At 45.4% G+C, this 70,909-nt stretch overlaps 2 protein-coding genes across 6 annotated transcripts in view; one reads left to right on the forward strand and one right to left on the reverse strand.

The window, feature by feature from the left end:
- Nucleotides 1-1,487: 1,487 nt before the first annotated feature.
- On the forward strand, nucleotides 1,488-41,481 carry Znf697 (zinc finger protein 697). Of its 2 annotated transcripts, XM_041638242.1 has the most exons (4): nucleotides 1,547-1,654; nucleotides 30,040-30,112; nucleotides 34,287-34,564; nucleotides 36,950-41,481. In XM_041638242.1, the coding sequence occupies exons 3-4, from the start codon at nucleotides 34,324-34,326 to the stop codon at nucleotides 38,383-38,385; spliced, it is 1,677 nt and encodes a 558-aa protein (XP_041494176.1). In that variant the 5' UTR covers nucleotides 1,547-1,654; nucleotides 30,040-30,112; nucleotides 34,287-34,323; the 3' UTR covers nucleotides 38,386-41,481. The 2 variants fall into 2 exon arrangements, with proteins under 2 accessions (XP_041494175.1, XP_041494176.1); XM_041638241.1 differs by lacking the exon at nucleotides 30,040-30,112 and having other exon boundaries at nucleotides 1,488-1,654.
- Nucleotides 41,482-56,597: 15,116 nt separating this feature from the next.
- The window catches only part of LOC121437911 (NADPH-dependent 3-keto-steroid reductase HSD3B3-like), a 20,807-nt gene continuing 6,495 nt past the window's right edge, over nucleotides 56,598-70,909 (reverse strand). For 3 of the 4 annotated variants that reach the window (XM_041638032.1, XM_041638031.1, XM_041638030.1), the window contains 3 exons: nucleotides 61,853-62,049; nucleotides 59,822-59,986; nucleotides 56,598-57,777 (listed from right to left, as the gene is read on the reverse strand). In XM_041638032.1, the coding sequence (XP_041493966.1) occupies nucleotides 56,966-57,777; nucleotides 59,822-59,986; nucleotides 61,853-61,997 (1,122 nt within the window). In that variant the 5' untranslated portion in view covers nucleotides 61,998-62,049 and the 3' untranslated portion in view covers nucleotides 56,598-56,965. Of the gene's footprint in view, nucleotides 57,778-59,821; nucleotides 59,987-61,852; nucleotides 62,050-70,900 lie in introns of all 4 variants that reach the window. The other variant, XM_041638029.1, reaches the window with a different exon arrangement.

The following is a 70,909-nucleotide window of genomic DNA, read 5'->3' on the forward strand; positions in this document are numbered from 1 at the left end:
GCCGATTCAAAATGTGAAATGACAAAGGAAATGACAGATAATTGTGACCTTCCAACCATGTACATATGCATGTATTACCTATGACAGGGTCTTGCTAGGTAGCCCACGTTGGCTTTGAACTCCACACCCTCCTGCCCCAGCCTCCTGGGTGGAGCCATGACATGGGGCTCTTGCCAGATTATATTTTGAGTTGTCTAAGGACAACTCTTATGACTAGTCCTTTCCTGGACTGGTTCATCATGTCCTCCACACTGTCCTTTGGAAACTGCAGCTTTTAGTCATTTAGTTCTTACATTGCCCTGTCTTGATTTTCCACAGGGGTTCTGATCCCCATAGACTGATGGGAACTCATGGTAGACCTTGTTAGGCTAGAAGCGGAGTCCTTCGCTGGTAGCCAGTGTCCTTCTCCACCCAAACACACATTCATGGGGTGTGTCCCTGGGCTGAGAAAGCTGAATCCTAAAAGATACGACAGAAAGTCCGGAACGTTCCTAACTCAAGGATTTTACATTATCTACTTCATGAAGTTTATTTTCTATCTCTCAGTTCAATTAATTTTCTTGAAAAGAAGCCTGGGCGGAGGCCAACAGTGGAGGAAAGGGATGTCACCAAGACAGGATCTGGGAATGATCAGCTCCTTATGGATTTAAGGACAAAGTGCCAAGACCTTAAGGATCTGAATTCCAGAAGAGCAGTCAAGTTCTCTTCCTGAACCACTCACAGCTGAATCCTGACTGTGGTTCTCAACCTTCCTCAGGTTGTGAAACTTTAATACAGTCTCACGTTGTGGTGAATCCCAGGCATAACATAATTTTCATTGCTACTTCATAACTGTAATTTTGCTAATGTTATGGATCATAATGTAAACATCTGTGTTTTCCGATTGTCTTAGGTGAGCCCTTTGAAAGGTTGTTCGACTACCAAAGGGGTGGCGACTCGCAGGTTGAGAACCACTGGGTTAGAGAAACAGGATGTAGATGGACAGAGCACTTGCCTAGCATGCAGGGGGCTTTAAGGCAGAGCCTTGACACACAAGAAAACAAACAAAACAACAAACTCGGTTTGGCCCACGCCTGAAAGCTGAGGAAGGAGAATCGCGGAGAGTTGTCCGGGTGAGTGCCTGGCCAGGCTGGGTATCAGAGTGTGTCCCCATCTCAATCTCCCATTATGGAAGACCACCTATTAGAGAAGGAAAAGTTTACTTGAAGAGAACCCATCACAAACTTCATTTCTAAAGAAAAGGCCGCTTGCATCGTGCGCACAGGGTAGCAAGCGGGTACGTGCAGCATGCATCTGAAGGACCGCGGCTCTGTCAGCGGCGTCCGGTGGGTCAGCCATCAGCTGCGCGCCACTCCAGTCCAGCTATGTCCAGGGACGCAAGGAGCGCCCCTCCTCCAGTCCTGGGGTCCGAGTTGGGGCCCCTGCAGCTGCTGCGGTGGCAGGAAGTCCCCGCGAACTACAAATCGAGGCATGCTGGGAACATTCCCCGCTCCTCCCAGGAAATGTCTTTTGTCCAGCCCCACAGGAAGCCCCAGCGAGGAGGCAGCGGGCAGCTAGCCCGAGTGCCAGCCCGCGGCCGCTCCGCCGCCGCACCAGGCAGACGCGCGGGCGCCAGGCTCCGGCTTTGCGCTCGGAGCCGCCCGGCGCATCGCAGGTAGGAGCGCCGCTGCGTCTCGGCGCGCCCGCTTCGGGGATGGGTAACTGGGCACTGGGACTGACCATCTCGGGGGTTGGGATGTCTGCTGTGGCTGCGCTGCCGCGCGAAGCTGTGTCCCGCACACTGGACCGCGGTCTGCCATCCTGTGGGCTCAAGAACCGTGGACGCATGAGGAGCCCTCGCATCCCTAAAGCGAGCACAGCTCCCTTTGGGCTCAGCGGTGAGGGGCGGGGAGGAAGAGGTTGAGACTGCGCTGATAGAGCGAGTGGGACCGTCCCACGGACCACCGAAGGGGGCATCAGAGACCCTGGGAGACCAAACCCAGGGAGGAGCTTGCCAGGCGAGCAGAAGGTGAAGGGCTTTGTGTGCAGCGGTGCACCAGCTGAGATCGCGCTCCCTTTGCCTGCTCTGTCAGCGCCCCCGAGCCCTGCTGTGAGGAAAGGGGATGAGGGTGGGGACTTTGCAAGCAGGTTAATTTGGGTCCTTGTGAAACGTATGTCTGTTCACCTATCCTTTCATCTGTCTGCCCGACTCGGATTATAGCAACCCCTTACCGTTTAGGGGCTCCGATCAGACAGGGCAAAAGGCACAATGAGGACCTGCGGATGGAAGGCAGGGCTAGGCAGCTGCTGGTGGCCCAGGAGGGGTCGTTGTCTGGCGTTGCTAGAATCCCCAGTTATAAATGTTCACATTGGCTTGTCCTGAACAGGCGGTGGACAGAGCCTGCAGCCAGAGGGCTTGTTGAGGCTCAGGTGGCCCGGGGTGAGGCATATGTTGGGACGAGGGAGGGGGAAGAGAAGCAGTGATACACGGGCTCTGGGTGTATCTTACAGTCAGAGGACACAGTAGCGGGCCTCTAGAATGGGACTTTACGACTTCCTCTGGGACTTTCCATGATTTTCCATTTTCTTACCCCCCCTCCCCCCCCGGGAATCAGCTGCCCCTCCACATGAGTTCGAGACATACTTTAATTTGATGGCTCTGTAATCCTGCCTGTTGCGTCAGGCACAGTTCGCTGTCAGCATTCCCAGAGAGTGGGTCTCTCCCCAAGAGACTGCTGTGGTAAACGCGGCGAGACAATGGCTAGCAAGTCCGTGGTCTCTGAGGGCTGTGGTGGACAAGTGGGCAAGTTTGAACACAGCTGGAGTGAGTCGCCTGTACGGATATTCACCTGCCTCTGTTGCCTTTCTGCTCTTCCACGGATATCCAGATGTGTACCCCCTCCCTTAAGGAAACTTGCCATTATTACTTAATGTACAATACACTTTAAAGCCAAATGAATGTCTCTTGAGAGGGGAGGAGGGATTACCTGAAGTTCACAGGAGGAAGGATGCTCTGGACCCTGGGTAGGTAAATGGCTTGAAGGGAGAGACAGGTTTTCCACCTGTGTTACTAGTTAAATGAAACATGAAGGAAGTTGGAATGAACCAACTGGAGGTGTCCAGGCAGCCAGTGTTATTAGGATCAAATGAAGAAAGAGGCTTTTATTGAAAAAAGTCTACAGTTGCTCACACTGACTACGTGTGTTGGAGGTAGGAGCCTTGGAGGAAAGTTGATGGTCCAAGAGAGAAGGACATAACCTGAGATTGAACCAAGGGAAAGCCCAAAGACTGCCTTCTAGAGCATGCAGGAGACAAACGTGATGTCATTCAAAAACTACTGGAGCTAAGGAGCAAGTGGCAAGAAATCAGAAAACTCAGAGGATGGAGCTGGGTTGAAGGGACCAGGGTGGCCTCACTGGAGGCTGCATGTCTGAGGCTGATGGATTTCCATAACATTCCTTTGCCTCCTGCCAAAAGCTCTTTGGATTTCTCCGGAATCTGCTTGTCTGCCTAATTTTTTAGTCTCCTGGGGGAAGGAAGGAGAAAGTGTAAAAGTTGGTTACTAAAAAGGATACAGTAAGACAAGAAAGAGCTTGTCTGTTTCCAAAGGGAGAACGCACAAAGCCCGGGTAGCACGCAGCAGTCCAGGCCGCAGCTCCATGTGGGTGACTTGAGAGACATTTGAGTCGTTCTTTCTGAGGCATTGCTTCTCCTTTCTTCTTTGCCTCTTGGCAGGTTTCTGAGTATACCCACGTACTATTAGTGTTCATGTAATTGAGTAAGCTTAACAACTAAATTTGGCATTCAGAGTTCTTGACATATCCAGGGTCTGTCCACTCCACCGTTGTTTCTTCATCATCTACTAGTCTCTTGCAACAAACGGCTTTCATCCCAAGATGCAACACACGTTCTTGAGCATTGGTTCCTCAGGTCAACCCACGGGCCTGCAGCACATTCCTGCACTGCCTCCCATTATTTTCATCCCAATCCATAACTCCCTCATAGGAGCTTTTCAATAATTCCTAGTTGGTATTAATCTTATCCTCGTTGCACTTTGTATTTTGGTGACATCCCTCCCAGCTTGTGAGAACTCTCGACTCGTTCTCCCTTCAGTTGTCAAACCCTTGAGGACAATGGTATTTTTTTTTTCCTGCCTGATGCTTTATAACAGAAGCACGGAGGATGTTTGATTTGAAGTTCATAAATAAATGAAAGAATACACGATCTTGTCTCTATTTATAGATCAGGTCTTATGAAGTTCGGCCTGCCTTCTAGCTCACTGTGCAGCCAAGGATGACGGAACAGCTCCTCGGCTCTCATCCTTGTCTCCGTCTTGTGAATGCTGAGATTAGAGGTGTGTTTCAGGACACCTAATTTTATGCCGTACCAGGACTTGGTGCAAACTTGGCAAGCCCTTTACCAAGTGAGCTACATCCCTGGCCCACGTTCAGCTTATTTTATCTCTTACTTGGTTTCTATAGGAAAGTCACAGAATCTTTCTCATAGACTTGGGTGGACTCATTGTGACGGGAAATAAAAGCTCTAGGTCGCAGCATACCGAAACCTTTCCTTTCTCCTGGCTCAAGAGACTCTGAAAGCGTTTGTCATGGTGTCTAGTAAAAGATGTTCATGAGAACTGTGTCATTGGGCTTCTTCGCCAACCTGAATTTCAAACTCTAGCAACATATGGAATGGATTAATGTAAGTGCATAGCCAGTTATTTTTGTAGGTCTGCACAGAAGAAGGTGATTTTTTTCCTCAGTATTAAAGCGTTTACGAGAAGGCAAGACTGCCCAGCTCTTTGCAGCTGAGGCAGGCATCGAACATGCCTCTTCCTTCTTACAGATTAAGTTGTCTATTAGGGCCAAAATGTAGCACATGGAAGAACAGGGCAGATTACATTCTCAAACTTTGTTTCCTTCTCCCCAATGCCAAATAATTGTGTATTTTTCTTGCTTTCTTTTCATGTGACTTATAATCATTACATTATTGAATACATCAGTGCTCACACTAAGACATTCGAGTTTGGGGACATGCATGCGTTGGTTGGTACAGTGCTTGCTTTGCAGGTGCAAGGACATGAATCTGATCCCCAGAACCCTTGTTTAAAAAAAGCTAGCATAATGGCATGTGCATGCAATGTAATCCTGGCACTGGGGAAACAGAGACAGGAGGATCCCTGAAGTCAGGCAGTCTAGCCTGCTTGGTGAGTTCCAGTTTATGGAGAGATCTAGCTCAAATGGGCAGCACCTAAGTGATCACACCCACGTCTGTCCTGTGGCCTCCATATACACATGTTTTTGGATGTGCACCTCCACACGTACACGGGAGAAACCAGACAGTTTACATGCATTGCTTTATTTCATCTAATAACTGACGTTATCAGCATTATCTCCATTCTAAAAATGAGGAAACCAGAAGACAGAGCGACGGCAAGAAGCTTGCCTGGAGCCCCAGCTTCTGCCCTGGAGATGCACTGGAATGTAGGTCTGCCAATCACCACAGCTTTCAGAACTGTTTCTGGCTGGGCAGTGGTGGCGCACACCTTTAATCCCAGCACTCGGGAGGCAGAGGCAGGCGGATCTCTGTGAGTTCAAGCCCAGCCTGGTCTACAAGAGCTAGTTCCAGGAGAGGCTCCAAAGCTACAGAGAAACCCTGTCTCGAAAAAACTAAAAAAAAAAAAAAGTTTCTGTGGGAGGGACTTGGTTGTCATCCTTTCTTCCTCTAAAGCCCTCCACATTTGCAGGTTTCCATCCAGGAACATCGTTGGGCTTATAAAATCATTCTACTGGTTCTCATCCTGAGAAGCAAGGTTTTTCCTTTACAAGCTAAACAACAACAACAAACCACATTTTTTCTTGTCTTTAATTTTCTATGGCCATCATTTGCAAAGACCAAATTTAGAATAGAATAGAATCCTTAAGGCCTTTGGACACAGAACTTTGCCCAGAATCCTTCTTCTTCTTTGTTTTTTGTTTTCTACCAGTCTATCTGAATTCTTCTCTGTCCCCGCCAGGCTAAGTCTCTTCCCTTATGGGTAGGTTGGCTTGGTCACACCAGGTCGTCCTTAGCTCTCCTTCGGTCTCCATGGCCTAAAATGCCTGGGGTTCATTGGCATGACAGGGACTGCATGCCCAGAACGCAGCCTGGCGTGTGGCGGACTTTCAGAAGTCTGTTCATGGTGAACCGTTAGTCATGGGTAAAATGCAGAAATGGAGGCATGGAACATTTTAATATTAGCAGTTGGCTTTTATTTTAGATGGAAGGAAAGAAGTTGCCTTTCTTAGTTATCGTTCATGTTTTCAACCCGACTGACTGCTGAGTTCTGGCTGGAAGGATGCAGAGCAGAGCCGTGCTTGCGTGTGTTTGTGCCAACATCATTCCGAATGATGGTGGAGGTTGATGATTTCAGATTGGGTGGGTGTGGTCACTGCTTCGTTCCTACCCTTGCTGGCCTGTCCACCTTCACTGGGACTAGGAAAATAGGAAAAGCCTTTTTATCGTACATCTGAGAAAATCATAGGGGCTCCCTAAGTGCCAGTGGGGAGGGAAATACAGAAAGGAAAGATGGGTGAAGGAGCTTCTCTGATGGCGCCTCAGGGAGAGTGAGCAGGGCCTTGGGGTTTACTTCAGCAAGTATGGATGCAGAGCAGCCTCTCCTCCACGAGTGGACAGGGCTGTCCGCTGTCACGAGATTGAACCTGCCTTCCCACAGGCAGTTCATGGGATAGCCGTGTCTATCTACACAGCGGGTCATGTTCTGCGCATTCGCAGGCTAGGCGTGGCCTTTCTTCAAGGAGGCGTATTACATACATGTGGCCTTCTGTGACATTTGCCAGGATCCTGTCGTGAATTACAAGGCAGCAACCATTCTTCCTGGGTTTTATTTCTAAGAAATGTCACGCATTGCCATGTGGCTAACACATTTCGCTTGACGCTTGGTGAAAGGCATTACTGAAACGTCTGCTCTTCCCAGTTGTTGACGGTTTTGCTTTGCTGTCATACTTGGGAACCTTGGTAAAGAATCACATTTTCTCCCTGGGCCTTTTTGGTAACTTCTCAGCAGATACTAATAAAGATTTCTTCTAACAATGGTGGGTGCTGTTGAAAACTGGACTTTGATATAAATCCATTAGACATAATCTCTAGCAACACAGAACCTAGAAGAATGGTAGTTTGTGGCACATTTAATACAGATTTATTGATTGTATATTTATTAAACCCATTATATTTTTAAACATTTCATTTCTCTTCTTTCCTAGTGGAAATGTGGGAATGAACAAATGCCTATATACTGAGCTAAAAAAAATAACCACACATGCAGCATATGCAACTGTACATAATTTAAGAATGGACATTTTTAGAGCAGTTTCCAGGCTCATGGGAGAGTTGAGCATAAGGTACAGAGTCTCCATGTGCCTCCTGCCCCCACCCTGTCACAGCCTCCTCCACCCTCAGTGCGTCCTGTTCCAGCATGGTGCATTTTCTACACTTGGTAAGCTACCGTTACTGCTCATCACCCAAAGTCTCCTGTTCACGTCTGGCTTCCTCTGGGTGGTGTGCCCTCTATGAGCTGTCAAGTGTGTAACGACCTGCGTGCCATTATAATAGTGCACGGAACACTGTGATGCCCCCGACATCACCTGTTTTTTATTCTTTTGTCCATCGCTCCCTTGAAATCCTTGACAACCACTGATCTTTGTTATTTTGTTGGTTGGTTTGCTTTTTCCAACTCTCTCCATAGTTTTGCACTTTCCAGAGTCATAGAGATGGGACTGAAGCATGCAGTCATTTTTATATTGGCTTCTTTCAGTAATATACATTTTTTTAAAAAAATACAGATTGGTAGATGTGTTTATGTGAGTGTGTGGGAGGCTGGGTGGGTAAGTGTATGTGTGTGTGCCTGTGTACTTGCATGTGTGTGTAGCGTGTCACTGGAATGCCACAGTTTATCCATTCAGTTCGTGAAAGACATTTCAGTTGTTTCCAGGTTTAAGTCTGAGATCAAAGCTGCTGTAAGGATTTATGTGCAGGTTTTGTTGGTTTGTTTTTGTTTTTTTGACAGGCTTTTGTCTTGCTCGGATCAATACCAAGGCGTGTAAATGCTGGGTCTTACTGTAAGAATATGCTTTGCTTTGTGAAGAATGTGCTGTGTTTTCCCACCGGAGAATGCCATTCGCTGCTGCTCTGTTTCCATCAGCAGAAACAGGGAGTTTTAGGTTTGAATATTCCTGAAGGTGGGAGCACTGTCTCTCAGCTGGGTTGCCTCCATTCCCCAGAGCCTGTGATGTTGAACAGTTTTTCATAGGTTCATCTACCATTTGCATGGTTTCTTTGGTACATGCCTGTTCATATTTTTTGTACATCTTAAATTCGTGTTGATAAGTATGTGTGTGTGTGTTTGGTACATGCCTGTTCATATCTTTTGTACATCTTAAATTCGTGTTGATAAGTGTGTGTGTGTGTGTGTGTGTGTGTGTGTGTGTGTGTACCCTTGTGTGGAGGCCAGAGGTGGATGCTGGGCATCTTCCTTGGTTTGTTGGAGGAGGGGCCACTTGTTTGTCCCAGCTGCCTGGCTAGCATGAAACTCTTACTCTTAGGGTTGTGAGTTTGGGCCCCACATTGGGCGCCAAATGAAGAAGGATGCTTAAAGACATCCCACACTAGCTCAGAATTGAGAAATACATGGTTATTTATTTAAGGGTAGACTCACGAATCAGAATCCTCTGCTTGAATGGTTATCAGAAATCGAATCCTGCAGCCAGAACAGAGGTTCTGGAAAAGCTCTATATCATGCTCTACATCAGCTTAGATAGTATAAGAGGTCATGCCCCAGTGGGTGGGTAACCACTGGCTGTAAGACTTCCTACAGCATTAGTTGTTTAAAATCTGATTAATTTTTTTTAAACAAATGTCAGTGATGGTTTAAAAATTATTTATTTTAATGTGTATGGGTATTTTGTCTGTACGTCTGCATACCACATGTGTGCCTGGTTCACTCTGAAGTGCTAGGACTGGACTTACAGATGATTGTGAGCCACCGTGTGGGGGCTGGGAATAGAACCTGGGTCCACAGAAAGAGCAGCCAGTGTTCTTAACTACTGAGCCATCTGTCCAGTCTCTTCCACCTTAATTTTTGAGACAGGGTCTCTCAATGAGCCTGGAGCTCACTGATCTGGGTAGAGTAGCTGGCCAGAGTCTCAGAGATCCTCCTGTCTGTTAGATTATTTAAAAGATTAGATTGGAAGATTATTTTGCGGTAGAGAGACAGAAGGTAGAAAGAAGGGCTTGGTCTGACCTTAGGCAGGACCATGTCCACTTATGGCAAGTGGGCATCTTTGTCATCCGTGTGTGAAGATGGCCAGATACCCACAGAGAAAGATGGGATGCTGCCCCTTGTAGGGCCAGGGAGACTTCAGCAGTCCATGAGGGGAGCTGGGAAGTGTAGTCCTTTAGCAGGAAGTTATCATTCCTGACTCTGAGAGGATATAAACAAAAAATACGGGTAGGGATGGTACAGCTGTGTTGGAGGGGATAGTTCTGGGTCCATCGAGAAGGGGTCCTCTGGCCACACAGCAGGGGAGAGTCTTAACTTGATCAGCCGTAGTGGATCATGCTATTGTTCTCCTGCAGTTCCTGTAGAGACTTGGGAAATAATCACTAGAGGGCTGTAAATACATGACTGTTTACAGATTAAAGCTGAGAGATTTTCTGGGAAGGTTAGGCATAGGGAGGGGTAGAGATGGAGCCGACCAAGTGGGCCAGTGACAGAAAGTGGACATATATTTGATGCAGGGTGATAGTGACTGGTCCCACTGTCACCAAAATGAGCTAGTTGAAGCAGCAGGGAGCTACAGAGCATCAAATGAAAGCAACAGGAGGAGATAGAAGAGTAATGCGACAGATTGTGTCTGGACTGGTGTGAAAGGGATGGATGACGGTCCCTTTTAGCCAGAGTTTCTCCGCAGCAGCTGAAAGGTCTTTTTACAGATGTATTGGGAAGAGATAGAGCTGTTGCAGGGTGAGAACTACTGGGAGATCTGACGTGGGACATTTTGTTTGGGTAAAGGGTGAAGTTCCGTAAGAAAAACATTTAAAAGACAGTGTAAAAACTTAAGTATAGGGGGTAAGAAGACGGAAAGAATTGATCCAGAGGAGGAGCCAGACTGGGAGGGAACTAGAAGCCCATACATAGGAGGAGGTATAGGAGGAGGTGTACTGTTGACTTTTTCCTGGTCCCTGTCTCTAGGTGCCGTCTCAAACCAGTTAACATTTGTTGGTGTAGAAAGCAGCATCTTCTGTGGAGATGGCACAGATTTCATCCCGGTGGTTGGGTCCAGTCCTTCTCATTCCTGGAGTACTGCAGCAGGCACAGAGTCGGCAGGTCCTGAAGGGTGTTAAGCTGACCTGAGCTGCTGAGATTGGGAGGCTAGTTGGCGAAAGGGGGCTCCAGTCCTGCAGCTTTAGCTCTGAGTCCCCCCAAACAATGTCCAGCGTGGCAAGAAGAGGGATGAGTTGGGTGGCCCATGGTCTATTAGTTCCCTAGGTCATCCAGACTGCTTTTATGGATTTGGGGGTGTCGATCTCTTGGTCACTGCTTCAAGGCTGACAGAAAGGCAATGAGGGGAGCATCAGGAGGTAACAACTGTACAACTTTGTGGGGAGCATTAATAGACAAAGTGGCTCGAGGAAATCTCTTATATCAAGATTAATAGCAGTTAGGAGGCAGTTGGACAACTGGCTGGGTCAGGTACTAGAGTTCTTCTGGAGAAGGACAGAGTGACTGTAATCAGCTGTTTGTTAAGTCAGACTCCTACCTAAGCAACAAGCACCTGGATGCTGTGTAAACCAAGTCAGTTAAAACAAGTGTCTAAGGAACGAATCCGAACAGAATGTGCCTAAGACGTATTTCTTGCTCTTACGTGTGATGAACTTTACATATTTGTTTTCAATATCAACAATACCAACTGTTATTTAAGGAACAAAAATAGTATCTTAAGTAAAACAAAAGTTTTGGTTAGAAATAATTCGATAAGGTAAAACTTTTTTAAAAATGGGACTATTACCTTAAGTGACCAGAACCAGTATTTGAAACCATAATAATATATATTTCTGTAATTACCAAATTGTTATACCTATATTCCAAGAGACAATTTAATTGCAATTTATATTTCCCAAAATGGAATAATTTTTAATTTCCAATCTGAACATACTCCAGACATAGTGACTGCTTTGCCTTATCTTCAATAGGCACTTCTTTTTTTTAAAAAATTGATTTTATTGAGCTATACATTTTTCTCTGCTCCCCTTCCTTTCTCTCCCCTCCCCTTCTACCTTCTCCCATGGTCCCCATGTTCAAAATTTACTCAGGAGAGCTTGTCTTTTTCTACTTCCCATGTAGATTAGATCCATGTATGTCTCTTTTTGGGTCCTCTTTGTTGTCTAGGTTCTCCAAAGGCACTTCTTTAGAACACTCGAGAAGACTGGTTCTCAATCTCTCTAATGCTGTGGCCCTTTAGTACAGTTCTTCATGTTGTAGCAACCCCTGACCATGAAATTATCTTGCTACCATCCTGAATTATAATGTAAATATCCGATATGCAGGATATGTGCGACCCCCCAAGAGGGTCAGGACCCACAGGTTGAGAACCACTGTTCTAGAACATCCTGAGTTACCACCCGAGTCAGTGGCTGCCGTGTCAGTAAGTGATTCACCTTACCAAGTCCTCTAACCCTAACCCTATTAACAGAACTGTTACAGATCTGCCTCCTCCTTCCGTACACTCAGTCAACAGATATGAACGATGAAAGCAGTCAGCCATGCCAAATCTCTAAGAAATAATTTACAACATAGACTGAATTAACAACGAACGCTAACGTCAACTCTTTGCTCCTTCTGCTGAAGGACAAATCTCCAGGTCACCACACATAGCAGCAGTAAGCATATTTCTTAATATAATTCTATTTAAAAATAGATTTACTGTTTGGAGGCATAATTTATAAAGCAGATAACCAAATTAAATGAGCTTTAGCAGATAATGGCTTTGGGGATTTCTTAGAAAACATCCGTGAGCTTCACTGTCAAAGCCTCTGGACTGCTTGTAGGATCCAGGTTGTAGGCACTGACCCTGGATCTCTCTGTGTGTTGATTATGATCTCAGAGTACCACAGATGAGCCCAGGGGGGAGAGAATCGCTTCATCTAAGTCTTCTCCTCCTGAAGAATCCAAAGCCTTGGAATATCATTTAATAGAATCATTTGTTGACTCTACAGATATAAAAACAACTGAAAGACACCCCTAGGATATGCTGAATCATTTGCCAAAGGTGTGACTTTGATAACAGAGTATCTGGCAGCCTCCTTTAATGAGGGAACCTGAGTGGTTAGTGTGTAGATGCTGGAATTATCTTTTGCTAAGAGGAAGAGTTAAATGCCAGGGTAAAGGGCATGACCAGTTGAACTGGCATGCAGGTCCCATACTTGTTGGATGGTAGGTGTAGGTTCAAAGCTCTCGTGTTCACAACATCCTGTATTTCAGTTCGGGAGACCTTGAGGGCAGGCAATTGTTATTTGCCTCTGTTGTTGGAGACATTTTGGGTGTGGGTGCAAGCTCTGAAATCCTGATCCCTTTACAATGTAATGAACCATATGTTACATTATTAAGAGGCAGCTGTAGGGAGATGGAAAGGGAAAGAAGGAGAGGCTTGGTTTGACCTTAGGCTGGACCATGTTTATTCATAGTAAGGGGGCATCTTTGCCACCCACGTGTACGATGGACAAAATGTGTGAGATGTGGACCCTTATGGGATGGAAATGGCTTCTGTAGTCCACAGGGAAGCCTGGAAATGTAGTCTTTCAGCAGAAAACTATCTGGGTTTCTGCTTCCATGGTGTAGCTATGGGAGCATTCCAATCCCTATGCTAGGTACTTGGAAAGTTTTGGCACCCCAATAAACCTTTCCACCAATGCAGTAATCAAAGTCAGATCAAGTCAAACCAAATTAGAAAAAAACCCAGGTTTAATGGATACCAACACTCCTAGGTGCACTTCCAGTCCCCCAGAGAGGAGACAGGGAAGAAAGACTGGAAAACCACAGGTTTGTTTTCTGGGGTACAATTTAAATACCCTGTGGGAGTGGTCTCAAGCATCTCTAGGGAGAGGTTATCTTTTGGTGGGCTTGAAAATGGGTGGGGTCAAAATAGGCTCTGCAGACTGTATTAACCAGACCAGATTTCTTGATTCAGTAGCAGAACTTTCCCCAGGAACCTTCAGGCATCTGTGAGACAGCAGGAACAGATTTATACCTTGGTGTCATAGCAAAAGGCTATGGCTTTAGGTTAAAAGGCACGAACATTTTAGAAGACAATTAAAGGAAACTGGAAACTCTGAACCTCTGAAGATACATCTGAAACTATTAATTCTGGACTATGAAGCCTATGAAAGAGGCACCCCTGTCTGTATTTTTAGCAAGAAACTTAACAAATGAAGTAATGAGCTACCAGTACCCTAAGTCATCAAATGCCATCAGACAGATCTAAGAGGGATAAGTAGATGAGCAGAAGTGAGGTAGCTTTTTTTTTAGCTATGTAGGCAATCCCAAGTCTCTCTGTAGTCTTTGGTGAATACCAGTCTTAGAAGCAGTACTTGTCTTTAGCCAATGATCCCATGAGGCCTGAAGATTTTTTTCTTTGGGGGTAAGGTTCAGTCTACCTGTCTTGGCAGAATGAAACGATCCCCTGTGTAGTGTCCAGGAGGTTGATAAGGTAGAAGGCAGCTTTTTTTGCTGTGTGGGTGGCTTTACATATCCAAAGGCAAGCCTCCAAGAAGAAGGTCTTCTGTAACCATGCATCTTCTTGGAGGAGCTATAGGATGCTGCAGGAGCTGGCATATCTCTGTCCTAAGAAGCTCTTTTGTTAAATGCCATACTCTCAGATCTGTAAGGTCATTGAATATCAGGGTACCATTACCTGGCAGGTATAGCCAAATTAGACATATACGTTAAATTTAGACATATAGTTTACCCAATCAGTTACAGCTTACCAATGTCAGTAAAGGCAAGAAGATTAGAAGGAGTATTTTAGTAAGCCAAAGTATATTGGAGGTGGAATGTCTCCTTGGTAGGGCCAGCACACATGGGTACTCTTACCAAAGATGGTGCTGAGGTTTTCACTTTGACCTCAACCAAAAATGGTGGTTATCCACGTGTTTGCATTTTCCCAGAGCCATTGTAATCTGGAGTTACAAGTTTTATAGATTTTAAAACAAGCACATATACACATAGACATAAAACAAGCAGACTGTGGCCACATTATTTATGCATATATATTAACAGACAGATGAACAAAGCTTTTTTTAGGAACCTGTGTCAGCTGACCAACTTAAAAATTCTGGAGTAGGCGGCTGAAGCCAGGTCACAGTTGGTCCCATTGAGGGCTAGATTAGCAGATGCTGTAAGGGAGAACAGAAGCATAAAGACAGAACACCTATGCAGTTTAGAGGGGAAGGACACGGGGAATGGACCCCTTGTAGAGAGAAGCCCAGCATGACCAGATTGCACAGGAATGCAAACAGCAAAGAGCGAAGAGAAGTGGGGAGGGGGTGGGGAGGAGGAGCAGGAGCACAGCATCCAGAAAACGTGGGCATATTGGGGGGGGGGGTTGTTTATTTGTTCCTGTGTTGGCAGAAAGTTTAGGTGTCAAGGACATATGGTGTCAGATAGCCCCAATTTAAGAAGATTTTGTAACAGGCCGCCCAAGGGCCTTTGTAGGTTAGGCCTTGAATTGTAGGTACCCATTTTGCAAGTCTATGCCAGGACCCATAGCCTAGTGCAGTGTGTTAATTGTGGTAGACTTTGGGTCAAAAACAGAGGGGTGTGAGAAATACCTTGAACAGGACAAGGTAGGTCCTTGTCCTGGTCAGGTTGGGTGCCTGGCACAGCTGTGCCTTTCACAGGACAGCCCGAAAATCACATGAGGCCATGGACCTCTAAGGCAATGACTTGAAACTTACCCAGAGGAAGCTGATCTCAGCCTGGCAGAGAGTAGGTGCAAAGGGAGGGTGTTTTCTTACCACATGGCCCTGGGCCAGTGAGAAAAACAGTCCCTTTGTGGAACTTCCAGATGAAAAGTTTTTGCACCCTGATAAACCTCTCTGCCAACACAATGATCCAAATCAGACCAAATCAAACTGAATTAGAAAAAAGCCTAGGTTTAATGGATACTGACACTCCCAGGTGGGCTTCCAGGCCCTCAGAGAGGAGATGGAGAAGGCAGACCAGGAAACCACATGTTTGTCCTCTGGGTACAATTTAAATACCCTGTGGGAGTGGTCTTGAGCATCTCTGGGGAGGGGTCACCATTTGGCAGGCTTTCTCAGAGGTGGAGTTTGGACTGAGGCAACTCCTAGGGGAGGGGGCTTGGGATGGAACTTCCACCCAAACAGTACTAAACACAGGTCCCTGTGTTTAAGGAACAAGGATGTTATACTGACTGAGCCATCTCCTCAGACCTGTTGATGAGTACTAAGATTACTCTATATATTTTGGGTGGTGGTCATTTTTTTGGGGGGGGGGTCAGATACATCATTACAAATATTCTCTCCAAGTGTACAGCTTATATTCTTATTGTTTTGATACATCTGTACCTGTATCTATATTTATATCTGAAAATTCCTCATCTTTTTCTTCTCCAGGGATGTGGGTGTGCCAGATTCAAAACCCACTTTATTCTAGAAACAGGAGACAAAACTTCCAGCTAAACTTGAAGAAACACCTGCTTCTTACTCATTTTTGTTTTCTTTAATGAGCGCCCAGAAGGATGACTCAGCATTTCAGAGCAGTTAGTGCTCTTGCAGAGACCTCAGATTCAATTCATGTCGGCTCAGGTCTCACTTCCACTTGTAATTACAGTTCCAGTGCCCTCTTCTGGCCTCCCAGGGCACCATGCAAGCACATGGTGCATCTATACACATGCAGACACAATGCTCAGAGACTTATACAATAAAAAAGAACAACGCCAATGGGCTGTAACCAGCCAGCGGTTACCATAGGAACCTTTTGTTTCCATCTCACTACTTTCTAAGAGGCACTTGAGTTTATTGATTGAATCCGTGGTTTGTTGGCTATGTCTGGTCACCACTTCCTGTGTGGCATGTAATCTTTTCACACTTCTTTGAGAGCTTGTGGCTGCCGCATCACGGCTAACATCAACATCAGTGAGAGTCAGAACATCTGCACCCCTGCAGGCGCCTCTGGCTTCAGAGCTTAATTCTAGACCCTTGGCAAAAGGATTTTCTTGGACATACTTTTCTACTTGTAGTAAGACAAACATCACAGAACCATCAGAGAATCTCTTCCCTTCACACAGACACTCGACATTAAACACAGGCGCCTCTTGATATTTGTGTGGTGTCCAGTCCTCGTCCTTGTCCAGCAACTTCTTTACTCTCATGATTACTCTGGGAAGACTGTATGTTGGTTTTTTCTCATTCAGCATCTGATTTCTGCTGTTGCGTGAGAGAGAAGCAGCTGAGTTGTAAGGGCTGGGGAGTATTGGGCTCTTTCCTTCTTGAGCACAAACTCACTGAACCACTTACATTTTCTTTCTCTCTTTTTTCTTCCTTCCTTCCTTCCTTCCTTCCTCCCTCCTTCCCTCCCTCCCTCCTTCCCTCCCTCTCTCCTTCCCTCCCTCCCTCCCTCCCTTCCTATTTCTTTTTCTTTCATTTTTTTATTTGCACAGCTAGAATGGAGGAAGTACCTATGCTAGGGCATTTGATCTAAACAAGAGGTGGCTGATGATACTGGACCAAGTGATGCAGAATTCTTTTTTGAGATAAATCTGTTGATGTTGAAGTTAGCTACCAATCTCTGTAGTGACTGCCTCTGTAGTGGGATAATTTGATATTGGCTGCTGGTACTGACGGGGTTTCGGATTTGGTAAAGAGTGCCAAGTTAGCTGGGCATAGTGGCCCACACCTTTAATCTCAACACTTGGGAGGCAGAGACAGGTGGATATTTGTGAGTATATAATGAGTTCCAGGACAGCAAGACTCCTCTCTCTCAGAAATCAAACAAAAGGTTCTTTGGGAAAAAAAAAAACAGTTTCTTTCATGATTCTAGTTTACTTGATGTGATCTTGGCCAGGTCATTGTATTTCCTAGTTTTCTTTTTTTTCTTAGTTCTGCCTTTTGAGGTAGGGGCAATGAAATCATTATACCAAATTTTATATGTTTCAAGAAAGATTTGAGAACTCATGTAACAAAATCACCAGAATAAATAAAACCCAACTTGTTTACCCAGAGAACTTCCAGCTAATTGAAAGGTGGTAAGGAAAGGGAGAACCAGAGTAGGTATGAATCATTTAAAACTTATTATATATACACACATTCACGTATATTTGCTTTGTTTTCTAGTGACACTGAGTATCATTCCCCTGTGCCTTTTGCATGCTAGGCAACTATTCTACCATTGACCTGCATCCCTAGTCAATTATAAATGTGCTTTTATAATAATTAAGAATGAATGTTAGCCAGAATAATATGAGGGAAGGTACCTCAAAGAACTGGGCTCTGCTATGTGAAGTTAGCATTCTATAGAAATTAGCTAGAAATTGGTCTAGAAACATTAAATGTTGTTTTTTTTTGTACAGACCTTATTGAATATGCAAGTTCTTATCTACATGGGTTTGGTTGTAGAAATAATAAAATATCCCCTAAATAACAGAAGAGTCAGTCATAGTGAAATAAAATAAGTGAAATAATTCTCTCTGAACCTTTAGCAAGAATCCTATAGGGTAAGTGAAATTGTATTTCCTGTTTTATAAATGAAACAAACTGAGCCTCAGAGAGCTCCAGCAGGGCTGGCTGCAGACGTGGCTCAGACTGGTCTGCTTACCAACCTGCCTAAGGCTAGCTTTAGAGGCTAGATTCCGAGGAGCAGTCTGGCTCCATAGATGGAACTCTGGCCTCTAGAGGTGGGAAGAAAGCAAGAGACATGGCTTGGGTTTCCTGCCTCTTCAGCAAGAGCCAGCACATAGTGAGTGCCTTCTGCGGAGTCCTGAGCAGGAGGCAGAGCCTTGGGCTCAACCATTAGAGTCTGTGCATCTTTCTAGTGCCTTTCGGGGTTTCGGAGCAGGGGAATGAACAGCTGTGTCTAGGACTGATTCTGCAGACTTGTCAGCGTGTGTATCTAGTGTGAGTATTTCCTGAAGTGACAGTGGCACCAGAAAAGAGGAGGAAAGTCAAAAAAGGAGATGGAAACTGGTTCGGTTGAAAGGTGTTAGGGAATGAGAGAGTTGACTCTGGATGTTGAGGCCGCCCATTGAGGACAAAGGCAGCTTTAACAGAACCAGCTCTGTCAAGAGGAGCCGACTATCAAGCTTCTGGAAGTGAGCTATACCTGCTTTCTGATATGACCCATCCTGGATATGTGAATTTCAAAATGGGAAGTTTCAGTCTTTACAACCATTTTTTCTTTTCTTTTTTAAAATTATTTTTATTGTGCTATACATTTTCTCCCCTCCGCTTCCTTCCTCCCCTCTCCCCTCTCCTGTGACCCCCCCCCCAACACTCCCAATATACTCAGGAGATCTTGTCTTTTCTCCTTTCTATTTAGATCCACGCATGTCTTACAACCACTATTTAAGGTGACGGTTTTACATTAAAAAATTATACAATATGTTTTGATTATAATCGTTCTCTTCCCCCAGATGTTCCCAGCTCCTCCCAACTCCCTATTCTCTTAACCTCATCTTTATCGCTCTCTCAAGAGAAAAACTAAAACCAAACCATGAAAATAAACAAAGCCCCACCAAACCATAACAATCACACACATGTGCATGCACACACAAAAGAAGAGCACACAGAAAGACACAGTCTGTTTGGTGTTGGTTATCTACTTCCGGACAACGGGGCTGCCTGGGAGTGTGGTTGATCTATTCGGTGTCACTTCATTGGAGAAAACCCATTTTCTCTTTCCCAGTAGGTATCAGTGGCAAATAGCTTCTTGGTTAGGGACGGGAACTGGTGCCATTTCCCCTCCTCAGTGCTGCAGCTTTGTCTGGTTTCAACCTCCGCAGGCCTTGTGCCTACCGTCACAGTTTCTGTGACTTCACATTTATTGGTACTGTTGTATCTAGAGACACAGTTCCACTGGAGAAATCCACCACCCCTGGATCATATACTCTTGCTAACTCTGCTTCCCTATGGATCCCTGAGCCTTGAGGGGAGGCATTTGATAAAGACATCCCATTTAGAGCTGAGTGCTCTTTGCGCATTGTTCAGTTGGGTGTTTCTGTGCTAATGCCCGTCTACTGCAAGACAAAGTTTTCTAATAAGTATTGAGTGATGCACTGATCAATGTTTATAACAGTATGTCATTGAGAGTCATTTTATTGCTGTGTTCCTTTAGCAGACAGATAGTAGTATGTTTTCCCCTAGGGTCATGACCTGTCTAGTTTTAGCTTCTTGGTCTCCACAGGCCAGGAGTCAGACAGTATTAACAGAGTCATGTGTATTCCATATCATAGAGTGGGTCTTAAATTCAATTTTTAAAAGGGTGGTTGGTGACTACCATATCATTTGTGCCACATTACACATATATACATATATTATACATATTACATATATATCTTGCCGACAGGCCCCTATTGTAAGTCATAAGATTTGTAGTGCTGGATGAGTTTTGATGATTACTTTCCTCCTTTGGTAATGTGTAGAGTACCTTCTAATACTATGAATGCTAGTCAGTAGGGGTGAAGCTTCTGATTTGGCCCCAGCTCGATTTCTTCATGTTTGATGACATAAGTAAGTGGTGCCTGAAGTTTTAGGGTCCTACTGTCCAGGTAGTGTAGGGTAACCAGTGGCATTAGTAATAGCTTTACTTGGTTTGTTTGGTAGGTTTGTGAGACCTCCTTTGCCAACAACTCAACAAAATAAAATCAATTCTTGAAGCTGTGGTTTTTACGTGTTAGGATATAACATTTAGTAGGGCCATTGTCTCCCCCATTATATGGGAAATCCATTTAACTTCTTTTTGAACATTGCATAGAAGAGATATAGCTGAGTCTTAAAGGCATGAAATAGTAATTGCCCCGCTGTCCCAGGACTTGCAGTGTGAACCTGTTGACTCTTCTTTCTCCAACACATGGGCAGCATTTCTGGGCTGGAAGGAGCTTTAGGTCCCTCAGCTATAACCCAGGTGCGTGGTAAGGGTATGGCTGTGTAGAGTGAGACAGGGCTTGGAGTGAAAGGCCCCTATTCTGTGCCTTCTCTGATTTCAAACTGGGGGAAGAAATGAAATGAATGAAATAATCGGGCCAAGTGACTGCAGAAAATATAAGAAAGACCATCAAAAGCTGCTGTGGTATTTTAGGAATTAAGAAGAGCAGGCGGCGTGGGCATGAGAATAGCGAGGGCAGTGCAGGGTCACCAATCAAACAAAGGAAGATTTCCAGGTAGAATTCCGCACGAACCCAGAGGCCGGCTATTGAGTCCTGGTTACGTGGCAAGCACTTCGTGCTGCTGGTGAGGTGGAAGGGGAAGAAACCACAGTCTCTGGAAGACAGAAGAACAAAGCTGCTGTCTATGGGAGCCTGCCCACTCAGTGCTAGCCATTGCTGCCATGTGCCAAGGCAGCTCACACCTGAACACCTAGACTCCTCCCGGGGAACTAAGGTATGTGGTGGTGATAGCTAGCTGCCACCAGGTACCTTGGCAATACTTCTTCATCTCCCAGTGAGCAGTCTGCAAGATTTGTTTTTGGAAAGAAAACAAATGGTGCTTTAGGAAGACGTGCAGTAACACATGATGCCTGGCTTTAAGCAAATGATCCTGCAGGCTTGTTCACTGGTTAAGAGCTCTTACAGTTCTTGCAGAAAGCCTGAGTTGAGCTGCCAGCACCCTCACTGGGTGGCTCACAACTATCTCTAACCCCAGCTTTAGGGGATTCGTCTGCTTCTTCTAGATGTCATGGGCACTTGTACAGACCTGCCCACCCACGCCATGTATATAAGAAGGCTAATAAAAATAGTATTAAAAAATCTCCCTCTTTATCAAGTATCCCAGGATGTGATTTGCAGGTAAGATGCATTGTGAGGAATGAGTTGGTGACTTTGGCAAGACTTTAGTTGCTTTTCCTGTGACAAGGATGGAGATTCCCTAACTAACGCATCTATGTGAGGGTAGACTATGAGTTGACTGATATTATTTGCCTCACTGTAAGCAGCTAACAGAAGCTACAAATTCCAGGGCCACATTTGTAAATTTGGTCTATCCCTGAGAGGTAGTATATTAGAGACTCGGGGAGCAGCTTTCTTCTCTGAGGGTGCCTGTTACACAATGGAGGTGATTGGGAGGTAAAAAAAACCAAATATCAGTAGTGCTGGAAAGTCCACTTTTCCAGTGTGCTTAGTCAAGGCACGCTGTTACGATGAGTATCAAGGGTGACTGGAGCAAAAGTTGACATGCTGGGGATTTTGCCTTCTGCCTGCCGGTTGGTTGTGTGTTCATGGGCAGTTCATGTAGCCTCTGGTCTCCAGTGTCTGACCGAGACAGCACAAGCTGCCAGCTGAGGTTGGCGAGAGTGCCCAGGCAGGTCACACTTCCTTAACCCTTCTTTCTCTGGCCCCTTGGAATCTGCTGGTATTTTTGTCTGTTACGGCCTGGATTTGGATTAGCTGCTACTATGTTCTCTTCTCCACCAGCCCAGCCAAACATCTCGCTGAACATAATGGTAAAATTGTTCCCCCCTCTTCTCCAAAGCACTCTGGCCCATTTCTGAAATATTTTAAAGGTAAGAGATGTGTCAGAAGGCTCTCATAGTGGTGGTGGCTTATAATAGGGTTTTATTTTGTTTTGGTTTTGTTCCCTCCATCCTTTCAGAGTCCCAGGAAAAGCTGTGGGCCTTTCATTGGATTAAAGTATCTACAGGGGATTCCTGGACTCTGTGGTATGTAGACAGAGGCTGTTCATTCATTTCCCGGCCACCTAGACCTGAATAATCACACAGAAACTATATTAATTACAACACTGCTTGGCTGATAGCTTAGGCGTATTCCTGGCTACTTCTTACATCTTAAATTAACCAATTTCTATTATTTTATATTTTACCATGAGGCTCGTGGTTTGTTACCTCTTGCTTCTTGGACATGGTGTCTCTTGACTTTGTCTAGTCTCTCTCTATATATTTCTTCCAGCCTGGCTATATTCTGCCCTGCCGTAGGACAAAGAAGCTTTATTCACTAACCAATAAGAGCAACACATATACAGAAGAATATCCCAAATCAATGGTAGACTAAAGGTCTCTAAGCAGTGCTCAAGCAAAAAAGCGATTACTGTGTTTATAGATTCTTGCAGTATTGTTACTCTCTTCTGGAATACAAAGAGCAAGGAGTAGTAGCAACATGAGGAACCCAAGCAGACAGAGCCTGCTGAATGAATTAGTAACTGTGGTGTTCAAGTTGTGAATGAGCCCTGAACACTTAGGAGACAGATGCATCCCTTCCTGGAGGCAAGCCAAGTATCGTGAGCACATCGGGAGCTTTCGCTGTCTAAAGTGGGGACATATTTCCTAGCTGCTTTGTTTGTGCCACGGAATGATAAAATCTGGTTCATAACTCCTAAGCCTCTCTAACAGGGACACAGTCTGCATTTAAAGGTTCCCAGGAGTCAAGCATGGGGGTGCGCACCTCTAATTCCAGTGCTTGAGAGGCCGAGGCAGGCCAGTCAAGAGTTTGAGGCCAACTGGGCTACATAGTGAGACGGGGTCAAGACCATGAGCTCATGAAGTAAATCTGGCCCACTAGGGTTCATCTCATGGAGACCCTGTTTTCCCAGACAGCTTCTGTATTCTCTTTTCTTCTATGTATACGTTTATTATCCACTTAGAAGAACATTCTGGAGATGGCCAGTTATTGATGGACTTCCTCTGTTGGACACGCACATCCGATCTTCAGTTTGACCGCCCCAGAATTAAAGCAGTCTCTTGGAGAACTGTCACCTCTACTCCCAGCCTAGTTTATGCCCGTTGGTTTTGAGTATAGAGTCGCTGAGTTCATGGTAGAAGTAGCAAGCCCCCAGCTGACGGCATTCTTCTCCAGGATCTTGAACGATGTAAATGTAGCTGATAGGAACAGGGTTCCGGTTCTCTTTTGTACACAGGTTTTATTTTTATTTTTTAAATTTTTATATGTGTATCTATGTGTATGTCTTTGTAGTTGTATGCTGTGCGTCTGGATACCTGGAGAGGCTGGAAGTGGGTTCTGGTTCCCCCAGTGTGGAAGTTTTAGGTGGTTTTGAGCCCGGCACTGGGGCTGGAAACCGAAGTGGGGTCCTCTGAAAAAGCAGTGAGCGCTTATAACCTCTGAGCCGTCTCTTTAACCCAACAGCACTAATTTTTATATCTCATGAAAAAAATAAAAAATTGAAAAGCACCAACCCCCTTTTCCTCCTGGTTTCTTTCCTCTACTGTCCCTACGCCTCAGGTCCCAGGAGCTCTGTTCAGTACTAAGCATAGTGCTCACTACCGGTTTGTCATAAGTTTTAGAACCAGGCCATTCCTTTTATGGAAATCTCTGACATTTTATTATGTTTGGCTCTTAATTTGAATGACTACAGCCTTATCTCAATGTCAGAAAATGGCCTATTTCCTTTTGTGGTAGAGTATCTTTTATTTATTTTTTGACGATTTCATACATGTAAAAAGTTGCATCTTGATCAACTTCCCGTCCACTCCTCTAGGGACCCCCACCTCTTCCCTCACCCCCCCCACTCCACCCCACAACATGTCACCTTCTCCCATTCTTGTCCTCTCTTTCTGGCCAGTAGCCCACGGAGTCCACTTTGTGCTGCCTGTGATGGATGCTGACTGATCATGTTAACTTGATTTTGTACGGGTCATCTGTGCTGCCTGTGATGGATGCTGACTGATCATGTTAACTTGATTTTGTACGGGTCATCATAGCTGCAGTGGGTTCGTGGGCGCAAAGGCCATGTCACATCCTGAGACAGCCTTTCCTTTCACCCCACTCCCCTCCATCCTCTGGTTCTTCTTTCCCCCGCCTTGATGGGCGGGGCTTGATTTAGGGCGGACACTCAGTAGCTAAGTGCTCAACCCTAGGCTCAGCACTGCCGCCCACTGCAGAGAAAAACCTCTCTGGCCACGGTCAACAGCAGCCCTAAGCTGTGGGTATAATCACGTTTTCTGTCTAACAAGTATAAAGGTGGGTATAGCAGCATGACGAACTTAGATAGCGATTAGCAGTGGCTGATACGTGGTCTATCCTGTTTCCTCGGCACTCCTGTCGATTCTTCTTGCCTTGGAATTGTGTTGCAGCAAATTCCAGATGCATCCTCTCATCCGTAAATATGTCATATACGGAAGATAAAAAACTCTGTAAACATAGCCAAATACCAGCCTCGTAAAGAATGAGCAATTCTTGATAGCAAATACCTAATCAGTGTTCGTAGTTCCTTAGCTGTCTCCTAATTTGTTTTGGTTTTGATTTTTGAGAGTGCCTCACTGTGGAGCTCAAGCTGGTTTTGTGTGTGTGTGTTTTTTTAATATTTATGTATGTATGTATGTATTTTAAAGAGAGGGTTTTCTGTGTAACTGCCTCAGCTGGCCTCGAACTCACAGAGATCCACCTGCCTCTGCCTCCTGAGTGCTGGGTTTAAAGCTGTGCATCACCACCGCCTGGCTGGCCTTGAATTTTTAATATCTCCCATCTCCACGTTCCTCACCCAAGCACTTAGAACTTGCTTTTGTAGTTTGCTAATTTGAGCTGGGGTTCTGTAAGAAATGTATCTTGAGCTTGGTTGATGTATTACTTAAGTTTTTGGCCTTTTTGACCTTTGGATCTCCCTCCTTTCGGCTTTTATTATCTTTTTCTTGCTGTTTTCGTCTTTGGCTTGATAAAGAAATTGGATCACGTGTCTTATGCAATTTCTTACTAGCTGGGTTTCATGTACTCAGGTAACTTTAAGGAGAGGAGAGTAAGACTGGGAAATGCTTTGAAATGTGCTTCCCGGTGTACGTGACGGTTTTTATTCTGGGTTTTAAACAGTCCAGCTGTGGAGTTTAAGACTTGCGGAGGCCAGGGCAGTTAGGCGTCAGGTAGCTGCGTTTCCTCCCGGCTCCCCATTGGCTGGACGTTACCCTGACTGATTCTGCGCAGAGGTGTCACTGACCCAGCCGGAACACGCCAGCCATTCCTTGTCAGCGACACCACGCAGTTATTTTTGTCAGTAGACTGGAATGGCAGCTTTTTCCTATTGAATCTGCGTGGGAATCTGGGTGACAGAACGTCTACCCCCTCTCCTTTGCTGTGAAGAACACTTCTTTTAGGACTCTTTCCAGGGGAAATGGCCACAGAATCATCTGGATTGGGAAAGACTTGCTGAGATTACCTGACTCCATGGAAAAACCTTAACTTGGAATCCCAACATCAGTACTTCCAGAACGAGGCTGTTGATAGGCAACTCTCATCAGACACACCGCTCCTGCATTCCAAGCCTTTTCTTCCTTAAGCAACGTTAGTTATTAAACTGTGCCCCTTTCCGCTATGCACACCATGCATGTGTCTAGGAAGCCCTCCCCTACTTTGTCTTTTGGTTAGTTTTGCAACAGTCTTGCTCTGTGGTCCTGACTAGCCCGGCTCTTACTATGTAACCCAAGCTGGCCATGTTCTCTTGCCCTAGCCTGAGGATCTTTAAGATTAATCTTGCGTCTCCCTCCTGTCCTCTTCATCACATAACACACAAACTGTATCCAAGTATATATGTGGCTTTCACGGTAACAGCAATGCTTCCGTAGGTAGACTAGACGGGAAGGGACTATTCCAGACTGATTTTAGCTAGGGTGAGTGGTGGTTAGTCATATGGGTCTGGGCCACAGGGTGTCAAGATACATTATCAAACATATTTACGGATATTTCTGTGAGGGTAGGTTTTGAAGAAGCTGTTGCGATGGCTCAGTGGGTAAAGGTGCTTGACCTGAGTTCCATCCTCATGGTGGAAGGAGAGAACCCACTCCCACGATCTCACAAGTTTTCCTCTGACCTCGTGTGTATGTGTGTCTGTACACAAGCACAAACACACACACATACATATACACACAGAGGATAAACAAATACATGCCATTTATGAGTTTTGTCTATTAGGCTAGCTTACACAGTTTCTCACAACGTCTTCATGCATACATGCCATTATACTTTGTCTGAAATCACTCCACGAAGGCGGGTTTGCATGTAGTTAACATTTAAGTCAGTGGACTTTGGGTAGAGTAGACTAGCATCCACTATGAGGTTGGGCCTCCTCCTGTCAGTGAAGGCCTGAGTAGATCAAAACTCTGATCTTCTTGCTTTTGGTGTCTGCTCTCCAGGGCAAATTTTGAAGGTGTCAGCCTCCAGAGCTGTATAAGCTATTTTTTTTATTATAATTCTCTTTCTAAATATGCATACATCCTGCTGGTTCAGTTTCATCTGGAAAAACCCTGACAGACATAGCGTGGGATTTAGGAGGGCCAGAACATGTCATAGGTTTATCTTGAGTCTTCCTGTTTTGGAAGATGGGGTGTCTTGCTATGTAGGCTAGCCTTAAAGTCTCAATCCTCCTGCCTCAGTCTCTCCATAACAAGACCATAGGAGTGTGCTGCCACACCTCGCCCCAGCTGTCTGTTTTAAGTGGTATTTTGTATTAAAGGGGTGTAAGGATCATTGGAGGGACCATCAGAAAACTGAGCTTTAGGGCACACCTCTTCTAACCATCTGCCTGCTTATCTCCAGCCTAGGCATTGGGCTCTCTCTCAGCCTCAGTTTGTTTTCATAAAACTTCAAGAGATGTTCATGGTCCATGAATCTATGGAATATACGGACTAGATAAGCCAGCTGCTGAGCAGGCATGAGAAGACAAGTCTGCTGGGCACGGCCCAGGGGTTCTGTTACTAAGTACGAAATGGAAGAACCAAAAAGTAGATAGTAAAATGCCAGTCACCAGGGAGGAAAATTACCAACACTATATATCCCTGAGTAACAGGTAGACTGTTCTAATCAGTAAAACAGAACGTAAGGATGGATAGGTGCCTCCACAAACATCTTGAACTCTTACGACTGTTTAATCTTGAGTCAGGGTCTCGCTATGTTGTGCAGACTGGCCTCCTGCCTCAGCCTTCCCAATGCTGGGATTAAGTTGAGCGCATCCAGCTTGTGACTTCTCATTTGAAGGCAGAGAATCTAATTTTCACTTAGGCTTTGTATTACATTAACTTTTATTTTGTCTACAAGGAGTTGGATAATGGTCACATAACGGGGGGGGGGGGGGGGCTTGGCCGGTGTGACAGTGGTACAGACTGAGGGGTCCTGCCCCACACAGTAGACAAGAAATACCTGGTCCCATGAACATTTTTGTTGTTGTTGGTTTGTTTGTCTTTATCTCTGTCTATATATCTGTCTGCCTCTCTCTCTCTCCCTGTGTCCAGAGACAACTCAGGGCCTCCCACTAGCTGTGCTCTTTGGGCTTCCCTTTTCAGGAGAAAAGGCAGTAACCACGGAACAGAAACCACATCATTTTGTTCTCTGCCTGGAGAGTGGCCGTCACTTGATTGCAGGCACCTTTTGCTGTTCTCCGTCTGGAACTCAGGTCACTTGGGAGGCTGGCGTTGGGGATCGTGTGGTCTGTGTCTGTGCAGGCCAAGGGGAGGGTCAGTGGCCCCTTTGGATATGACACATAGGAGGAGGGTGAAGCTGCCACTCCTTGCTCACTAGAGACATCCCCAGTCCAGTGAGGTGACTCTTTGCCCTGGGTCCCAACTATGAGCTGGCCAGTGAGGGGGCAGGGCTCTGAGACCATATCCCCCAGGGGCAATTCAGCTGTTTACTCTTTTACTTGGTTGCTGTTGAAGATGAACAAATGATTAACCCCTGCAGTTCCTAGTTAGATCTTGCTCATTTTCCTGACTTCAGCCTTGTGAACCACCAGCCAGAGTTGTTTCGCCAGCTCCTTTCAAATCTTTATCTTTGCTTGGATTCTTGTTTGGAAACTATCCCCTGGGGGAGAGACTGGCAGATCAGAGCAGTGGGGAGCAGCAGGAAGAAGGTCTAGATGCTGCTGCTGGTTTCTTGGTCTACCCCTGAGGAGGTAAGGAAGGGGCCCTGAGATGAGTAGGAGACAGGAAAGACGCTTCAGTCTGGAGGCTGCTGAATGGAGCCACTCCTGGCCCAGGGCCCAGCCACCACTTCCTTTCCCTGACAAGACCGCTCCGCTGGCCTGGCTGCCTGCCACCTGGCAGTGGCCTCGACACATGACTCCTGTCCATCAAGGTCTGAGGGAGTGGGCAGGAGGTTCCAGGTTTAGCCTGCCTCTTTGGAGTCACGAGGCTTGCTTGCCAGTGGCCTCCATTTGCTGTGAGACAGGTGAGTCCTAACTCTGCCTAGGTGATGGACCACCCGCTCAGTGTTCCCACCACATAAAATGAGTCACCCACTTCCCTGATAGTTATTAGAGTCAATGGAGAGGGACTCTACCCACTGAATGGTAAGTTGCCTGGGTCCATTCAAATGGGGCACTGCCTCCCTGCCTGGGATTGTCAGAGCTGGTCTCTGGTCCTCCCCACCAGGGCAGTGTGGATGCCACCAGAGGGTGGGAGTTGTTAGCGCTTTATCACTTGGTGCTATTTCTGGCCTTGGTTTCTCCCTGGAAAATCCAGGAAGGTAGGAGGTAAGGGCTTGACTGCCCATCCCTAGGAAGTTAGATCTAATTTTTAAAAAAGGCAGGGGTTGGTGGGGGACCCTGATCAAAAGGAATAGTTTCCAGGTAGTTCTGGGGGGGTGTCCAATATGTCAGTAAACCCAGATCAAAGTCTGATTTCCGCCCTGCTCCTGCCTTCCTCTCCCCTGTGCTTGAGCCTTCTCCTCTTCCTTTTTAAAGGCTACTTTGTCGAGCAGGGGATGGCAGCCCAGTTGACTGAGTGCCTTTGAAGCACACTTGAGGTCCTGGGTTTGGTCCTCAGCATCGTATAAGCCTGGCATGATAGTGCCTGTAATCTCAGGATCAGAAATTCAGGATTATTTGTGGCTACGTCAAAAGTTCAAGGCCAGCCTGGGCTAGAGACCATGCTGTTAACCGATAACAAAATAACAACAACAACAAAATCCAAAAGCTACTGGGGTTTTTCTGTCTGTGGCAGTGTCTTCCAGGTGCACTGACTGAACATTTCAGGCATCTTTCAAATGAAGCTGGGTTTGTCTAAAAACTCTTGAGCATTTTTCTGGTTACTTTAAGGATATAAACATTCTTTTTTAAGTTGGGACCATGGTGGAGGAATAAAGAACATGAATATATATATAAGTTCTAGAAACTTGGATCTGAGCAGTGTTAGGGAGGGGCCCAGCTCCTCGCGGGTCTTTAAGAGAAAGGCTGTATGAAGATGGTGATGGGGACATGTTTGGGGTGGTGCGAGTTGCCAAGGTGGAGCTGACCTCCTGTCACTCTGGATAAACTCACCTGTTTGCCAATGCCTTGGGCACATTCAAACTTTCTCTTTTGAAGATGATTTATTCCTCTTGCCTGTAAGTCTGAGTGAGGGAGTCAGATCCCCTGGAACTGGAGTTACAGACAGCTGTGAGCTGCCATGTGGATGCTGGGAATGGAGTCTGGGTCCTCTAGAAGAGCAGCAAGTGCTCTGAATCGCTGAGCCATCTCCCCACCTTCCCTCCCCCACCCCACACATCCAAACTCTTAAAGAGAAGAAACCTGGAGGGGACACACAGCACAGTGGTGGTGCTGGTGGCACCCTGGACTCTGTCCCATCAGCACGTGCTGCTCCTTTGCCCCTGTGAGCAGCTAGAACTAAATGCAGAATTATTTTTTTTCCTGCTGGGACACTCCCTTTACTCTCTTCCTTTCCCTCATTAAACTTCTGTCTGCTCTTACTGGGGGAGCAGGCTCCGTTAACATGGCGTGAGTTGGGGTTTGCTAAGCCACATGCTCACTTCTCCCTTAGATTTAGACCCATGTTCGGTGCTTATGGTGTTTTATTTATTTATTTTTATTTTTATTTTTTTTTTATAGCAACTACCAGCTTTTCACGCTGTATCCAGCTCCCTTTGCCAACTACCCCTTCCTTGGTTCTTGTCTTCACATGGTGAGTTTTTTATTAACAGCAGCAAGGCTGAGGGAAGGTCTTCCCGAAGAAAGGAAAGGCTATTCCTAGGGAACATAGCTGTGGATAGTGGCCTTAGTTTACTGTGCAATTGCTTAAGTCAAGATGTTGATCTGGAACTTTATAAAGGAATTGTAAATTCTGTTCACTCTGTACCTAATGCGTCATCAGCCTTAACAAATGTGATTTTACAAGCTCTCAGAATGACCCTGTGTGGAGGTGGCAGCCTCCTTGTTTTCCTGCATGCAGGCTAAGAGCTCCTACGAGGTAATGTGGCTCAGGTGAAGTCAAGCAGCTGGTCCAGAGCAGACAATTCAAGCATGGTCAATCTGGCTACAAAGTAATCACTCCCCCCACGCTGCCTATTCTTTATCCAACCCTGGCTGAGCTTAAGAAAAAATGTTGCTAGTTTTTGAGAATGACTAGGAAAGGTTGGAGCAAAATATGCCTGCATAGACAATTTGGTTATCCTAGGGTGAGTAGATAGCCCTTCTGAAAATGAAGTCTTTAGGATGACAGAGTCACGACTCCTCTGCTTGTCTTTCTATTACTTCTAGGATAATTACAGGTTTTCCTTTAACATATTGATCACACTGAAAATAAAGGTAGCTGTTTGCTGTTTTTCCTTGTTGAAAAAAAAATACATGTTTACTGTAGGAAATGCAGATGCATATAAAAATGACCAAGATGTCCCAAAGCACCAGACACTGTCTGAAAAGGTCCAACCCTGTGCTGCAGTTCACCGTGTGTAGGACGAGGTGTAATCACGTCTGTTCTTGTTTCTGGTCTGTGAGTTAGAAATAGCCTACGTCACTGGATTTTGGTAAGATAAGAGTTAATAGCCAGAAGCCTCCAAGAAGTGATCAAGAGATAGTCGACATTTTAATAATGATCTCCCGGCCTTCCTTTCTGAGCCTGCGTGCATTTGTGTTATGGTATATGCTACCGTGTCTATATTAATGAAAATAAGGTATTTTAAAACCAGCTGTGGGTTTTTATTAATTGACATATCTTGACCACCTATCCTTACCTCTAAACAGCTGCCACCATTGCCTGACAGCTGCTTACAATCTAGGACAGGAGGGTATGAGTGAAATTGAATCTGTGTTATTGCAGGTGTATGTCTGCGGGGTGGAGGGGCAGCAGGCACAAACTTCTAGTCTCCCACAGACATAGCCATTTTAGAACAAATACGTGAACATTGCCACTTTGGGCGACAGGGGCTCTCCTCCTTTCCAGAACATTCAGCGTGGCAAGTACTGTGACCTCAGATGCCAGCCCTCAGTGTGTGTGTGTGTGTGGGGGGGGGAATCTCAGATCCTGACTAAAGTTAGAAAAACAGTGCTACTGGATTCGATCTGGTCCCTGGACGCACCACCACCAATCAGACGGTCCCCAAGCTGCCATTTAAAGGGTTCAGAGGTAAAGCTGTACCCCTTGCTCCCCGCCATGCTCCACCCTTCAGGGAGGCGGGCTGCCGTCACTGGCCTTTAGTTTTAGGGCTCTCTGGTGATGCACACTGGCGGACACCCCTTTCTCTTGCTGCACTGACTGTTAGGAAACATTGATCCGTTCTCTTGTTAAGCCCCTCCTCCACCAGCAAACGAGTAAGCCATATTTGCAAGCCTCCTCTTGCCTCTCCACTCCCCACCTTCGGGTGCATGGTATGTGCAGACTCTAGGGATGCACTTTCTATTCGGTCTTGTGCAGTGTGACTGGGGACAGAAGTCTCATATGGAATACGCTCCTGAGAAGGTTCATGGCTGTAATAATTTCCCTTTCTTCCTACCATAAAACGTCTGTTTGAGATTTGGCAGCTTAGTTGAGCTACCTTCCAAAGGGGAGGTACAGTCCTTTGGGATACTGTTGACTTGAGTTCAGACACGGCGGCTTCCCCAGGACATTTAGGGAAGGGCTCAATCTTTATGCTTTCCTCATTATTGAGAAAGATCTAAGGTGCTGGCGGGGTGGTCCCCCAGAATGACGGGCAGCCGCTGTGCCTTTGAGAGGTGTGCTGAGACGACAGAGGAGGAATGCAGGGCTTTCCCAGCAGTGAAGCTCGGAGCATTAACGACTCTCCGGTGTCCTTCAAAGTGCTTTTTAATTAGTTTCCCTCTGACGCCCTCCCCGTGAGAAAGGTTAAGTAGCAATACCCTCTTTCTACAGATGAGACTCTGAAACTGTGAGAGGTTAATTGACTTGCCTTGGGCCCGCCCGAGCCAGTGGTGGGATTTCTTCTACCCATAACTTCCACTTTTCATGCCAGCACCAGGACTTCCTCAGGGAGGCCTCGGTAGAGGAGGGGAGGATGGGATGGCCTTGCCTACCGTACCTTTTTCTCTCTTTTTTGGGACAGGGTCTCTCATGTGACCCAGCTGTCCTCTGACTCGCTGCATGAGCTTCTGATCCTCCTGCCTCTGTCTTCTGAGTGCAGGCATCACGGTGACACATGGGCACGTCTGATTAACTCAGGGTTTGTGTTGTGTGTGACAGGCAAGTACTCTCTAGACTGCGTCACATCTCCGGCCACTACTCTCTCCCCTACCAGCTTTATTCCTGCAGTCCTGTTGCGATGGTTGGGACGTTGGTTGAAGTGGTGTCCTTCAGATCACAGACCCGGATCCTTGACCTGGCTGTAGCTTTACTTCCTTGAGCTAAGCTGCAAGCAAGCCAGATAGCAGAAAGAAATTACTATCGGCTCAACTGCCCAGCCTTGACAGTGTCCCTTTGTGTTTGAGATACAAACCTGACATCCACAGAGGCCTTGAAAATCTGATGTTTTCTCCCTGTAATTCAAATGTTGGGCTTTTTGGTAGAAGGGCTGCCACGTTGTCCCTGGTACACATTCCTCTTAAAGTTTGTCTATAACTGACACATTGCAGTGTATGAAGTTGGACTATGGAGATGGCCTCCAATACAGCAGGCCCCACCACCTCTCCATCTTGCTTCCAGCAAACCTGCCACAGCTTGAATCATCTTGGCTTCCTTCTAGAGCCACAGAGCCAGGCTGAGTTTGCCTTTGTAGACACAGTCTTTGATAAGAAGTTGCTATATTGATGTTTGTTATTCTTGTGGACTGTGTGTACTTCCCTTCTGGCTCGGGAAAGGCCCCCCAGTAACCGGCTAAATACTTGTAAGAATGTTACAGGCTTGTGTAGGGCAGGCTTCATCAAAGGGAGGAAAGCATGGGAATTTGAGACGGCAAAACTGGCTTCCTGACTATACTAGAGTCTTCACAGAAGAGGGAGAATTGTTATTAGGACTTTTCTATACTTTTGCTTTTCAGCTGTAAAAGTGTTTTGTTGTTGTTTGTTTTGTTTTTCCCTCTCCTCTGGGGACAGTGGACAGTGTTTAGAAGTATCCAGAGTGGTCTAGGGTTTAATATGCCATCATAGCTTTCTCTACCCCAAATCCTTGGCAAGAGAATTGCTTACCTTTATACCAAGGAGGTTGCAAAAACATTCAGTGTGTGCCCAGGTGGAGAGGGCCTGTGGTGATTTCATGTGTGCCAAATGTGTCAGCGGCAAGCAGGCAGCTCAAGCTTGCTTTCCTCATGGTGAAGCCACAAGCACAGGTCAGGAAGCTAAATACGCATGAAGGTTTTAAACAATGACAAGAGGAACGTCACAGTCCTGGAATCCCAGCCTTTCAGGAGACTGACGCAGAGGATGGGAAGTTCAAGACCTCCCGGGCCTACAGAATGAGTTCAAGGCCAGCTTGGGTAACTTAGCAACACCTTGTTCCAAAATAACAGCTAAGTAGCTGGAGATATAGCTCAGTGGTGGAGGGCTTGCAGTCCCAGGTTCAATCCCTCATACTACAGAAATAAAGCAATAAAGTAAAAGCGAAAAGAAGCAATGCTTACTTCAGTGTTGAGGTGTAAACTTACACCCAGACATTTACTTCACAGATTGACCTGATCTAGTTTTGGTCCCGTGAGTGAATGTCGGTATGTGGTCTCAGGATGTGACCACCCAAATGTCCCCCTTCACACAGTTGTTTATCCTAAGTGTACATGCGGTCGGGAGTAAGTAGACTCGTTACTGGTGCTTGCAACTCCAGCTGTTTTATTGGATGGGGAAATCAAGACCACACGGAGTAAAGGGTTGGATCCAGCTTGATGTAACCTTTCTTTCTCCATGTTTTGTCTGAGCAGGAAACCCTGGCTACCTCCTTTGCCCTTTTCTTGCTGGATGGACCAGGAAGATCATCAGGGTGTGCATGAACACCAGAATTCCGAAGACAGAGGTATGGGTTCTGATTTTGAGAACTCTGAGGACAGAGAGGCGGACCCAGAAGAAAGAGGAACGGGCTCCAATCCACAGGACACAGAAGAGAGGGGCCATCTGGAGCAGGAGATGAGCTCCAACCCACAGGAGGACGATCTCAGAGGGGACTCACATGAGAGGGAAATAGTGTCCACTGTCTGCCCAGGTGAGAAGGCTGGAGTGTCCATGGAAGTGGCCACTTTCACATTTGGTTCCTCTGGCATACAGCCAGGGCCAGCATCTCAGGGATCTGGCACACGGGGTGGGGGTGGGGGAGTGCGTGAGGGCTCTCTCGAGACCAGTAAGCAGGATTGTCAACTCACTTGGCTCTCCTAATGTTGGTCCTCTGAGCATCTTTTTCTCTAATATCACCTACCACTGAGCCCACGCTGGTAAGTATTAGTAAAGGGTCACGCATGAATGTTGCTGCCCTGACAACCTATAACAACACTACGGTGGAATCATAGGCAATATTGGGGCACACCTCAGAGATGTTGGGAGAGTGACTTGGAAGCTGAGAGAGCTGGCTCAGTGGTTAAAAGCACTTCTTACTTGCAGGAGACCTGAGTTTGGTTCTAAACACCCATATTAATCAGCTCACAACCACCCGGATCAGTTCTGGGAGATCCAGTGCCTTCTTCTGATCTCTGCAGGCACCAGAAGACTGGTACACACAGACTCACATACACACATAATAGATGAATAACTATTTTTTGAAAAATTTCAAAAGTGACTTAGCATGGTGCTGGGCAAAGTATAATGATATTTCTAGTTAAATACTCATTTTCCTTTCTAGAGAAGCAAATTTACTGGTTAAGTGACCTACCTGTGTTTGTGAGGCTGGTTACCCAAGTGCCTAAGTTCCTGGTTGCCTCCCTTGTTATTTCTGACCTGAAAGCAAATGCTGGGTCTCTGGTCTCTTCCTTGTTTCTGCCTTTGGACATTGGTTGCTTTGTCCTGCTCAGGGTTACAGCAGGGCCCGAAAAGAGATGACACACAGCCCTCTCCCTATGGCCCAGGGCTGTGTGGTTACAGCCCTCTCCCTATGGCCCAGGGCTGTGTGGTTACAGCCCTCTCCCTATGGCCCAAGGCTGTGTGGTTACAGCCCTCTCTCTATGGCCCAGGGCTGTGTGGTTACAGCCCTCTCTCTATGGCCCAGGGCTGTGTGGTTACAGCCCTTTCCCTGTGGCACAGTCCCAGACCCCTGCTGCCCTCCTCTACAGTGCACATGAGCATGTGGCCTTCACTTTCCAGTAACTTCTTCAAGTGCCCTCTGCTGGAGGAGGAAGCAGCCAGAGTCTGACAGGTGTATATTCTCTACCAGTTTATAGTTTGGTCTTACCAGTTCTGGGCTGTCTGTCATCCCTTCTCCATCTCCCAAGGCTCATAGGTGTGACTAACCTACTACTGAGGACAGCTGTGAATGCTACCCAACATAAAATTGTAAATGTTGTTAAAACTCAAGACTGTGTATGTGTGTGTCTGTGTATCTGTGGGCTGTTACATGTATCAGCCAGAGGTCACAGAGGTCAAACTCAGGCATCATTCCTTAGGAATCATCTAACTTGAATTTTGCGATTGGGAGTCTCTGGCCAGCAAGCCCCAGGGAGATCTGCCTGTCTTGCCTGTACACTAGAATTTCGAGCACCGTGCCTCCCCATTTGGCTTTTGAGAGACGACTATTAAAATCAGTCAGGTCCTCATGCTTGACCAGCACGTTGGAGATATTCGTTCCTGATTTTTGTTCTCCTAAGACTTACGTACTGTTTGCTTCTTGAGCACAGACTTTCGTAGACTGCAGCACAGGGTTGCAGTGTCAAAGGTTGGACATGCTCTCAAGCTGTTCCGGGTTGACCAAATGGTTTTGGTTTTGTTTGAAAACCAGTTCTGGGCCTTGTAGAAGCTTCCAAGTATTCTCTTTTACTTTCCATGACTTGTGTTTTGAGGCTCTAGCTTTACGAAGTATGGTTGAGCAAATACAATTATTTATTTATTTTTTTAAATTTATTTATTTTTTATGTATACAATATTCTGTCTGTGTGTATGCCTGTAGGCCAGAAGAGGGCACCAGACCTCATTACAGATGGTTGTGAGCCACCATGTAGTTGCTGGGAATTGAACTCAGGACCTTTGGAAGAGCAGGCAATGCTCTTAACCTCTGATCCATCTATCTCTCCAGCCCCTCAAATACAATTATTTTTCTTCCTTTTCTGGAGACAGAACTTTATCTCCTGAGTCCCCATCTTACCTGACCATCTGCAGACTTCAGTGACCCAGCTAAGCAGATCCTAGGGTATATAGTAGGTGGGGACTGCCCAAAGACTGGCTGACGGTCCTGCAGAGTTCACTGTCCTTTAGTTCTTACCTGGAGGAGACTCCTGGGAAAGAGACTGAAGTGTAAGGAGGCTGGGGAACTGGGGCGACGGTGTTTGAGAGTACCGGGGAGGAGCATTATTACTCCATTGGCTCCCAATCTTTGAAGGGCAGTTCTCCTAGAATACCTTTGTACACTAGGTCTAGTTGACCCCAACTGCCAACTTGTCTGTTGCAGAGGGGCTGCTGAGTGAGGAAGAAGGGGCTGTCCTCCGTGAGGAAGAAGACGACCAGCCTGGTGTGCCTGACATGACACTGTTCCCAGGCCTGTCAGAATCTGACAGTATATCCCGGAGTCCCCGGGGAGAGGAGGAGGAGGAAGAAGAGGAAGAGGAGGAAAGCGCTGGGGAGAACAGGCTGATGGAGGAAGATGAGCAGTTACCTCCTCCAGTGCTTCCCTGGAGGCGTCACCTCTCCCTGGGGGGTCGACACCGAGGTGACAAACCTGCCCACCGCCGTTTCCACCGGCTCCATCACCCCATGGCCATGGACCTCGGGGAACTCGACAGCCTGATGGCCAGCATCATGGACGCGCCCACTATCTGCCCAGACTGCGGGGAGAGTTTCAGCCCGGGCGCCGCCTTCCTGCAGCACCAGCGCATCCACCGTCTGGCAGAGGCAGCAGCGGTGGCCAGCCTGGAGCCCTTCGGCTTGGCTGCCGATTGCGGTGGGGTGGTGGGGATGATGGGCATGGGCGTGGCCGGCGACTTCGGGACGGGGTCCGCGCTGGCCCGGCCCCCTCGCGAGAAGCCCTTCCGCTGCGGCGAGTGCGGCAAAGGCTTCAGCCGCAACACCTACCTAACCAACCACCTGCGGCTGCACACGGGCGAGCGGCCCAACCTGTGTGCCGACTGCGGCAAGAGCTTCAGCTGGCGGGCCGACCTGCTCAAGCACCGGCGCCTGCACACGGGCGAGAAGCCCTACCCGTGCCCGGAGTGCGGCGAAGCCTTCAGCCTGAGCTCACACTTGCTCAGCCACCGGCGGGCGCACGCGGCGGCCAGCGGGGCTGGCTCGGCGGCGGCGCTGCGGCCCTTCGCGTGCGGGGAGTGCGGCAAAGGCTTCGTGCGCCGCTCGCACCTCGCCAACCACCAGCGCATCCACACGGGCGAGAAGCCGCACGGCTGCGGCGAGTGCGGCAAGCGCTTCAGCTGGCGCTCGGACCTGGTGAAGCACCAGCGCGTGCACACGGGCGAGAAGCCCTACATGTGCTCCGAGTGCGGCGAGACCTTCAGCGTGAGCTCGCACCTCTTCACGCACAAGCGCACGCACTCGGGCGAGCGGCCCTACGTGTGCCGCGAGTGCGGCAAGGGCTTCGGCCGCAACTCGCACCTCGTCAACCACCTGCGCGTGCACACCGGCGAGAAGCCCTTCCGCTGCAGCCAGTGCGAGAAGCGCTTCAGCGACTTCTCCACGCTCACGCAGCACCAGCGCACGCACACGGGCGAGAAGCCCTACACATGCATCGAGTGCGGCAAGAGCTTCATCCAGAGCTCCCACCTCATCCGCCACCGGCGCATCCACACCGGCAACAAGCCTCACAAGTGCGCGGGTTGCGGCAAGGGCTTCCGCTACAAGACGCACCTTGCGCAGCACCAGAAGTTGCACCTGTGCTAGGGCGGTTTTCCCAACGAGTCCCAACACTGGGAGTAGATGGCTAGGTTACTGATCCTGCAGATGTGGGGGAAGGAGTGGGAGAGACAGCCTAAGAGTGTCTGGGAGAGCTTTTTAATGTTTGCTCCCCTCCCCCAGGGAATGGTTAATAAGAGTTATTATTTCGAGGTGCCTACCTCCTCCATCGAAGTAACTCTTAGGAGATGTGCTTGAGTTGATGGCTTACTTAAATACTCACTGTAAGGAATGAAAAGCTTGGGTGAACAGACGCTTGGAGGATCCCCGAGGAAGGGGATTTGGGACTGGGTAGAGAGGGTTGAACTGCCGTGTTTGTGGGAACCGGGAGAGGTTTAGAGTTATGGGGATACAAAAATACGCGGGTAGGAATAAGCCTGTGACACCCCTCCTCTCAGCTTTAGTCAGATCCTTCTCATCGCTACAGAAGAGGGTGCTTAGTATCCACTTCCTTCCCTGTGAGCCACAGTTAGCTGCTATTTTGAGACATCCAGGGAAAATTGAGCAGAAAAACTGCACAGTTACTTCAGTAAGCAACCTTGGGTTTAGACATCCACTAGCAACTGGTTCCCAGATTTGTTAGGAAATCCTGCACTTGCTTCTTCATGTTGATTCAGGGTTGCCTAGGTGGGATGGATGACCCTGACCCCCGTGTAAGGCAGGACTTGGCCCGTCTTAGTCCGGCTTGGTACATGAAGACCATCAACAGCTGCCTGAGAAACCTGTTCACAAAAGGCAGCCAGCTCAGTTTTACTGGCTTCATGTGGAAATGCAAGAATGCTGAGTTCACAGGCTGGGATGCCTTCATTTGCATGTGTGTGACCCCATGAACCCCAACTTCCCTCACAAGTTAATGAGGGATCCAGTCCAGACAGGGGTGTCCCCTTTTCCCTCCACATATGAGAGGCACGGATTTACACGTGGAGGGGAGAGACAGGGAGAGGTGGGAATGCAACATGGCCAAATAGCACAAACGAATGTTTTCTAGTTACACAGTTGCCAAAACAGCACTTTCGTATTTACAAAGTGTTTTAGGCTTTCTAAGGATTGCTAGTGTTTCTCACATGCTCAGGAGGTCAATCAGTATTACAAACTCTGGCTTGGGAAAATCTGGGGTCGGAGTGTGGCGAGCCTCCTGAAGGAAGGCTGAGGACCATGGATGGTGGAGCCTGACCTTTTGTGTTCTTCAGCTCGGTTGCTAGGCTGAGTTACGTTCTCTGATTTATATAATACAGCAAGAACACTGAGCATTTTCGTGCTTGATGGGAGACATAAAAGCCTAAAAGGACCAAAGATGTCCTTATTGACAAAGCTGGCCTTTGTCGCCCGATTCCAGTGTCCTCACTAGGCTCTATTTCTAGTAGGGAGCTGTAGGCAGATGACTTGTATAGATTTTGGTTACACTGAAAACCCCTCCCCTAGATTAGCCTGTAGAAGTCAGTGTTGTGGCAGGCGGTGAAGTTACCGTCACTGAAACTTATTACCCTAGACTGTTCATGGAGCCTCCAACTGTTGGACACAGTTGAAGGGGGAAAACTAGAAGATTGTTTTTACAGTTTTAGTGAAGATTCTGTGAATGCTAGTGATTTCTACTTGATCATTTGTGTTTTAGTAATGATCTTCTTTACTGTAGGGGGCTATAGGGAAGCATGTTTTCTATCATTCTAAGAACAATCTGGAGAACATCCGGGCTTGTATATTGCCTGCTGATCATGTCCACTGAATCTTTTTATTGTTCAGAGATACTCACACTAGGGAGAGTTTTTATTTTATTTTTATTTTTATATAAAACGTGAGCTCTCTCCGGTCCTCTTTGAGTGAAGAGTTACATGTGCAGTCTGTGCCCATTCTTTATTCTGACTCTTGTAGTCTGAATGCAAAGTGAATGAGACCACTTAATACAGGCAATTTGTAAGTAATTTTTAATTTCTTTCTTTCTTTCGAGACAGGGTCTCTCTACATAGTTCTGGCTATCCTGGAACTCACTATGTAGACCAGTCTTGCCTCAAACTCACAGAGGTCTACCTGCCTCTGCCCACCAAGTGCTGGGATTACAGGCAAGTGCCACTGTGACCAGCTTATTGGTTTTGTTTTGTTTTGTTTTATTTTTTAATACACATCTACCTCTTCTGGCTGTTTTAAATTCGCTCAAGCGTGTGCCAATGAAATCTTGTCCAACTTTTGATTCTTCATATATATTTTTAGCCACTTTGGGTTTTTTTTTTGCCTTTTGTTATCACCATTACACAGACTTATAGCCATTATCAAATGTGTTACACATCAGCAACTTTAGAGTGGGTTCATTGAGGAGTGGCTATGCAAGCTGGTGTGAAGCCATGGCGGTAGAAATCCTTGGGCTTCTCCTGTTCCTGTTCTTTCTGTTGCCACGGCAAGAGAATCAGCTACTGTGTTCGTACCTATGCTGAGCAAACCCTTTAGCAGGGAGAGGCCGTTCAGCCACCCATGTGCTGCGCCATTGGTGGGTTTAAATGTGACTTTATTTCTCTTACTTCTTCAGGGAACATGCCCGCATTAGGTGAGATTCCATGCACCCAGGTGGTTCTTTCTCGTCTTCCATCTTAGAACAATAGCGTTTCTTCAGGATCCCCTGGAGACCGTGGTTCATGCTTGAAATGTTAAAGAGTCCTCCCTCCAACTCATGATTGATATTGGAGGCTCTTGTACTATTTATTTCCTGGGGAGTTTGGCCCAAAGCAGGCTTCCTTTGCTGTCCTTCACTAAGCAAAACCCAGCGTAGTTTCTGGGCTTAAATGACATAGTTCTGAGGCGAAAGAAGATAAGTCTAGAGGCTGTATATATGTGAAAAGTAAAAATTAAAAAAAAAACTATGTCCATAGACAATCTGAGTTGTGTTCTGAAGTCTGTGCACACTTTTCCCTGCTGTGCTCTTTCTTATCTGTTGTTAAAGTAGTAAATAATTTAATGATCCAAGGAGTACCCGATTCCGCGTGAGTGTGCTTGTGGATGTGAGAATCGCCTTGTTTGCAGGTCGTTTTATTTAATGGTGGCTCCTTGGACAGCATCCTGGTGTCCAGCAACGAATATGGGATATTTGTCATTAAATTCCTATCAGTCTTTTGTCATTCTTTGTTATTATGTGTCTCACATTTGACTCTTCTACATGGAATGTTCCTGGAATGCGGCTACACCCATGCAGCCATGCTTACAAACTGTCTATGGAGACTTTCGTGCAAAGCTGAGTAATTGGGACAGAAACCACATGGGCCATAATCCTAAAATATCTACTGTTGTCCCTTTAAAGGCACAGCCTAGCAGGGGGTGGAGGATGGACAGGCGACAAGAGGCTACCACAGAATGAATGCCAGTATGAGGTCAGCCAGATCTATGTAGTAGGACACTGATTCATAATTTCTAATCCATATATGTATTTGTGCACACACACACACACACACATCCTAGTTTGCTCTCTATGGCTGTGATAAAACACCACGACGAAAAACAGTGTGGCGAGGACATGGTTTACATGACTTTTTCCTGTTGCAGTCTGTCATGAATAGAGGTCAGAGTGGGAATCTAGCGGTGGGAACTGAAGCAGAGGCCATGGAGGAACCTTGCTCCCCGTGGCTTGCTCTGCTTGTCCTGAATTGCTTTTTGACTCGGGACCATCTGCCCTAGGGTGGCACTGACCACAGTGGGTTGCTCCCTCCCACCATCAATCATTATTAAGAAAAGGCGGCACAGACTTGCCCATTGGCCAATCTTGTGGAGGCCTTTTTTCTCAGTCACGGTTTCCTCTCCGCAGATGATGTATGTATGGTCTAACCAGCACAGTTGACCCCTTGTTCTTTATCCAAACACACCACTATGAAGCCAACATTCTCCCTCTTTTTTGTCACCAAGATCTCAATGTCATAAAATAAAACAGTATAACTTTAAAAGCCCAACCATCTTTAAAACATTCAAACACTTTGAGATCTCCAGTTCTTTAAAATACCCAAAGCCTCTCTCTCAACTTTGGGCTCCTGTATAATAAAAAAAAATAAGGTACGTGTTTTCTTATTCCAAAGGAAAGAACCAGGGCACACTTTGAATCAGATCAAGGCAATCCCCACCAGTATAAATACTTCCGTGTTGGATGTCTGGAATTCACTCATGGCCTTCTGGTCTCCGAAGGGCTTGGGCTTATACATCTACACAATTGATGAAGTTGCCGAGTCCGGCACTAGAACACTGGTGGATCCCGGATCAGCCCAGAACTGGTTATCACCAACTGAACTTCACATGGTTTGCACACCCTTCACAGTAATGCAGTGCAGCACAGTGAAGCTAGCATGCCTGTAGGGGGAGGGGGATGTCTTCACGTGCCTATCACTGCTCTCCGTTCCCAGAGTTAGCAGTCTATGGATGGTGGTGGTTTGATGGAAGATTCAAGGAAAATTAGTTATTGAGAAGGGAGGAGACAATAATATGTATTCCTGAATCTCATAACAGAATTTCTTTTGCCTTGGCTCTCAATAATTTGTATAAATGATTACTGATAATACCCAAGGGTCTTCACCTTAGCTCAGTGGTTCTCAATCTGTGGGTCATGATCCCCTTGGAGGGTTGAATGACCCTTTCACGGGGTTGATTGGAAAACACAGGTGTTTATGATTCCTAACAGTAGCAAAATTACTGTTATGAAGTAGTGATGAAAATAATTTCCTGGTTGGGGGTCACTGCAGCCTGAGGAACTGGATTAAAGGGTTGCAGTGTTAGCAAGGCTGAGAAACACTGATGACCTTAGCTAGCCTGGGCCTAGCCACATGAAAACATGTACTTAGCAGCTCCTAGGGAGAGATCTTGAGGAAAAAATTCTGAGAATTTATTACCGTATCTTTTAACATTCACAGTGACCTCCTACCAGGGTCACAGGCAGGCAAAGAAGAGATGGAGAGAGATATGTTTCTCACCAAGCCTGACTTTAATCAGAGTAGCTATTAGTCCTACAAGCATCTCAGGAAACCGAAATGAAACCCAGAGCTTTGCATGGGCGAGCCTCGTAAAGGATGACCTTGTACTTCCCATCCTTCTGGCCTACGGTTCACAAGTACTGGGATGACGACTGTACACTGTCACACCCGGTTTTATGCATGGCTGGCAACTGGACCCAGGATTTTATATAAGTTAAACAAGCATTGTTCCAACTGAACTGTATTCCCAACCCACAGCTAAGCCTCTCTTCACGGAGGGCAGCAGGGTCAGTGAGAAGTGGTGGCATATACTTGTGATCCCATCACTCAGGAAACTGGTGGTATTGGAGTATCATGAATTTTAGGCCAGCCTCAATAACAATTTACAGACCATACAACAAGCGAAACTAGGAAATTGGTGTGTTGTTTCCCGGTGTGTTGTTTCAGTTTAGAGTAGCCAGAGCTACTTTGTCTGCACACCTTGGAGTTCTCAGGTTTGCTGGATTGAGGCTAGACTAGACACGCTTTAACTAAATTTATGGCTTCATTATTTAAACCTGGCTATCAATTAATCGGGGTGAGCAGGATCGATTTTTTTTTTTTTTTTGCCAACAAGTAGCTGGTGTCTTGAGCAAGACTCTGGCCCTTCTAAGAGCCTGTTTGATAAGGAGAAAGCCATTATTGGCTTTCCCCTCTGTGTCTGACAGTCAAAGGCTTTAATCTCACCCAGGAAACACCGGAGCTCATGACCTGCTGACTGAGCCGGCAGTGCCACCACTTAGGAGGCTACATGTCAGGCGATGGGCTGACTTTCCCGAGCTCCTCCTTGCCCCAGGTCCTTCATGGTCCTTAGAGGAGCACGGTGGCCCTTTTTTAATAGGAGCATTTGCCAGTTGGGTGGAGAAGTGGCAGACAATATCCTCACATCATTTTGTTCTCGTACAGCATACCAACCTACAGATTCAGCACTTAACAGAAAATGGATCTTCCCCATTTCGGAGGAGGCAGAACAGGCAAACCATCTTTTTCATCGTCTGGTGTCTTTGAGGCCTCCGGGAAGCAAGGCCTTGCCTACTTTTTTCTTAGCTGAGGGCTGGCAAAGTCAGCGTTCATTCTAGGTGGGGTCAGGGACAGCCTCCGAAGCATTTCCAAACACCCTGTTCACCCTGCCCCCTCCCCCAGTTCTTTCTCCTTCCCTTCCACATTATTCTGGGATAGGTTTGAGAACTAGCTGAGTATGGGTTGCCAGGGCAGGGCTCCTGTGGTGCCCTCCCAGAATCCTCAGAGGAGGAAGTTGACAGAGGAGTTACTGAGAGTAACCACACTGTCCTGTGACAGGTGCCTGGCGGAGAGAAGCAGAAAAGCAGCAACCCTACTTGAAGCCTGACAACTCCCTGGGGGAAGGGGAGCTCAAAGCAGGGGTTGGGGGGGATGCCATAGGGATAGTGGATAGAGAAACGGGATGTGTTCAGGCTGCAGCAGCCCTGATGGAGGTAGGGTGTATCTCGAGCATGTTCCAGTGTTGGTAAAGGTGGATAATGTGAAGTAATCCCTCAGCTTCTGGCTGCATCCTCTTTCCCAGATGTGTGTGCTCCTAGCCCTGTGCTCACAGGTCTATAGTCTCCCCCCTTTTGTCCCAGCATGCTAGCCTTTTCTTTAGCAAATGAGTAGGGAAATTGGAGTTCAGCCCAACTCTGCTGCTGCTGATTTGGTGTCTTAGCGTTTTATTGCTGTGAAGAGACACCATGATTACAGCAACCATATGAAAGAAAACATCTAATTGGGCTTGCTTACAGTCCAGAGGTTTAGTTCACTGTCATCATGGTGGGAAGCATGGTAGACATGGTGCTGGAGAAGGAACTGAGAGAGCTACACTGGATCAGCAGGCAGCAGGAAAAGACTCTGGGCTGCCTCGAACATTTGAAACCTCACGGCCCACCCCCAGTGACACACTTCCTCCCACAAGGGCACACCTCCCACTAGAGCCACTCCCTGTGAGCATATGGGAGCCATTTTCATTGACACCACCACCCCTGAGGAGGCTTGCACCAGTCCCTTCAGCTCGAAAGCCTCCGTGTCCTCATTGATAAGTGGGGACTTGAGGAGTCCATTGTGTCAGGCTGGAAGAAAGTTGATCACAGTCGGCATTAGTGGCACATTTTGGCCACTGAATATAAAGTTAAGTCTGGGGCCCCCCCGTATAGACTCTTCAGCCAAGCACAGGGCCCTGCACACCAGTCCCATGCCCAGAGCACTAGGAGGTGTTCTAATAATTACACAATGACTTCCAGACTCTGGCAAGTACAAAACCAAGTGCTTTAGAGGCTTCTGCCTTCGTGGCTGGTGCCCATGCCAGGATGCCATCAGGCCCCAGCCCTCAGGCTCCCGCAGGCCCCGGCAATCATGCTGGCAGCGTTTGGACCGCTGGTGTAGGTCCTTGTATCCACAGCTGAGGAGCCAGGGTGCTTGTCGCTGACAGGGAGCCTTAGGGCTGCAGAGCAGGTCCTTGGCTGAGTCTTCAGAAACCCAGGGTCCCCTGCCTTTGGGGAGAGTGGGCGTTCTCTTTACATTCTGCTCCCCTTTCCACCACCTCTCAGGCCTCAGAAAACTGTCTCTAGTCCAGGCTCATTACTTTTGTGTGAGATTCTTGACTGTCAAAAAGGGAGAGAACTTCCAGCCTGTGGTAGCCCACACCTTTAATAGCAGCGCTTAGGTGGCAGAGGCAGGTGGATCTCTGTGAGCCGAACAAGCCTGGTCTACATGGTGAGTTCCAGGAGAGCCAGGGCTGTATGGAGACCCTGACTTAGGCGGGAGTGCGGGATTCCTCACAATGGCAATGTTGTGCAAAGTGCTTCCCTCCAGAGGATTGATTCCTACTTCCCTGAAGGTGTCCCTCCTGTGAGTTGAAGAGTTAAGGTATGTCAACTTTTAAAGTCAGACTTCCCTTGATTTTTTTTTCTTAAATTTTAATAGCACAGCAGAGCCATGGGTATTATTTTATTTTAGAACTTTATCAAATTTCCCTTCTCGTTACTTTGTAGCTGATATTTGCTCTCATGGAAGTCTTCTGTGTCACTATCTCCTTTCCTGTGCCTCCCTCCCTTCCTCCCTCCGTCCCTCCTTCCCTCCCTCTCCCTCCCTCCCTTTGTCGCCCCTTCCCTCCCTCTCTCTCCCTCTCCCTCCCTTCCTCCTTTCCTCCCTCCCTCCTTCCTCTCCTTATCATGCCCCCTCTTTTACAGGTCATGTGAATGAGCCCTTTTTCCTGCTGTGCTCCCCAGTGCACCCCGATTCCCATAATGATGACTTAGAAGGCTTGCTGAAATGCTGAAGTCACTTCTGTTGCTGTGACAAGTTCCCTGGCCAGAAGCAGCATAGGGGAGAGAGTTTTATTTGGCATACTGTCACAGCTTATGGTCCATCGAAATCAAGGCAGAGACTTAAGAGTTTGGTCACATACACAGTCAAGAGCACAGAAGTGCAAATGCATCCATGCAGCCGGCCCGCTGCTTCTGCTCCCCGTAGCTTTCTTCACCCCCACACCTTCTCACCTTGATTAAGAACAGGCATGCACAGGGGTCAACCTGTTCTACACACTTCCTTGTAAAGACTGTCGTTCCAGGAGAGTCCAGGTCATGTCAAGACGATGGTTATAACTAACCAGCAGAGGGGGCTGTGTGATGTCAGGTTCGTATCTGAGACAAATGTGCCCTGGGTTAGCAGTGAGGAAACTTACTCCTCCCTGGAGTCTCCTCCACTCAGCCCCAGGCTTGCCTCACTAGACCTGAATTCCGTTTTGCCACAGTCACATGCTGCAGACCTCCATCTTACTATTAGATTCTTTGGGTGTCCCCTCATCTTTTCAAATTCATCTGCCCCAGAAAGCTGAACGTAAATGCTTACTGCTTTTCATAGCATATTGAGCGGGGCCTGGGCCTATCCACTGACGTCATTATCCATTGCTAAAGCTGACAGTTTCTACTCCCCTCATCCAGCTAGAATACTGCCCTCCCTTCGCACTTGACCACTCTCGGGACACTGAGCCCCTTCCTGTCTAGAGCCCCTACCCAATGTCACGTTTTTTATCCCTCTACTAGACTATAAGCCTAGATCGGGGATGGAACACTGAGGCCAGAGCCCCGGGTTCAGCATCAAATACGTTTTTCTTAGTTTGCTTACTTCTTTTCTGTCAGATTGCATGTCTTTAAAATAAAAGCTTGTATCAAGTTTTCTGAAGGTTCCGGTTTTGATGACGTGTATGCATGGGACTCACACCAAGGGGAAACAGTTACGTCACTGTTGCCTCCCCTCATCTTGTTAAGAAACAGGACTCCACACTCATACCAGGGAGCAGGGGCCACCCACCCTCTTCCTTGAGCTGTGTGTTCTCTGCTTCCCAACGCTCAGACTCCAGTACTTCGAGATCTAAGACCAAGCATTGCCTCTGGCCATTGTCCTGCAGATGGTCTCTTTAAACAAACCATTCACTGGACACTCTGCTGGGTCCCCAGAGGCCACCCTTGTCTAGTGCCCGACTCTGTCTGGCACCCGGGACACGCCCCGACTCTCAGCAAACTCTCCTTCAGTGGTGTCCAATGTCTTTACTCACCTCGGCCCTCCCCCACTTGAACACGCCTCCTCTGCACCAGCTCTTGGGCTGTCCACCCTGCACGGATCCACCTGACTCGCCTTTCCAAGTCCCACCTGTCTCCTGAAGCTTTCCTGGACACTTTCTACTCATTTCCATTCCTTCAGTCATATGCACACCACACTTAAACCCGTGGGGGAGCTCTGCCCTGTGCTTCTCTTATTCCATGACCACAGACTGCTTAATCCAGGGGAAAAGGGAAGGGGGCTCACAGGCTGGGGCAGGTGCCGGTTTTTTTTTGAGCCTTTACTGCCTCCTTGTGGTAGTTTGCATGCAGTACATGGCCCCCTTGCGAAGGCCTTTAAATACCACTCTGTTTAGATTGAGTAGGTAAGGAGGTCTTTGTTATCCAAAGCATTCTAAGGCCTTATGGTTGTCAGGCTAGATACACAAACCAGTTTCCTTTCTTTCCAGCCACCCTGGTGACCTTGGGAGACTGTTTTCCCCTCAGTCCGGTGGATTCAGTGAGGGATTTCAATAGGCTGAAATCAAGATTGAAGATCCTTTCCCATACCCCACCAGAATCACTTCCTTCTGAGCTAATAGAACCTGCTTATGGAAGGTGTTCAGTTTACCCAGGGTTGATGGACACTCACTCTGTGCAAGCTGCCTGGGGTGTGTGCGCCCCAACCTGAATGCCCAGTGAGAGTTTTCCCTTGTGTCATTGCAGGTAGAGCATTTCCCCCTTCCTTCTAGACAGTGGCTGCTGGGGCCATATCCTTAGTGACTGTCCAGCTCAAGGAATTTATGGATGCAGAAGTCAACACATAATCATATAACCAACTGTGGTTAGAAAGAAATCTTCCTTGGGATTTATGTTCCTTTTATACCATAGGACATCGTCCAGGGAGCTAAACCGAGGGGTCTCTTGGCCAGGCAGGGCAAAGAAAACAGAACTAGATGACTAAGGAAGAGCGTACACTTCCAGATGATCCTCTTTGTACACGTGAGACAAAGTGGACAAATGATGCTGTCTCCTGATATGTTAGTGGTCAGGAAAACACTCTTAGGTTTGGTTTGCTGTAAGGAACTTCAGCGTGGTTTTGTCTCCTGATCCTAGCACAGGAGGAGCTCAGTCCCAGCCAATGGCTTCCTATGTACATTAATTAATGCGGGGTGAGAAAAAAGTTTTGATGTTGGGTGAGACTTTAGTGTTGTCTGTGAAACCAAATGGCAGAAAAGTTAATACCCAGTTGTGATGAGAGACAGTTTTATTCCCTCTATACTGTGTCTTCACAGCTCCTTTAGTTTGATGGTATCTGGCTGAGCAGACAGGGCCTTTTTTTTTGTTTGTTTGTTTGTTTTATTGAGAAAAGGAAAAAAATGTTTTCGCCTCCTCCCAGCCTCCCATTTCCCATCCCCTCCTCCCACCCCTCTCCCCTCCCTCTAATCCTCCCCCCTCCCTCTCCAGTCCAAAGAGCAGTCGGGGTTCCCTGCCCTGTGGAAAGTCCAAGGTCCTCCCCCCTCCGTCCATGTCTAGGAAGGTGAACATCCAAACTGACTAGGCTACCACAAAGCCAGAACATGAAGTAGGATCAAAACCCTGTGCCATTGTCCTTGGCTTCTCATCAGCCCTCATTATTCGCCATGTTCAGAGAGTCTGGTTTTATCCCATGCTTTTTCAGTCACAGTCCAGCTGGCCTTGGTGAGCTACCAACAGATCAGCCCCGCTGTCTCAGTGGGTGGGTGCACCCCTCGTGGTCCTGATTTCATTGCTCATCTTCTCCCTCCTTCTGCTCCTCATTGGGACCTTGAGAGCTTAGTCCAGTGCTCCAGTGTGGGTCTCTGTCTCTATCTCCATCCATCACCAGATGAAGGTTCTATGGTGATATGCAAGATATTCGTCAGTATTGCTATAGGCTAGGGTCATTTCAGGTTCCCTATCCTCAGCTGCCCAAGGAACTAACTGGGGACATCGCCTTGGGCTCCTGGGAGCCACTCTAGGTTCAAGTCTCTTGCCAACCCTAAGGTGGCTCCCTTAACTAAGAATTGTGCTTCCGTGCTCCCCTATCCAACCTTCCTTTATCCCAATCATCCTGTTTCTCCAAGTTCCCCCCATCCTCCCCTTCTCACTTTTCTCTGCCCATCTCCCCTTACCCCCATCCCAACCCACCCCCAAGATCCCAATTTTCTCCCCGACAATTTTGTCTACTTCCCATAGCCAAGAGGATCACTATATGTTTTTCCTTGGGTTCACCTTCTTACTTAGCTTCTTTAGGTTCACCAATTGTAGACTCCGTGACCCTTATTTATGGCTAGAAACCAATTATGAGTGAGTACATCCCATGTACATCTTTTTGGGTCTGGGTTACTTCACTCAGGATAGTGTTTTCTATTTCCATCTATTTGCATGCAAAATTCGAGAAGTCATTGTTTTTTACCGCAGTGTAGTAATCTAATGTGTATATATTCCACACTTTCTTCATCAATTCTTCCATTGAAGGGCATCTAGGTTGTTTCCAGGTTCTGGCTATTACAAATAATACTGCTATGAACATAGTTGAACAAATGCTTTTGTCATATGATAGAGCATCTCTTGGGTATATTCCCAAGAGTGGTAATGCTGGGTTCAGGGGTAGGTGGATCCCAAATTTCCTGAGAAACCGAAACACTGATTTCCAAAGTGGATGCACAAGATTGCATTCCCACCAGCAATGGATGAGGGTACCCCTTCCTCCACAACCTCTCCAACAAAGACTATCATTGGTGTTTTTTATTTTAGCCATTCTGGCAGGTGTAAGATGATATCTCAAAGTTGTCTTGATTTGCATTTCCCTGATCGCTAAGGAGGTTGAGCATGACCTTAAGTGTCTTTTGGCCATTTGAAGTTCTTCTGTTGAGAATTCTCTGTTCAGTTCAGTGCCCCATTTTTTAATTGGGTTAATTAGCATTTTAAAGTCTATTTTCTTGAGTTCTCTATATATTTTGGAGATCAGACCTTTGTCTGTTGCGGGGTTGGTGAAGATCTTCTCCCAGTCAGTAGGTTGCCTTTTTGTCTTAGTGACAGTGCCCTTTGCTTTACAGAAACTTCTCAGTTTCAGGAGGTCCCATTTTTTCAATGTTGCCCTTAATGTCTGTGCTGCTGGGGTTATACATAGGAAGCGATCTCCTGTGCCCACCTGTTGTAGAGTACTTCCCACTTTCTCTTCTATCAGGTTCAGTGAGTTCGGACTGATATTGAGGTCTTTAATCCATTTGGATTGAGTTTTGTGCATGGTGATAGATATGGGTCTATTTTCATTCTTCTACAGGTTGACATCCAGTTGTGCCAGCACCATTTGTTGAAGATGCTCTCTTTCTTCCATTGTATACTTTTAGCTCCTTTATCGAAAATGAGGTGATCATAGGTTTGTGGGTTAAAATTCGGGTCTTCTATACGATTCCATTGGTCGACTTCTCTGTTTCTATGCCAGTACCACACTGTTTTCATTACTGTAGCTCTGTAATTGAGTTTGAAGTCAGGGATGGTAATGCCTCCAGAAGATCCTTTATTGTATAGGATTGTTTTGGCTATCCTGGGTTTTTTGTTTTTCCATATAAAGTTGATTATTGTCCTCTCAAGATCTGTGAAGAATTTTGATGGGACCTTGATGGGGATTGCATTGAATCTATAAATTGCCTTTGGTAGAGTTGCCATTTTTACTATGTTGATCCTCCCAATCCAAGAGCAAGGGAGGTCCTTCCATTTTCTGGTATCCTCTTCAATTTCTTTCTTCAATGCCTTAAAGTTCTTGTCAAATAGATCTTTCACTTTTTTGGTTAGAGTTACCCCAAGATATTTTATGCTGTTTGTGGCTATCATGAAAGGTGACGCTTCTCTGATTTCCCTCTCTGCTTCCATATCCTTTGTGTATAAGAGGGCGACTGATTTTTTGGAGTTGATTTTGTATCCTGCCACACTAAAGGTGTTTACCAGTTGTGAAAGTTCTTTGGTGTAGTTTTGTGGGTCGCTTATGTACACTATCATATCATCTGCAAACAACGAAAGCTTAACTTCTTCCTTTCCAATTCGAATCCCCTTGATCCCATTATGTTTTCTTATTGCTATTGCTAGAAATTCAAGCACTATATTGAAGAGGTATGGAGAGAGTGGACAGCCTTGTCGTGTTCCTGAGTTTAATGGGATGGCTTTGAGTTTCTCTCCGTTTAATTTGATGTTAACTGTCGGCTTACTGTATATAGCTTTTATTATATTTAGGTATTACCCTTGTATCCCTAATCTCTCCAATACTTTTATCATAAAGGTGTGTTGAATTTTGTCGAATGCTTTTTCAGCATCTAATGAAATGATCATATGGTTTTATTCTTTCAGTTTATTTATATGATGAATTACATTGATAGATTTGCATATGTTGAACCAGCCCTGCATCTCTGGGATGAAGCCTACTTGATCATAATGGATAATTTTTCTAATGTGTTCTTGGATTCGGTTTGCCAGTATTTTGTTGAGGATTTTTGCATCGATGTTCATGAGTGAGATTGGCCTGTAATTCTCTTTCCTGGTTGAGTCTTTGTGTGGTTTTGGTATCAGAGTAACTGTAGCTTCATAAAAGGAATTTGGTAATGACTCTTCTGTTTCTATATTGTGAAATATAGAAATATACATTAAGGAGTATAGGTATTAGGTTTTCTTTGAAGTTCTGTTAGAATTCTGCATTGAAACCATCTGGTCCTGGGCTTTTTTTGGTAGGGAGGTTTTTGATAACAACTTCTAATTCTTCGCGACTAACAGGTCTATTTAGATTGTTAACCTGTTCCTGATTTAACTTTGTTATATGGTATTTATCTAAAAAAGTGTCCATTTCTTTTACATTTTCCAGTTTTGTGGCATACAGGCTTTTTTAGTAATATCTAATGATTCTCTGAATTTCCTCTGTGACTGTGGTTATGTCCCCCTTTTCATTTCTGATCTTATTAATTTGCATATTCTCTCTCTGCCGTTTGATTAGTTTGGATAGGGGTTTATCAATCTTGTTTATTTTCTCCAGGAACCAGCTTTTTGTTTCATTGATTCTTTGGATTGTTTTCTGTGTTTCTATTTTGTTGGTTTCAGCCCTCAGTTTGATTATTTCCAGTCTTCTACTCCTCCTAGGTGAGTTTGTTCTTTTTTTCTAGAGCTTTCAGGTGGGCTGTTAAGTCTCCAATGTGTGCTTTCTCTGTTTTCTTTAAGTGGGCACTTAGTGCTATGAACTTTCCTCTTAGGACTGCTTTCATAGTGTCCCATAAGTTTGAGTATGTTGTTTCTTTATTTGCATTGAATTCAAGGAAGACTTTAATTTCTTTCTTAATTTCTTCCTTGACCCAGGTGTGGTTCAGTAGTTGACTGTTCAGTTTTCATGAGTTTGTCGGCTTTCTGGGGGTAGCATTGTTGTTGCATTCCAAATTTAATCCATGGTGATCTGATAAGACACAGGTGGTCACTAATTTTTTTTTGTAACTCTGGAAGTTTGCTTTGTTACCGAGTATGTGGTCAATTTTTGAGAAGGTTCCACGAGTTGCAGAGAAGAAGGTATATTCTTTCCTATTTGGGTGGAATGTTCTATAGATGTCTGTTAAGTCTAATTGATTTATTATCTCTATTAATTCTCTAATTTCTCTGTTAGGTTTCTGTCTGATTGACCTGTCCATTGGTGAGAGAGGAGTGTTGAAGTGTCCTACTATTAGTGTGTGCGGTTTGATGGCTGCCTTGAGTTTTAGTAATGTTTCTTTTACGTATGTGGGTGCTTTTATATTAGGGGCATAGATATTCTGGATTGAGACTTCATCTTGATGAATTGTTCCTGATATGAGTATAAAATGTCCCTCTCCATCTCTTCTGATTGATTTAAGTTTGAAGTCAACATTGTTAGAAATTAGTATGGCCACACCTGCTTGTTTCTTAGGTCCATTTGCTTGATAAGCCTTTTCCCAGCCCTTTACTCTGAGTAGGTGCCTGTCTTTGTGGTTGAGGTGTGTTTCTTGTAAACAGCAGAATGTTGGATCCTGTTTTTGTATCCAATCTCTTAGCCTGTGCCTTTTTATAGGTGAGTTGAACCCATTGACATTAAGTGATATTAATGACCAGTGGTTGTTAACTCCGGTCACTTTTTTAGTAGTAGAGTTTGTGTGTTTCCCTTCTTTAAGTTGTGCTGGTGAAGGATCTCTAGATGTCTGAGTTATTGTGGTCATTGTGGACTCCTTGGTTAGTGATTTTCCTTCTATTACTTTCTGTAAGGCTGGATTTGTGGCTACGTATTGTTTAAATTTGTTTTTATCCTGGAAAATTTTGTTTTCTCCATTTATAATGAATGAAAGCTTGGCTGGGTATAGTAGTCTGGGCTTGCATCCTTGGTCTCTTAGTTTTTGCAGTACATCTATCCAGGACCTTCTGGCTTTCATGGTTTCCATAGAGAAGTCAGGTGTAAGTCTGATAGGTTTACCTTTATAAGTAACTTGGCCTTTTTCCTTTGAGGCTCTTAATATTCTTTTTTTATTCTGTATGCTTTGTGTTTTATTATTATATGGCGAGGGTATTTTTTTTTTTGATCCAGCCTATTTGGTGTTTTGTATGCTTCTTGAACCTTCATAGGTATATCTTTTTTAAGTTGGGAAAGTTTTCTTCTATACTTTTATTAAATATATTTTCTCGACTGTTGAGCTGTACTTCTTCTCCTTCTTCTATTCCAATTATTCTTAGGTTTGGTCTATTTATTGTGTCCCATATTTCCTGAATGCTTTGTGATAAGAGTTTGTTGGACTTGCTGTTTTCTTTGATCAGTGTGTTTATTTTCTCTATGTTAACTTCAGAATCTGAGTTCTTTCTTCTATCTCTTGTATTCTGCTGGTTATGCTTGTTTCTGTAGTCTCTATTCGTATACCTAGATTTTCCATGTCCAGCCGGCCCTCTCTTTGTGTCTTCTTCTTTGCCTCAATTTCAGTTTTCAAGTCTTGAACTGTTTCCATTATCTGTTTGATTGTTTTTCCTTGGTTTCCTAGGGTAGCATTCACTGATTTATTCAGTTCTTCAAACTTTCTGTTATACTTCTCATCCATTTCTATAAGGGCGTTTTTTACATGCTGTTTAAGCACCTCTATCACTTTCATAAAGTCAATTTTTTTCTACTTCTTCTTGATTAAGGTGTTCATGTCCTCCTGTTGTGAGGTCGCTGGATTCTGGTGGTTTCATGTTGTTTTTCAGATTGTTGGGTGAATTCTCACATTAGTGCCTGCCCATCTCTTCCTCTGAATGCTCCCCTATGGATCTTCTTTTACAGGATCAGGTCTCCTTGCCCACTGATGTACCTTCCCAGTGATATCACTCCTCAGTGATGGCTCTCCTGGTGCCTAGATCAGATCTCTGTGCTGCTTGGGTAGCTCGTAAACAAAGGGCCTACCTTGCTTGCTGCAGGCAGGCTATTGAGACAAAGGAACTACCGCCCTCCTGGTTGCCCTCCTGATTCGGATTCAGTCCCAGCGCCCGAACAGGCTGAGCTGAGAGATGTTATGTGGCCGAAGAGGGGAGGGTGGCAGACGGGGGAAAGGAGGGTTCTGGATGCAAGCTGGGTGGCATAGGAAGAGAGAGGAGGTATAGGGCAGTATAGCCTCTGCAGGATGACCAGGAAGTGTAGGAGGGATGAGGAACCTCTGAGTTCCCTGTTCCGGGCTGCTGCCGCACTCACCCCAATGATGGCTCTCCTGGTGCCCAGATCGGATCTCCATGCTGCTTGGGTAGCTTGTAAACAAAGGCAGACAGGGCCTTTTTGAACTGCAGGTTCTGTAGTCAGCGACTTACTCAGTTCTCCTGTAAGACCTCAAACCTGTTTTGACTGGGTTCCTATACTCAAGGAAACTGAGAGATGAGAAGGAGAGAGCGGGGGAAAGAAAGGTGCTAAGGCAATAGAAGGATGTGGGCACAGGAGAAAGATGCTAAGGCAACAGAAGGATGTGGGCATGGGAGGAAGATGCTAAGGCAATAGAAGGATGTGGGCATGGGAGGAAGAAGCTAAGGCAATAGAAGGATGTGGGCACAGGAGAAAGATGCTAAGGCAATAGAAGGATGTGGGCATGGGAGGAAGATGCTAAGGCAATAGGAGGATATGGGAATGGGAGATGGGGAAATGGAAGATAAGGAGAGGCAGTTACATTTAGAGGTAAGGATTGTAGATCTTCATTATAGGCTCAGGAGGAAGTACATTTGAGAGAATCCAATAGAAAGAGACTCTCAGATCATCTCTGATGCCCATGGCCATTTGTCACAGTGCTCACACCCTCCCAGGTACCTCTTAAGGCTTGTCTTGGTTCTAAAGGGGCCCTCATACAGTTGGTAAAAAGGGTAAGAAAGAGGGAGACGAAGGGAGGCAAGACTCTTCCCTCGAGGAAGGGTCTATGTTCCAGGGCTCTGCTGGTACCCACTGACAACCACTGTGAGCTCAACCACTCAGTGGAAGGAGGGTTTGAACTTCCTAAGACCACAGGCAAGATGCTGTCTGTGACCTGGTGATGATGAACCGAGGCACTCTCGGTCAGTCAAGTAGTCTGTGCTTGGGCCTGTCTACGCAGGAGTGAGATCCTGTTTCTGTTCTGACTATAGACTTAACTGGATATGTAAATGAAAGCTGGAAATGAGATTGACCAAACCAGCCTTTTGCAGATTAGGCATTAATATTTTTATTGTTCTTTACCACAAGTTTTATGAAGCCATGGAAATCTTCCCAGACAAGAAATGCTGTGGGTCTCTGAGAGGGCAAGTGGAAACACTGACGGAATTCTAAGTTACAAAAGGCTCCAGGCAGTTCAGCGCCAACAACTGAGCCTTTGGTTGTAGCAGCTGAGGCGCAGCTTCCGTTTTGCTGGGCAGAAGGTTGTGGCTGGACCAGAGGCTGGCAAGGCTTCTGGTGACCTGAAGACAAGTTGGCCAGTATATCAAGGGGAAGTGAAAGAGTTGGGTTGTGTCTTAGACCTATTCTTGAGGATCTGATGGCACCAGGGTCATGTCCCTGCCACCGTCACGTCACTGAGTCTTTGTGTTCTGTGTCCCCTTGTGCTGCTCCACTAGTGACCCAATCCACTCCGAAGTTTTCTCCCTGGCTTCCTCCCAGCTGACAGGTGGCTCATAGCCCAGATCTCGCTGAGCTTTCTTGTAGGAGAAGGTGAACACACTATTTAACAGTGTGACCACATAGCGGGTGAAGGGAGGCTGGTATGTATAGACTGGACGCAGCAGGAAGCTCACTACTTCTAGCAGGAAGGCAAGCCAGTACAGCAGGGGCAGGGGAGGGCTCCAACCAGAATAGAGGCGGAGGCCCCAATCCTTGCTCAGATTGTAATATAAATCATCATAGCTTTGGTGAGGAGTGTCATCTGAGATGTAGTAGAACTGTCCTTGGATGTTTGGTGACTTCTTGGGGTCTCGTAGGCCCCTGGCAGCCAGAACATGTGCCCAGGCCCCATTGCTCACATACACTGAGTTTGCCACAGAGAATTTGGAAATATGCCAAATAACGCCATTGTTTTCGAGTGCTCTATTCATTAAGCCCAAAACTGTTTGGCTTCCTTCTCCATAGATGAATGGGAGTCTTAAGGCACAAGTATGTAAAGTGCCGCCATCTTTCAGGGTGCACCCATTGGCTGCCAGCACTGCCTTCTCAGCTATCTTCTTGCTGTATGGATATGGATCAGACCACTTGCTTTCGTGATTCTCTTCCTCGCAGGCATTCCGGATGATCTCCTTGTAGGAGTTTGGTCCAGCCACGGACATTGAGCTGCTGTAGATGAAGACTGGAACACTGGCTTCCACACAAGCATCCAACAGGAGCTGAGTACCTGCTCACAGAAAGCTTGCCATTACCGACAGGAAATAAACCAAAGGGCCCATTGTAGCTATGGCATCAGCTTCATCTCCTTTTCAACCCCACTGGAAGGGCCGCTACAGACCCAAATGCCTTCTTACCTGATCTTGACTCAAATCGCCATTCTATAGCCATAGAATAACCCTAAAATTAGATTCTGGAAAACAGAGATTTCTAGCTTTCTGAATTCATAAAACTCTCTCTCTGTCTCTGTCTCTGTCTCTGTCTCTCTCTCTCTTTCTCTCTCTCCTCATGTACTTACTTTTCAGTGCTCGGGATCAAACCTAGGTTCTTCCTTATGTTAGACAAGGCCTGCCCCACTGAGCCACTGAGTCTTAGTTTGCTTTCTATTACTGTGAAAGGGTTTATATATGGCTTAGATGTTCTCATAAGTTTCACTGAGGAAAGTCACCCCAAGAACAAAGGCAGAAACCATGGAGGAATGCTGTTTACTACTTTGCTTCCCTTGTGCCCAGCAAGCTTACCCATAGAATGCAGGACCACCTGCTCACAGTGGCCCCGGGCCCTCCCATATCAATCATTAATCAAGAAAGTAGCCCACGGATATCCTCAGAGGCCAATCTGATGGAAGCAACTCTCCAGTTGAGGGTCCGTCTTTCCAGGTGGCTGGTATGTTCCAAGGAGCTACAAACTAAAGCCAGCATCTTCATTCTGGAAAATTATTCCTTTCTGTTTTCTAAACACTGGCATCAATAAATTCCCATTTACTTTGGGGATGTTGCTCAGTGGTTGAGCCTTTGCCTTGTGTTGAAGGTTTGATGCCCACCAGCAACAACAACAAAAAAGTAAAAAAGATGACTCCCCCAAATAAAAGCAAACAGTTACTTATGTTCATGCATTTCCTTTCATTAAAGGAGGGCCAGCTTTTAATTCAAAAATTCAAGACACATTTTCTCAGACATAGTACAGAACTTTCAGCATGGCCACTCAGGTATGCACATATAAGCAATATGTATTTTTATTTTACTTTTCAGGTAGAGTCTCTTGACTGTGCCATCCAGACTGTCCTGGAAGGTATGATCTTTCTGACTCAGCCTCCTGAGTGCTAGGATGACAGATGGGCACCAGTACCCCTGGGGATGCAGTATACACTCACAATTAGACACTAAAGGCTGGTATTTTTTTCTCATTTAGTAAAGACTAATTCAGTATTGAGAATCCTAGTATTCCCAGCACCAGCCTAAGTGCAGGGTATGAGCGAAGAAGCTAGGTAGTACTCAAAAGGATTCCTTTTGAGTTGGTAATGGAGAATCCCCAAATAATTCGTTGATTTGGAAAAGGAATCGGAGTCACTAAATCTGGAGGTCACCTGGAGCATACATGCCAGGCAGGACCTCGGAGCACAGTGGTACTAAGAAGACTGACTTGGGGTTGGGGGGCAGTCAGAGTGATCGTGTTATATGGTAAAGTCCTTATTAAAGTATATTGGAAACGACTTTCAGAGGCACTAAGCGTTTAGGGATGGGGATTTGAGGAAGACACTGTGCTCTGGCTAGGACCAGTCTTCAAGAGGAGATTGATGCTGATCTGAAGAGATGGCGTTGTGGAAATTGAAAACTGTTGCTTTTAAGAAAACAAGTGCTGGGTTATTTTTCTTGGCAGACCCCTGTGGAGCAGCTGTGATGGCTCTCTACAGAGGAAAGGCCAGGGTCTGCTTCAGAGAGGCAGTGGGTGGATGGACATCGAACATTTGGAGATGACGTCCCCTCACTTTGGCAGGGAGGAACAGTAGAACTTCCCTAGCAGTCAGAGTGTCATGGCTGTGACTTTATGTCTTTCCACTCCTACTGACTGCCTGTGGGGCCACTGTTCCCTCCTCGCTCAGTCCAGTGTCTTCTTCTAAACACCATAGCCCCGAGTTCTGCTCGCTGGGCTGGCAATCCGAGGTAACCCAGAGCAGGGCAGGTGTTCCATGGTCAGCATGTCCCTTCCTGTCCTCATGCTATTTGGCCATTCAGATTTTCCCACTCACTCCGTATCTTCCTGAGGTACTGTACCTTTCAGATTGATATCCACGATGGTCTGTCTGGGAATGACACCCAAGACGTCAACGGCAGCCGCGGTATGAATGACAACAGAGATGCCCTGGCAGGCTCTCCGTAGGCACTGGGCATCCAGAATGTCTCCCTTCAGCACGGTCACCTTGGCTTTTGTCTGCAGCTCTGAGAAACACAAAGCAGCTCATTGGGAAACCCTCCTGCTCGGAATGGAAGTTTCCTGACACAGTGTCAGTTGCCCAGGCCTTCAAGGGCAGCCAGAGCGAGGGGATCCTGGGGAGGAGGCCTTTCTACTGAAGGAACAATAGATACACAGCAGTCAGAATGCAGCATTTGGAGGGAAGGAGGGAGCATCGTTTCCACCCCCATCCTTTTGTGGAAATGAATCCTTGCAGGAAGATGTCATTTGTGCTTTGCACATGAAAACAGAGTTATGGAAATTCATGAACTCATTAAACCGATTGGAGAAGTGGTGGTAGTCAAATGTAAAATGGGAGAAATAGGATTTGATTGACAGAGAAGGGGAATCACTTGTGGATTTGGACTGAGGGAGAAGCAGAGGCAGAGTCTGCGTGGGAAGCTGTAACAGCGGTTTCAGGTTGTGAATATCCAGGCATGAAGACGTTAAGAGTAACCCGGACCCGGAACAGGTTACTCAGAGTGTGTCCTCCAGAGCTCCAGTGAGGAGGACCCAAAAGAGGGAGGCACAAAGATGGAAAATTCAGGCCCGCCCTGATAGGACTCGATGCTTTCTGGGTCTGTGCTGAGTCCAAATGGAGAGTCAGCTCAATAACAAGGGGAAACTGGATGGGCAATGAGAGAATTCAGAATGGGCTCCAGTGAGGGTTTAGGTGAGTATTTCTTATCAGATAGATACACTGTAAATGAGGCCTCCTCCAAGGGACCGTACTACATTAGGAGCAATGGATTACCTTCAGGTTCCTCTCAAGTTTAGAGGATGATACCAGCAATCACAATGCCACCTAAGTTAGTTCACAAAACTGACAGTGTGCCCCATGCAGCCTGTCCCAATGCCCCACACTGGTTCGAGCTTCATAGTTTATATATGACTTTCTCAGTCTGCTATCTTCTTTTCCGGCTACCTCATAAAGTCGGGATCCTGATGTCCCTGGCAAATGTTGGGGAAAGTGCAGACAGCTCCAGGGCATGTCTGCGGACACACATATTTCCAGGGATGGCTCTCTTGTTCCTCTGCCTCCTACCAATCCAAATCCATCCTCACTTCTCTGTGCATTTTAAAAGCAAGACTCCTTTGGAATCAACTCTCTTGCAACAATCAGGTCAACTGAATTTGCAAGGAATGCCAAAGACTACTCTGACAGAGGCAGAAGTAGAAATCTAGATCAGGAGAAATCCCTCTCGGGATAGACTCCAGCCTCTGCTGAATGTTTCTACTCTAGGCCCCCATCCCTTGTCAGGCAAGTCCAAGAAGGCCTTGAAGTAAGAAGGATAAGGGGAAGGCTTTGGGATGGAGGTAGATATCAGGATCTGAGTCTCTTCCTGTGTGCTTTTTCCTCTTCTCTGCTTTGCTACTGACTTTAGACAGACTGGGTCAAAAGGGCTGATATGCCAGGGCCGGAGGAGCCCAAACACAAGATAAAGTAGACTCACACGTCAGTTCTTTGGGGAGTCCTGAGATAGCAGGAAGGGATAACTTGAGTGTTATGTGGTAGAGTCATGTCTCACACCTTGTCCAAGACACCACGGACTTGGCAATTCCGTGCCACATCGTGGAGCTGATGTTGCTCTGTGGGGCTGCAGTAGAAGAACCCGAGAGAAGCTACCACACCCTAGCCTTTAAAGGACAGACCTCCAGACCTGGACGCCTACCCTTCCTTGTCTTATTTTAGCTGCAGGATCGTGGAGAAGTCAGTTGTCTTCTTGACCGTATGCGGCACCAACTGTGATTATCTCTGTTGAGCCTCTTTTACTGATCTACCTGTTTTTATTTGGTGAAAAGAGACCCCTCCCCACCCCTAGTACATGTTCACCAGCCTCTATGACACTTACTGGATAGCTCCTCCCTGTGTTTTGGAGTGAAGGACCTGTACAAGACCCTGATCTCCTGCAGCTCTTTCTCCTGAGTCAACATGCGGACGACTCTCTGGCCCAGAAACCCTCCTGCTCCTGTCACCAGGCAGCTCCACCTAGGCATGGTCAACACAGGAAGCAGACCTCAGAGGGAACAGGTGTGATGTCCGGTGACCCTGGGGAGGGGGAGAGAGAGATGCAATTGATTGGTACAGAGTCATGGAGTTTCTACTGTGATGACATAGTAGAAAAGAGGTGTTTCCTGACCACTTCCTTCATAACATCACTTCTGTGATTCCAGAGTGTGTGGATCATCTTCAGAAAGTCAGCAGAGGGTCAGTTTTGCAGCAGACACCAGGCGTGCAACCTCTAATTCAGATCAGCTCTGACACCGAGACACCTTTGGATCTCAGTGACAGGCTGTACTCCACGGTTGCCCCCCTCATATTAGCTGCCACTTCCAAGGCAAAGACTGTCTTACCTGTGCTTTTAGGAAACCTCACACACACTAGGGTCCTACAACCCTTCACTATGTGTGGCTAGTTTCTGCAGCTTCCCATAGACTTCAGAGACCCAAGCTTTCATTGGTTGGCTTCCTATGAAGGATGCCACCAAGGATATGGAGGAAGAGATGCACAGGGTGAGGAATGAGAAACCGGAACAAGACTTCTACATTCTTGCTTGATGTACCAACCTTCAAGATGCTGTGGGATGTCTTTCTGTATACTGTAAATATGTATTGCTCTCATTGGTTGATAAAAAAAGCTTCTTTGGCCTATGGCAAGGCAGGATAGAGCCAGGCAGGAAATTCAAGCAGAGCTACAGGAGAAGAAGGGTGGAGTCTGGGAGATGCCAAATAGCCATTCAAGGAGCAACATGCCAGGAGAATAATAAATATCACGGCCATGTGGCAATACTTAGATGAATAGAAGTGGGTTCATTTAAATGGAAGAGCTAGCTAGCAATAAGTCTGAGCCATTGGTAAAACATTTATAATTGATATTTAGCCTCTGAATGGTTATTTAAGAACTGGCAGACAGGAGAGAAACCTCCATTTACAGCAAGAATATCTAACTGTTCGGCTACCCAGAAGCTTAGGAGGCTGGGTCCTCCTGTGGCAATAAATAATGAAGACAATGCCCTACAGGTCGATATGATGTAGGCAATTTGAGATTTCCTCATTTCCGATGACTCCAGGTTATGTTGTATACAACCAAGGCTAATCAAACATGGCCAAAGTGTAGTCTCTCAGAATGTTAGATGTAATATTCCTTTATTATTGTTTTTTTTATAAACTTCTCTTTGTCCCAACTTCTTTGAGAAGCTCACAGGTAACTACATATCATGCATACACACATCTAAAAGACATCTCATTATTTATTAGAATAAATGACTTGTGATTATTTGTTGGTTGGTTTGTTTAGATTGACAAGAGTAGGCGAACAAATCACCTTCTGGTAGAAACTCTCTACGGCTCGTCCATTCTAGCCCATAGGTCCATGTGGCCAAGGATATTTATGAATGAAGCCCAATACAAAGTTGAGAATTTACTTAGAACATTATGAAAAGTTCTTTTCATTTTTTGATTCCATTGTGAGGTTCTTAACCATGAACTTTGTAGGTGAGCAAGCCTGGTTGTAGTTTCAAAAGATTGGACATACCAGCATGGAAGGGGCTTGCAACCCTTCTGATGGTTAAGGTGCATAAAGACCCCAGTGTAGGTCCCACATGGGGTGACTTTGCGGAGCCCTCAAGCACAGAGCACGTGCTCTCTCCACAGAGAGCACATACATTTCACCCGCTCACACTTCGAAAACTTCTTTCATATTACCTGAAAGTGGTGTAGACAGACCTAGGTACACACTGAGATTATAGAACTAGATGGGTGAATATTTTCCAATTAGATACATACCCATTCTTATAATACAGTAAATTGCAAAAGAGGGAACCGTAATACAAGAAGCCCATTGTAGGATGACTGTGAGCTTTTCTCTTCATGCCACCTACCCTCGCTTTTCCAACTAAAACATCCCTTGAGACTCTGTGAGTAGCTTGCTTTGACAATACCATATAGGAAAGAATGCTCAGAGCAGACAGGAATCCCGTCCCATCACATATGCAGGTACAGGACACACAGCTTGCTTGTACACAGTCTATTTGAACTTTTCAGCTTCCATGATCTTTTTTTAACACTTTTGTTTCCTTTATTGAAAGTACGTTCTTTTCTCACATAATATTTACTGTTTATGGTGTCCCCACCCTTTACCCCTGTGAGCACCTTCCCCTTCCCCTCTCATCTGGATCCACCCCCTCTCTGTTTCTCATTAGAAAGCAACTGGGTTTCTATGGAGTGATAATGACATGAAATATAATATAATAATATAAAACAAAAACCAACACATCAGAATTGAACATACAAACAGTGAAAAGAGCCCAAGAGAAGGCACAAGAAACAGAGACCCACTAGTTTGTACACTCAGGAATCTCATAAAACCACTAAATTAAAAACTACAATGTATTGCAAAGGACAGGATTTTATCAAACAAGTCTTTCACTTGCTTGGTCAGAGTTACCCCCAAGATATGTTATATTATTTGAGGCTAATGTGAAGGGTGTTGATCCCCAAATTTCTCCCTCAGTCCATTTGTCCTTTGTATATAGGAGGGCTCCTGATTTATGTGAGTTATCTATCTTGTTTCCTTGCTGAAAGTGTTTCATCACTTTAGGAGTTTCCTGGTGGAATTTTTTGATCACTTAAGTAGACTATCATACTATCTGCAAATAAAGATGTTTTGGCTTCTTTCTTTTCAAGATGTACCCGTTGATCTCCTTCAGTTGTGCTGTTGCTCTAGCCAAGACTTCAGGTGCTGCACTGAGTAGGTATGGAGAGAGTTTGCAATGTTGTCTTGTTCCTGACATTAGTGGAAATGCTTTGAGTTCCTCTTCATTTAAGTTGATGTTGGCTCTGGGTTTGCTATAAATTGCCCTTTTATGTTGAGGTATGTCCCTTGTGTCCCAGATCTTTTATCACAAAGGGTTGTTGTTTTCTGTCAAAGGTCTTTTTTTACATCCAATTAAATGGTTCTGTGGTTTTTGGCTTTCAGTTTGTGTATATGGTGGGTTACTTTTATTGACTTATATATGTTGAACCATTCCTGCATCTCTGAGATGAAGCCTACTTGATCATGGTGGATGATCTTTTTGATGTGCTCTTTGATTCAGTTTGCAAGTAGTTTATTCAGAATTTTTGCATCTATGTTCATGAAGGAAATTGTTGTGTAATTCTGTTTCTTTGTGGGACTTTATATGGTTTGGGTATTCTGTGTTAAAACTATCTGACTCTGGGCTCTTATTTGGTTGGGAGACTTTTGATGATAGCTTCTATTTCATTAGAGGTTATGGGTCTGTTTAAATTGTTTATCTTATCTTATGTATTGAGAAGATTCTTTTTCTTTATTTTTTCCAATTTATTGGAGTACAGGTTTTTAAAGAATCCTTATAATTCTCAGGATTTCCCTACTGTCTGTTGTTATAATTTTTCAGCTATAATTTTGTTAATTTGGATATCCTCTCTGCCTTTTGTTTAATATGTATAAGGATTTATTAATATTGTAGCTTGTCTCAAAGAACCAACTCTATGTTTCTTGGTTTCTTGTAGTTTTTGTTTCTCTTTTATTTATTTCAACACCAAGTTTGCTTATTTCTTGCTACTCCTGTTAGGTATTTTTCCTTTTTGCTCTAGAGCTCTCAGGTGTGCTTTAACTTACTAGTGTGATATTCTTTTTTTTTAAAAAAATATAGGCAGTTAGTGCTATGAAAATGCTTTCCAGAATGGTTTCATTGTATCCCTTATATTTGGATATGTTGTGTTTTCATTTCACTCAATTCTAAAATTTTTAAATTTCTTTCTTTTTTTCTGTCTTGTTTTTTATACAGTAGAGAGTTGTTTGCTTCCTTGAGTTTGTAAGCTTTCTGTTGTTGTTGATAGCCAGTTTTACTATGTGGTGGTCAGACAGGATACAGGGTATTATTTAAAAAAATTTTGTATCTGTTGAGACTTGTTTTTTGTTCACGTATGTGGTCAATTTTGGAGAAAATTCCAGGAGGTTCTGAGAAGAAGGTACATTCTTTTGTGTTTGCATGAAATGTTCTGTAAATATCTCTTTGGTTTCTATTTGGTTTCTAAGGTCAGTTGACTGAGCATTTCACTGTTTAATTTTTGTCTGGACAATTTGTCTGTGGGTGAGGGTAGGTTATTGAAGTCTCCCAGTATCAGAGTGTAAGGGTCAGTATGTGACTCAAGCTGTGGTAATGTTCATTTTGAACTTGGGTGCCTATGCGCTTAGATGTTAAGAACTGTAATATCCTCTTGGTGGATTTTCCTTTGATGAGTATGCCATGTATTTCATTCTATCTTATGATTAGTTGTGGTTTCAGGTCTATTTTGTCATCTATTAAAGTAAGTATACCAGTTTGCCTCTTAGGTCCGTTTTCTTGGAATATCCCTTTTTATCCTTTTATCCTGAAGTGATGTGTATCTTTGATACAGAGATGTGTTTCTGAATCAGCAGAAAAAGAACAATAGATTTTCATATCCATTCTGCTAGTCTGTGTCTCTTTCATGAGTGATATCATTAAGCAGTGTTTGTTTATTTCTGTTATTTTTTTTTGGTGATGTTTTGTGGCTTTCCCTCTTTTGTTTTGCTGTCCTGGAATTATATATTCCTTGTATTTTCTTTGGTGTAGTTAAACTCCTTGGGTTGGGGTTTTTCTTCTATCACATTCTACAGGGCTCAATTTATAGTAGATATTGCTTAAATATTATGGTTTTATCATGTAATATCTTGTTTTCTTCATTGATGGCAATTGAAAGTTTTCTGGGTATGATGAATGGGCTGGCATCTCTGGTCTTTTAGAAACTCTAGAACATCTGTCTAGGCTCATCTGGCTTTTAGAGTCCCATTGAGACATAAGGTGTTCTAAACAGAGACTGTGCTTTTTTTTTTCCTGACCACCCAGACCTGAATAATCACACAAAACAATACTAATTACAATACTGTTTGACCAATGGCTCCGGTGTATTCCTAGATAGCTCTTACATCTTAAATTAAATTTCTATTAATCTGTGTATCGCTATGAGGCTGTGGTTTACCGGTAAGGCTGGCTTCCTTCTCTTTCGACAGCTACATTGCATCTGCCTGATTCTACCTTATTTATCCCTGCCTTTAGGGAGAAAGTGACAAGGCTAGCCATTTTGGCACGAAACTGCTCTTTTCTGGAATGTTTGACTATTGGTATGCTGTATAAACTAGACATGCAAGATCTACAGAAAAATTACTGCTGAACTTGCCAGAACTGCACACACAGGTTTGGACCACAGCATGGAAGCTGCTCAGACAGGTTTGGAATGCAGCAGGAAGCTGTACAGACAGGTTTGAAATGCAGCATGCAGCAGGGTGCTGCACAGACAGGTTTGGAATGCAGCAGAAAGCTGTACAGAAAGGTTTGGAAAGCAGCAGGGAGCTACACAGACAGGTTTGGAATGTAGCAGAAAGCTGAACTCTAGAATTCCCCAGACTAAATGTGCTGGTAGAAAAGGCTTCTGCCACATTCTGGTGAAAGGAAGTATGTGAGTTGAATTAAGAATTCTAGGATTTCACTAGTTGAGCATAGACATATTTGTAACTTTGGAGAAATCTTTGTGGGTGTGTCTTTTAATTCCCTTTTGATTTGATGCTGTGAAACACAAACAAGCGACTTCCTCATACAAATTGGCGCCCATGTGGCCAACTAAAATCCACATAAAAACCTGAGAAAGCTTAAAAATTAATTCTAGACACAAAAGAACAGAGTTAAGCACAGTTTGCTAGTGGCATTTTCTTGAATGGGCTTTGTTTGCTAGAAGCAAGCAGAGGCATGGCTCCTTTAAAGGAAGTTTACTTGATTCAGTGTTAGCAGGAAAAAAGCTGCACTGTCTTAAAATGGGAACTTTCTGGGCCCTGCTGGCATGATCTCTGATTCTTTTAGGCAGGAGATCTTGATACTGAGCATTTGGATGGGGATTGCGAACACTCTACTGCAGCTTTCTTGATGGCAATGTGGACCAGCTGTGTGCCTGAAACTGGGGCAGTGTGTATGACTCTCAGAGCAATGAGCAGCTCTGCCATGTTGGAATGGGCATGGCAAGAAGGAAGTACTGTATGTAGCCTAGAAATGTCACAGCTTAGATTATTAATCACTTAGCATTTTGAAAAGTACTTCTGGTCAGAAAATAATTACAGATATATTATAAAGACAAGTCCAGGACTGGAGAGATGGCTCAGTGGTTAGGATCACTGACTGCTCTTCCAGAGGTCCTGAGTTCAATTCCCAGCAACCACATGGTGACTCACAAATACCTATAATGAGATCTGGTGCCCTCTTCTGGACTACAGGCAGGATACTGTATAAATAAATCTCAAAAAAAGACAAATCCAGATGAATCATAATGTTGGATAAATTTACATAGGCTTGGAAGAGAGAAGAAAAAGAGTATAGAGAGCATAAAATAAAGTTAATGCTTTAAGAAACAGGATAAAGTTTTTGAAGAGATAGAGTACAGACAGTTATATATTAAAAGGAGTAAATAAAAGTAAGCCATGTAAAGATGGAAAAGTCACAGAGAGTCTAGATTATGTATATTATAATATCTTCAAATTTTTTGACTGTAAAGGAGCTAAGTACAGAGAGATATTTCATTGTATGGGCTGCTAAGTTAAACCAACATAAAGGTGTCTTGATTCCAAAGTTTGAGCCTAAGGATATGTTGCTTTGGAAAAGAGGTTCTTCTTTTGTTTTCACAGAAGATGAGAACCTGTGTGTTGCTTTTAGACCAATATGGTTTGATAGACCATGCCCTCCTGAAAGTTTGCCGTGAACACCCTCAAAAAATTACTTTACCCATCTGCTGACTGAGATGAACCTAGCACACAGGATACACCATGAAAGACCTGATTAACAGTGCCCCCAAATGGCAGGAAGCAGTATGGACAGAACTATACCCATAATCCCAAATATTGTTTATAATTGTTTGTTTACATTTAAAGGGGATATGCAATAGAGATGAATAATTTGCATTGGTATGGATCTTGGTTTATTGATATAAATTTAAGGTTAATTTTGTTATATGAGTATGTATTTCTGATCTTGATTAAGGTATGTGTTCCTGTAGCTCATTTTAAAATGTAGTGTATAATTAAGAAATATAAGTTAATAGATACTCATCTATAATAGTCAGGCTTGTAGCCATGCTACTTAGATTTTCTAGATGTATAGAGATATATTTCAGTTGGATAGGTATTCTTTAAATCTTTCAGAGACCTTTAGAATATGGCATTTGAAATATTTAAGAAATTAAGACTTTGCATGACAATGAGACACATCTAATCCTGGCAGCAGCAACTACTTCAAGAAGATGATGGGCATCAAAAAGTCTCCTTATGGAGTTTGCTTCCTATTTGGGCAAGAAACTGCTCTTACCTAGACTGCTTAACTGGACATTCACGACCCGCAGGGAAATGACTTATGAAGTTGCCTAAGGTGAGATGGTCCTATGGGATTCCTGCTTCATGAAAGAGTCTGCCAGACATTCTGCAGGACACAGAAGAAAGTGACTGAAAAATTGCTAATATAGGTGGAACTGTCTTTGAAATTTCCTGCTTTGTGGAAAAGTCTGCTAGATACTAAGGGCCTGTGGGCTGAATATTGGATGCCCCAATGGTACAGAAGAACTTTGGGTGACAGTCCAGGTATTGAGATGTCTCTGTCAATTCTAGAATTTTGGAAGTTGCTCAAAATGTACTTCCTGTTTACTTAGGTAATATTATAACCTTCTGGAGTCTTTGATGGAGTTAATGAATTTATAGTTATAGTTTTCCTTAGTTATGATAAAAGATAAAGTAGATATAAATATTGTAACTGTAATTCTTGTTTGATACCTGTTTTGGTATATGTAATTTTACTGTGTTAAAATTAAAACCTTCTTTTTTTATTTAAACAGAAAAGGGGAAATGGTATGGGAGTTCCTTCTATCTATGTGTTGCTTTTATTGGTTAATGAATAAAGAAACTGCCTTGGCCTATAGATAGGGCAGAACTTAGGTAGGTGGGGAAAACTAGACTGAATGCTGGGAGAAGGAAGGTGGAGAGGGAGACACCATGGAGCTGCTACCAGAGTAAGACATGCTGACACTTTGCCAGTAGGCCATGACCTCATGGTGATGTACAGATTAATAAAAATTGGTTAAATTAACATGTAAGAGTTAGCATTAAGAATCTAGAGCTAATGGGCCTAGCAGTGATTTAATTAATACAGTTTCTGTGTGATTATTTCGAGTCTAAGCTAGCTGGGTGGCTGGGATGAGTGAGCAACTCCCTCTTACACATGTGGGTCCCAGGGACAGAATTCAGGTTACCAGGTCTGGCAACAGGTACCTTACCCACTGAGCCATTACTTTGGAGTAGCCTGAACGGTTATTTTAGCAAACAGGGATGGGGATTCCTTAGGATCTGTTAGTTAATTGCCTCTTTTCTTTCTTGGGCGTGGAGTACAAACTATAAAATTTATATATATTCCTAAGGAAATGGAAAATATGAACATACATTATAGGGTTTCTGATGCATTGCCTGTGGGCTACTGGAGGCTTTGTTTCACATATGCTCTCCAAATGGGGAGGTCATAAATAAAGTCTGTGCAGTCCTTTTGTTTGATTTCCACTAACAGGCAAGAAGAGGCCTGGGAGACAGGCCTGGGAGGCATGCCTACCTATCCTTCTGTCTGTCCTCTGACTGTTTGCCTTACTCCCTGCCTCTCTGACCTCCATTCCCCACTCATCTCACTAACCAGAAAATTCTCCATGTTACTCCTCCTCAGCTTTCCTTGAGAATCTGGATCCTTCCACTCCCTCTGCTCTGGTGGCTGAGGGTATACAGCCTGCCAACTCAGGATGGGAGTCTGGTGGTTTTCCCTTCAGAGTCCCCAGTGACTTACAGGTTTTAG

Source organism: Microtus oregoni, unplaced genomic scaffold, assembly GCF_018167655.1.
Source record: "Microtus oregoni isolate MIOR12 unplaced genomic scaffold, Mior012 000054F_ref0000373, whole genome shotgun sequence".
NCBI lineage: Eukaryota > Metazoa > Chordata > Mammalia > Rodentia > Cricetidae > Microtus > Microtus oregoni.

What these genes read in the sequence shown, in the direction of transcription:
- Znf697 (XM_041638241.1), top strand. Translation starts at nt 1,503, where the DNA reads ATGTCTTTTGTCCAGCCCCACAGGAAGCCCCAGCGAGGAGGCAGCGGG. An exon ending in AGCCGCCCGGCGCATCGCAG is followed by an intron (nt 1,655 to 34,286) that starts GTAGGAGCGCCG and finishes TTGTCTGAGCAG; the next exon opens with GAAACCCTGGCTACCTCCTT. An exon ending in AGTGTCCACTGTCTGCCCAG is followed by an intron (nt 34,565 to 36,949) that starts GTGAGAAGGCTG and finishes TGTCTGTTGCAG; the next exon opens with AGGGGCTGCTGAGTGAGGAA.